Genomic DNA, 70,066 nt, shown 5'->3' with positions numbered 1-70,066 from the left:
CAAAAATTGTTCAGTCCACTACTATTTATCGTACCCTGCTGCAGGTCAGACCCAGGCCGTGGATTCACCCAGCTTATGGCTCAGCTGGGGAGAGACGTTGCACACATAATAGCATCTACACAGTTGGGCAGTCAGAAATTGTGGTAAGCTGCTTGAAGGAAAGTTCGGCGTGATGTGAAAGAAAGGACAAGGGGGTCTTGTTTACTGGGGGGTCCCCTAAGGTCTCTTTGAGAAAGTGACATTGAAACTAGCGCTGAGTAGTGACTGGGAGTCAAGTCGGTGAGGAGAACCGTGTGTCTGTGTGAAAGGTGGGATGTAGAACATTCCACAAGGGGTTTGGCGTGTCAAGAATCTGCAGCAAGGGGCGCCTGGGTGGCTCAGTTGGTTAAGCGACTGCCTTCGGCTCAGGTCATGATCTCAGGGTCCTGGGATCGAGCCCCACATCGGGCTCCCTGCTTGGCGGGAAGCCTGCTTCTCCCTCTCCCACTCCCCCTGCTTGTGTTCCCTCTCTCGCTGTGTCTCTCTCTGTCAAATAAATAAATAAAATAAAATCTTTAAAAAAAAAAAAAAAGAATCTGCAGCAAGTCTGCTTAGTGGGAGTGAAGTGAGCAAGAGGAGCGAGAGCAAACTTGCCCAGGATGAGGTCCTGGGTAGGGGGTGGGAGGGATTTCGGATTTCACCCTCATGGCCACAGGAAACAGGTGGGCAGGCAGTTGGGTTTTGCCTGGTTGGATCTTTTCAATTTTCATGTGAAATCTTTAAGACAGATAGGAATAAAGAATAATACAATAAACCCTTGTGTATCCACCACCAGGCTTAAGAAATAAAACCTCCTCAGGGCAACTGGGGGGCTCAGTTTGGTTAAGCATCTGACTCCATCTCTGCTCAGGTCTTGATCGCAGGGTCGTGAGTTCAAGCCCCGCGCTGGGCTCCATGCTGGGCATGGAGCCTACTTAAAAAAAGAAAAGAAAAGGGGCACCTGGGTGGCTCAGTCGGTTGAGCGGCTGCCTTCGTCTCAGGTCATGATCCCGGGGTCCTGGGATCGAGCCCCACGTCGGGCTCCCTGCTCAGTGGGGAGCCTGCTTCTCCCTCTGCCTCCCCCCTGGCTCTTGTGTTCGTGCTCTCTCTCTCAAATAAATAAAATCTTTAAAAAAAAAAAAAAGAAAAAAAGAAACCCTCCTCGATGTGGCTTCTGTGGCCCCCTGCCCTGGTCTGGCCTCGGAGGCCTCCACTGTCTGGGCCCGGTGCACTCACGGGGTAAGAGGTGCTGGGGCCCCGCACGGGGTCCCATGCACGCAGGAGGCTTTCGCGCGGGTTCGGGCGGCAGCCCAGGCGGTGGCCTGCAGGGCACGGTGGCAGGTTGCATGGGGCGGTTGGGAAGAGGGGTGTTGGGAACAGGTGCCACGGGACACTGAAAGAGGACCCGATTTAAGGCGTGATGGTTTCCAGCGTGCGGTGGCTGTGGGGTGTGCGGGTGGAGAAGTCCGCAGCACGTCCGACCCCGAGGCTTGATGCTGACCACTGGCGCTGTGGGAAGCTATGGAAGCTGATGCGGCCGCTCTCCTCCTGGGGCAGGAATGCTGAGGAGGAGAGCGGAGGCCCCAGAGCCGCCGGGCATCCCCTGCCCGCGGACGAGGACCCGGCACAGCGGAGGGAGGCAGAGCGGCACCCGGACAGCAGGGCCCCCGGAGCCAGGAGAAGAGGAGTTTCGGCAGAGCTGCCCAGTGGGTCCCAACCAGCCCAGACCACGCGAGGCCAGCGGCCCCACATCCCTTCTCCACTTGGATGCTGTCCCTCCCCAGCCACCAAGGGCAAAGTGAGGACACCGGAGAAGGCAAGGTGCTGGGGACGTGGTAGCTGCGGTGGGCCAGGGACAGGAGCAGAGGTGGCCTTGGCACAGTCCAAGTCCAGGGCACATGCCCCAGCCGGGGAAGGGGGCGGGCGTGGAGATCACCAGCCCAACCTCGGTCTCTCAGCAAACAAGCCCGCAGGAGCTGGGGCTGTCGGCCAGGGCGGGGTGGGGGTGGGGGTGGGGGGAGTGTCTACCGGCGCCGTGGGTGGGGGGGCGCGTGGGGGCTGACACCTCTCACCCACACCGGCACGGGGTTCCCTGGATTCTCTGATGGGCCTAAGAAGAGGTGTGGGGAGACGGGAGGAGCAGGGAAGGCAAGTGTGAGCCAAGTCCCAGGCTTACTTTCTGCCTCGCCCTGCGTGGCCCTGGGTGGCCTCGGAGAGCCATGGGACTGCCTATGACACTTGGGTGCGCTCTTGGACCTCAGCCTGCAGCCGGTCATGCACCAGGGGAGCTGGGCCCCTTGTCTGCCCAGCTTGGCCTGGAGGCAGCCTGATGCCCATCCGCGAATGGCACATCACGCAGCCAGCAAAAAAGGAGGAGGGAGCCCTGGAAGGAGCCATGTGGGTCTTCAAGATGTGTCTTTTAGCAAAAAAGAAAAAAAAAAAAAAGGCAACAGTGATGAACATTGAGTATAGTATCTACCATTTGTGGAAAAGAGGAGAGAACGAAATTTATAGACACACATATTTGCTTGTCTGGGCTTGTCTGTGGATGGAGCCCCAGGAAGCTGGTGACACTGGCCGCCTCCGGGGGAGGGCGGGGGGAAGCAGGTGGCTGGGGATGGGTGGGAGGAAGAATTCTCACTGGATTCCTGTTTGTGTCTTTTTAATTTTAGAGCCATATGAATGTATTACCTACAGAAAAAAAAAAAAAGACACATAGAAGGCTTTAAAATTAGTGCATACATATGTGTATTTTTCTGAGACGGCTTAGAGCATTCATAAGGTCCCCAAAAGGGCCTGTGATCCCAGGAAGCCTGAGAATGTTTTACTTCGGTGCTGTGCGGCCATGGGAAAATGCCTTGACTTCTCTGAGTCATATCCCTAAGACGGGGAGGAATAACACCCACTTGGTGGGCATGCTGTGAAGACGAACTGCGGCGTGGACGGTAAGGGTTTATAAACTGTAAAGTGCAAAAGCCCTTCTTGAAGGGGCTGCGCATCACCTCCCATCCTCTCCCCAGCCCCCCTTGAGGGCTCCTCTCCAGGGCTCCCGGGCTCCGAAGGGGGCCCTGGCTCCTCACCCCTGCCTTCCTCCTCGAGTCCTCCAGGCCCAAAGGCCCCCATCCGGCTGGCTCCTCAAACCCTCCTCCAGCCTCCATGTGCACACCTCTTGCAGGGCCCAGGCTTGGCCTTGGCTTAAAATACCACAGACCCCGGCCGCCCCAGTTGTCCTTGGGAGCAGGAACAGGCTAATGGGGCTCCTGCTCTCGGCGGCGTCTGCTCAGTGTCTAAGAGGCAACGTGAACCCAGCATTGCCAAGACCGACCAATGCCCCGCCCCCCGCTGCCTTCCCATCACCGTCTGTGACCTCCCAGGGGGTCGTTCTAACACATGGGCATCACCCTTCTGCTCTCCCAAAGCCAGTCATCATAATAATGGTAGAACAACTGAGTGTCTACTGTGGGCCAAGCCCTGGCCACAACTTTGATCCTGATCCGGAGGTGGGTGCTGTCATTCTCATCTTCGTCTGGGTTCAGGAGCTTCTGCAAGAAGGTGAACTGTGGGACTGGGGCCTGGACGCTGGCCCCACACGCTGTCCAGCCAGCCTGCAGCGTCCCCCTTGCTCCAGGCCCCGTCACGACCACACAACTCCACTTCCCCTCTTCCCCACCGCACCCCACCCCCAGCCGCTCAGGCCATTCTTCTGTTCCTTGAACACAGCAAGTTTATTCCTATCTCTGGTCTTTACACGGGTTGTTCCTTCTGGTTGAAATCCTCCCAGACGCCACTGCTCACACCTTGCTACCGTTCAGGTCTGAGTCAGAGGCTGCCTCCTCCGAAAGGCCCCCGGGTGCTCTCTGTCTGCGTCCTGATCCTCACAGCATTTCTCTGATCCAAACCGATTTCATGTACAACCACCATTAAGTGCAGGGGTCTTGAATCTCTGCTTCACCCTGGAACCCTGGTGCCCGGCACATGGTAGACACTTAAACATCGGAGGACTGACGAAGAAACAAGATAATTTCCGCTTGTCATCATTCCCGTGAGGGACCTAAGCAGGGGATATGACAGAATGTGACCAAGGAGGAGCTATCTTTGTCACCGTAGTCAGGGAGAGCCTCTCCGCAGCGGAGGTGGTCTCTGAGTGGAGGCCAGAAGGAGAGCTTCCGGGGCACTGGAGTGAGTGCAGGACGGTGGAGGCCTCGGGCCTTTACCCCTCCTTCCACAGAGCACCGGCTTCTCCGAAGGTGTCCCCCAGGGGAGTAAGCAGGGTGTCCCTGATTCCCATGGAGGGCTCTAGGCCCCTAAGAGAAGCTCCAAGGACTGGAGGAGGGGGCGAGGAGGCTGGGGCAGGCAGACAGGTCTCCGAAGAGCCAGAGACAGGGGTAGGAACACTCAGTCCCTGCTCCGACCCCAGAGCTCCCACTCAGCCACAGACATGAGTGACTGTCCCTATGGGGAGGCCGACTACACCAGGCAGAGTGCTATGTGCTCACCATTCTGGCCATCTGCCCAGCTGGCTCCTAAGGCCAGAGACTCTCAGACTCCATTCATTCATTCATTCATTCACGCATCACCCTAAACCCATGCTGAGCTGGAGTGGCCTCTGCCCTCCCGCCTGGTGGAAGGCACCACACTCAGTGGGGGATGCTCCATACATCCCCGTGGAATGAGCACCTACCATGTGCTGGGGGAAGAGAGGTGAGTAAGACACAACCCTGCTTTGCTGAGCTCCGTGTGTTAACATGTGAGGCCAAGGCAGGAGGGCTTCGAGAGAGGTCTCCAGGGAGATGTGGGTCGAGCTGGAAATGTGAAGAAGAAGCAGGGCTGGGCCCGGGCTGGGCTGGGCAGAGAGCGGGCCCCGGGCCCTGGGGTGGGGTGGCTGGCTGTGGGGCTCGACAGCCCTGAGCGAAGTGGGCTGCTGGGCCAGGGAAGGGAGGTCTGGGGACAGCAGAGAGGCATCCTGGAATTCTTGCCACTTATATTCTTGGGAGCTGAGCCTCCCGGAAAATAAAGGGATCTGCACACCCCAGCCTCTGTCAGTGCTGCCTCCAGGATTTCTATACAGGGCGGTAGCTTTTAAACTTTCTGACCAAGACCCAGATTAAAAACAAAGACACTGTATATTGCTACTCATTATACAACATACATATTTTAAAAACTGTAACAAGAGCATTGCAAAATAATACCCTCACTACATACAAAGCGCTTGACATTTTCTTTTTTATTTCATTAAGAATATAAGTAGTGAGCTCACTAAATCAATTTCACAACCACTAATGGATCAGGACCTGCATGTATGCTGAACAGTACCGACCTGCTGCGTGCTCAGGAGCCCTGAACTGGCTGAGATGGGGATCTAGGGCTTGTCTATTTTCTTTTCGGGTGTCCCCGGGTGGGCACAAGCCTCTAAGGCCTGTCTTTTTTTTTTTTTTTTTTAAGATTTTTTATTTATTTATTTGAGACAGAGAGAATGAGAGAGAGAGAGCACATGAGAGGGGGGAGGGTCAGAGGGAGGAGCAGGCTCCCCGCCGAGCAGGGAACCCGATGCGGGACTCGATCCCAGGACTCCAGGATCCCAGGACTCTGAGCCGAAGGCAGTTGCTTAACCAGCTGAGCCACCCAGGCGCCCCTAGGGCCTCTCTTGAAGCTACAACTGCCCATGCTAGGACCATGGGCTTTTGGAGGGCACAACTGTGGGGAGAGTTGTTGGAGGTCATGAGGGAAAACTTGGAACACTCTGTTAGACCCTTAGGATCATGGGACCTCTGTACCGTGGCCCAGACAATAGGACTCTGGGTTCTGGGTCTGATCCCTTTCTCTGGCCCTGTATTAGAACCTGCTGCCGTCCCCCTAACAGATGTCATTCAGCAGCTGCTTGCACACCTCCCATGACAGGGAGCTCACCCCTCCTCAGGCAGCCCACTAGAGTGTGAGGAGTGAGGCTCTGCCTTGCTGTTAATGCAGCTGGTAACTGTAACTCCCTCCCATGGCTGGCTGTCAGTTCGTTCTCCTCTCTCCTGGCCTGTCACCCCGGGGACCCAGGCCAGCTCCAGCATGAGGCCATGCCCGCGCTCTGCCCCACCTGGTTCCTTCTCCTCCCTGTTGCCCAGTGTCTGGGGGATGGCCCTGAAACCCAGCCAGAGAGGCTCTTTCCAAGGTCAGGTGGCCTGAGGATTTGCAGCTGCACAGCCTGGCGCTGGTGCTCAGCCAGCCCTGCCCCCGCCCAAGCAGGTCTGGAGGGTTCAGCAGAGGGTTCGGGCACTGACACCCAGGATAACTAGAGAAGCAGCGTCTGAAGGCGATGGCCAGTGAGCGTGGGGGCTGGGCCTGGCAATCAGCAGGATTCGCCCCTGACCAGTCGGGCCACACAGAAGCTCCTGTCAACGATGGGCCATGTTTCTCTCAAAGCTCATGGATCTTCCCAGCAACCCTCAGATGTAGGGGCACAAGCCCACCCCATAGGTCGGGGCATGGAGGCTCAGAGAGGTGAATACACTGCCCAAGGCCACACAGCCACTCAGGGGTAGAGCTGGACTTGAACCCAGATCTGTTTCCCCTCCACAGGGCACAGCTGGGACTACGGAGGCCAGAGGAGAGAAGCCTTGGGGGAGCACGGGGGGAGCTAGCCGCCCTTCCTGTAGGGAATGGGCTGGTTCCCTCAGAGCAAAAGCCAAAGTAGGAGGCAGGTATCCCTTAGCAGAACCTTCCAGACACAGTGGGCTGCCCCAGGAGATGGTGAGCTCCCTACCAAGAGGACCATGTGCCAGAGTGCCTGAGCCCCTCTGCCCTTTCCCACCTTGTGCCCACGACCAGGCTACCTCCAGCTCTGTGCATGCTACCTCCCTCAGAGGGTCCCATGGAGAGTCCAAATCACTGCCCCCCATTCCTGCTGTCCCCTGGGCGCAGTGGCACCTTAACTGTCACAGGGCAGAGGGCCTGGACTTCTCAGGCCTACACTGGGAGTTTGGGGTAGAAGTCGAGATTGGGAGGGGAGCTGCAGGGGGGCGGGTAGGGGAGAGACTTTGCTGATCCGGATGGGGGGGGCGGTCCCAGAGGCCAGATGGTAAAACTTGGCACCAATTCTGCCACCAAATCAAGGTTGGGCGAGCTCCCTCCTCAAAGCCTCATTCTCCCCGTCAGTAAAATGGGATTAGTCCCTCACAGTCATGTGCCCCCTCCTCCCTGGCCTAGCTCAGGTCCCCTCCCATCTTGCAGCCCAGGTCGAGCTGGGGCAGCTGGACAGCAGACAGGGCAACAAAAGGGAAAAGCCCAGCACATCCCCCCATTGCCACAGGTTGTCCCTGTTTCATGGAGGAGCTAAGAGAGGTTCCCAATCAAGGTCACAATGGGTAAAGGGTAAGTGAGGGGGGTAGCTGGGATTCAATCCCAGGCCGGCCTGACTCAGGCAGACTTCTTTGTTCAGCTGCCCCAGAAATCCCCAGACTGGAGGGAGGGAAGAGGCAGAGAGTCAGGAGGAGCCCTGGGCCAGTCCAGCCCCAGCTCTGCCACCTTTGCTGCGGGACCTTGGGTGATTCACTGTGGTCTCTGGGCTCAGTTGCTCCATGTCCCAGCAGAGTATGGGAGAAAAAGCAAATACAGGAGCAGATGAGGCCACCAGAAAATGCTGGATAGAGTTTTCCCCATCTTCCCAGGCCCAGGGGTGCCTCTGCTCAACTGCACTCCCCACGTCCGGCCCCATCTCCCCTCTGCCCTTCCCCCGAGGCAGAGGGGAGATGCTGGGTCCCCTCAGGTGGACCCAGCAGGGGTCAGGTGGACCCCTGCTGGGTCCACCTGAGCAGGCCTAGACCAAAGCTCTCAGTTGATAGGGCCATGACCATGACCACAGCTTCTCCCTATACCGCTCCAGCTGGGGTCCAAACACCAAGGATCACCAGTCTTGGTAGCCTCTCTCCTTGACCTGCCAATGCCCCCCACGGACACCTGGCCTCCCCCTGTCCCCTGAGACCGGATATTCCGGCTGTTGGCACAAGAGCTGGTCAATCAGTGGCCAGGCAGCCACAGGGAGGAATGGGGCAACTGGCGCAGGGAGAGAAAGGGAAGCCTCGGGCTGGAAGAGACGCACGTTTCCTCCTTCAGCAAGCCAAATGGACGGACCCAGAATGGCTGGAACTGGGAGGATTCCAGCAGGATGCCGGTATACGGATGCTTCTACCTGCCGGACCTTGGGCAAACTAGGGCTTCTAGCTGAGCCTCAGTTTCCTCAACTGAAAAGTGGGAGTGATGGCCCTCACGGGGTGGCAAGGAGCATTCAGTAAAACCATGAATACAAAGCCTAGCCTAGAGCCTGGCACGTGGGGGCTTGTCCCCCTTCCTGCCTCAGGACCTCCAAGGAAACCTCCCCGTCAGCCGAGCCACCAAGCAACAGCACCACCTCTCCGAGCAGCCGGGCGTCTGAGTGTGCGTGTGAGGGAGTGTGTGAGAGAGCGTGCGAGCGTGTGCTGGGAGGACTGAGGCAGGGGGACACCAAAGGGGGGGCAGCGCCGCACCCCAGCACTCCCCTCCCCCCTTTGCCTGCCTGCGTGTCCTAAAACAGAACAGTGGTCTTAGAATGAAGCAAAAACCCACCAGCTCAAACCTCGTCCCAGTCACTTTCTATTTGAGCCCCGTCAGCCACTCCCCGTGCTGGACCTCAGTGTCCCCTTCCAGAAACAGAGAGGACCGCGGATGTCCCAAGTCTCGCAGCTTTGCCGTAGGGACTGGAGAGTGGGTGGCAGGGGCAGAAGTGTCTCAGGCCTTTGAGAGCGGGGGGCCGAGACCCAGAGCCAGCTGGAGCGTGAGCCCACCCTGCCCCCCTCGCTGCACCCCACCCACCACCCCGAGAGGCGCGCAGAGAGCCCCGAGTGCGCGCCGGCAGGAGCGCGCGTGTGTGACTCAAGGTCTATTCATAGCTGAGCTCCACCAGCTGCAGCGTCACAGGCAGAGGGGCCTCAGCCCGTATTATTATTTCAATTACCATCTGAATTAAAAGTTTGAGCAGCGATCAGCCCACATAGCGAGGGGAAGAGGGAGCAGGAGAAAAATAAAGATGAAAAGGAGAAGAAGGGCTGCGCCCGGAGATCCCCCACACCCCAAGGAGGGCTGAGTCGCCCAGGAGGCTTAAAGGTTATGCCAACCTCCAGGATTCCTGCCTGCCCCTTGCCCGGGGCCCAAGGTCCTCATGGGGATGGGAGGAGCACTTAGAGATGACAGCCCTCGGGGAGCTACACTGTGCAAACAGATCATTCGGTCCAGATTCTCCCTCACACCGACAAACGAGCACAGCAAGCTCAGAGAGGGTGGGGGACTGACCTAAGGTCGCACTGGGAGCCACACCCAAGGCTGCTGGTGCCAAGCTCCTCCTCCCTTGCCAGGCAGGTCCCACCCACAGGTTCCCGTGACCTCACAGGGTGTATAGCACTGACATCTGTGGGTGGCGCTGGGGCAGGGCCAGGGAGGACAGAGGTGGACCTGCTGTTTCTGCTGGTTTCTCTTCCTGAGCCCTCCTCTGCATTCCCCAGGCCAACTCCCCTACCCATAGCCTTAGCCTAGAGCCAGCACCCTCTCAGCCCTCTGCCAAACCACCGAGCAGTCAGGACCTCCAATGCCAGAGCTCACACCATCGTCAGCCCAAAGGACCCTCCTGACCCACCAGTGCGGGGAACAGACCCACTGGCCCAAATCTGACTCTCTGGGCACCTTTGAACAGGTCAGTCTTTGTCCCTGTGTCTTAGTCTTCCCCTTTGTAAAGTGAGTTCTTCCCTGGGTGCCCGTCTATATCCATGTCTTCAGAATGGAGCCCCCAGAGGATCATTGAGGGGGTGTCATGCTGTGGGGGCGACACATCATCTCCTGCCAAACCCCAGCCCAGGGGAGGGACTTTCTCCATTCTTTTCTCAAGGAAGTCCCAGGGACAGCCCCTGAGAATCAGACTGGCCGGGACTCAAATCCAGACTCATCCACCTCCCTGCTGTGTGACCTTGGGCAAATCGAATAGACTCTCTGAGCCATGGCTCCCCCATCTGTAACACAGGGACACCAAATCGACATGGCAGGGTTGTTGGGAGGATTACAAGAGAAAGCGTTTGCAAAAAGCTCCTACCCCAATGCCTGGCGTAACAATGTGAGTTTCCTTGCTGGAAAGCGGGTAAGTGACGGGTGCTGCTCCCCAGCCTCTCCTGGGATATGAAGGACTGAGATTTTGGAGGTGGGGATGCCATTCACCCTCACCCATAAAGCAGGACTCACCGGTACAGGATTCTTGGCAGGTACTCATCTCATCTGGTTCTGCTTAAATAGCTCTGGGAATGAGGAGCTCACTATTTCACAAAACATCCACAGAGGCTCCCCATCTTTCTCTTCCTCCAGCTCTGGGAATCTTCTAGAAGGGGCCATAATCTTCTAGCTTAACTCCAAATCTAGCCTGTCCCTGCCTGGGACTGCTTGGAACTCGCTTTAAAATGAGCCCAAAAGGGAGCTCTTCAAGTAGACTGAGGAGGGATGGGATTAATGCTCAGGGATGCTGGAGATGAGGGGACCCAGGGAGCAGGAAGGGAGAACAGGGGAGGCCAAAGTGAGAACTGGGCCCTCCAAGCTCCTGGGTCCCGCCTGGTCTTGCACAGTGTTCCACAGGGTGTGTATCTGCCTGCCTGCCCACCTACTTCTAGGCAGGGCTGGGAACCAGGGCCCTGGGTTCGGGCCCCAGCACTACTTCCTCTACCCCCAAACCATTACTGTGACCTTGGAATGGGGGTCTACTTCTCTCTTTGGGCCTCAGTTTCCACTTTTGTAAAACAAGGACATCAGAGCAGTGAGTTAAGCTCCAAGCCTTCTGTCCGTATTGAGCTACTGTCCCCACTGCCCCCTTACCTTCTGCCCAGCATGCAGGGAGCCACCGGGCCCCTGAGGCTCTGGGGGTCTAGGGCCAGAGACCCTGTCTCTTCCCCTGTCTCTCAACTTCACGTCCACTATCTCTTTCACATCTCGTGCCTTTGAGGGTTCTCTCGTCCCCATTTGACAGGTGAGGAGATGGGGGCATAAGGAGGTAGACTTTGCTGAAAGTCACAGGGAGCCATTCAAAATTCTGGACTCCTCCTCTGTGCCCAGGAGAGCAGCAGGGCTCAAGGGCATCTTTTTTCAGGAAACTCACCAAGATCTCTAGTGGCCAACTGTTCTCCACACAGATGTAGACACTGCACAGGGCACGGGATGGGGGGACCTGCCCAAGGTCACCCAGCAAGGCAATGACAGATCGTCCTGAATTTAGGCTCCCTGCCTCCCAGGTGCCACCTAGCCAGGGGGACAGCAACATGGTGTGACCTCCTGCCCTGGCCCTGGGATCTTTCCAAGATCGGAGCCCTTGCCCTGCCTCGAGGCCCTGCTTGGCTGCTCCCGGAAGCCCCCACCACCTGGGACTGAGGCAGCAAGAGTGAGCAGGAAGACAGGAATTTAAGTTGAGGGTTGGCCGCTTGCCCCCCGGCCCTCCGTCCCTCCCTTTCCTCGTGCAGGGGGAGCGGCGGTGATGTAATGCATGTAATGCACTCGGCTTTGGTCCCGGTGCCAATCTCAGAAGAGAGACGACAGATTGCGTGAGCCAAATTTGGCATCCTAGGGGGGAGAGGCATGAAAAGTGGAGATGTGGAGGAGAGGAGCGAGGAGCCTGGAGAGGTGCGGGAGAAGCCCCCCTGCCCGGCAGACCCCGGAGTCACCTCCTCTCCTTCCACCCTGGCCCCCCCACCAACCACTCCAGCCCACCTGGCCTCAGGATACCCTCCTCACTCTGAGAGACCGGCCTAGTTCTGCCCCGGACCCTCCAGCCCCAGGACTGCCAGTCCTGCCCCCCCAACACACCGTTCCAGCTCCATTTCCCACCGCCACTAGTCTCCTGGTTACCATGTTGCTGGTTGTCATGTCGCTTACATGTCCTCGTGACTCAGTGGTCCCCGCAGAGGGGCCCCCTCCTCCTCACACCCCCCTCAGCACTCACCCCCGCCTCCCCCAGATCCACATTAAGAACCAACCCGCCCTGTAAGCCTACACTCTTCCTCCTCCCCTCTTATCCTAAGCTAAGAAATCTTTCCACAGCATCTCCTAGAGCTACTTCATTCTGTGTTCTGCAAATGTCTAAGAACCTACTATGCTCCAGGCTTTTGCAAGCTGCTTTCAGAGACCTGACATCGTCTGTAAATCAGTTGGCAACCCAATGAAGTCAGTACCAACATCCCCATTCTCCAGTTGAAGACACTGAGGCCCAGAGAGGTCAAGCCAGCTGCCCAAGGTCACCCAGCAGATACTCAAGGCCAGCTCCGACCGTTCCCAGTCACCCCAGAGGCTTTTTTTTTTTTTTTTCTGGGAGAAGTGCTTCCTTTTCAAGGGTAACCAAAGATTCCTGAGGAATAGCTCCTAAGCCCCAGATCCCCCTCTAATTTTTGGACACTCCCCTTCTTGGTCAATCCTCTATTTGAGGCCATATCCTCTCTTTCCATTAGCTGTTCACCTTCCCAAAGGCAAAATGAGTCCTTACTGCCGTCCGCCCAGCACTTTCCCAGCCTGTGAACAGCCCTCAGCTCATTTGAGGCCTTGGAGGTCAGTGGGGCAGAGAGCTGTGTCCTCATTCCATAGATATGGAAGCTGAGGGTCAGGGAGGAGAGGGACTTGCTCAGGGTGCTTGTCCCTCAGCTAGTGAGCAGATTTCCAGGATCCTGAATGTAGGGTATGTGAAGCCCACTTCCCAGTGTGGAAAACCCCAGAAAGAGCCCTCCTCCTTGTGGAGAACAGTCGAATGTTCTAGGCTCAGCCCTCCAGGCTCCAACTTGGATATGGGTCAGCTCAATGGCCAACAGCCTTTGCTCCTGCCATGTTGCAACCCAGACCTTATCCCACCACCCTTTTCTGTCTTCTGTTCCTCTCATCCCAGGCCAAGGCAGGGCCACAGTGTGGCTCTCAGGCCCCCAAAAGTCCTGCCCATAGCTCCCCAAACTCCGGCAGCCCGGGAGGTCACAGGACTGTATGTGGGGAGAAGCAGAACAAGCATTTCTCTCTCTCTCTCTCTCTCTCTCTCACACACACACACACACACACACACGGGTCTGGCTCCTCTCTGGGTCTTGCACGTGTGGCCCTGGGACCTCCGTCCCTCAGCTCCCCGTTCCCTCAACGTGCTGCTCAGCATCCTACTGGTCTCGAGGCCCTGGCTTGCCAACTGAGCCAGGCTGCCCTGCCTCTAGTCCCTCCACCACTCTTCCACCTACCATCTCCCCGCATTCTCTCCCCATCTTAGAGCCTAGGCACCGGAGGCAGAAGTGTGATGTTGACGCTGGTGGGGAGGCAGGGAAGTTTCCCTGCTCAGGGGCTCATTCAGACCTCTCTTTCCTTGGGGCTCTCCTGTAGGGAGAGAAGAGCAGTCCTTGCCTCTCTCCACAGCTTCCGTCTCTCCCCCTCTGAAATGTGAAATACTCCGTTGACTGGACCCCTGCCCACCCACCTTGGGGTCACCTGGCCCAAAGTAGGTGCTCAAAGCATGAGAGGTGGGATGTTGTTTTCTGTCAGATCAGAGGGCCATTTGCAAACAGGTTGCAGCTGGGGAAGTGGAAAGGGGACCCCCGCCACCCCCCCACCCCGCCACCCTTTGCCACGAGTCACCTGCCTTGAAGTTCCTCAGAACCGGCTGACAACGGGGGGTGGGTGGAGGCAGGGAAAGGTCGTGGCCGGGGCAGAAGGTCAAGGCCTCTTCTACCCACCCCTCTCCGCCTTTCTGGCCACAACCCAGACCTTCACGCTCCCGACGGACCGAGGGACAGAGAGACAGAGCTGCCAGCTCCCGGGGAGTCGCTGGGCCGCGCGTAACGCGCGCCTGGCAGCCGAGACCCGCGGGGATAAGGTGCTGACGGGCGGGGCCAACGGCTCCCACCGCCCCCCGCCCCCCCCGACGGGACACACAGACACGCGCGCGGCCGGACAGACAGACGGACAGCGCCAGCGGTGGGCGTGGGCCCGGCTTACCGCGGGGCGGAGGGTCCGACGAAGGTCCAGGAGGCGGCGAGCGGGCTCTACATCCCACGGCGCGGGCGGGCGGGCGGCGTCCCGGGCGGGGAGAGGGGAGTCCCGGCGCCCCCTCCCCGCGAACTCGGCGGGCCGGCGCCGCCCCCCTTCCCGGCTGCCGGTGGGTCTGTCCGTCGGTCTCCGGGTCTCCGCGCCTCGGGGCCGTCCCGCGCCTCTCCCCGCGGGCCGCCCAACTTTCAGCGCTGCCCCGCGCCGCGTCCCCGGCGCCGCCTGGGCGTCAGCATCGTCGGGCCGGGCCCCGGCTCAGAGCCCGGGGGTCCGGGGGCCCATGGCGCTCGACCGCCGCGCTCGCGCCCCCCGCCCCCGCCGCCCGTCCGCCGCCGCCCGCCGCTGTGCTCGCGCTGTCACCCCGCGCTGTCCCCCGCCCTGCGCTCCGCTCCCTGCCCCGCGGCGCTCGCCTCCGGCCCCGGCCCCGAGAGCCCCGCGGCCGGCCGGCCCGGGATCCGCTGCCCCCCCCCGGCTGCCCCCCTGGGTCTCTGTCCCCCCGCCGGTCTCCTCTGTCCCCGTGCGGGTCTCTCCGTCTCTCCCTGCGGGGTCTCTGTCTTCTGCCTGCCGCCCTCCCAGTGTCTCCCCTGCCTCCCTCCGCCTCTGCCCTGTCTCCCCTGCGCGTCTCTATCTGTCCTCCTCCCGGTCTCCGTCTGTCCTTCTCTGTCTCTCTCTCCCTCCCACTCTCGGTGCGGCCCCCGCTGTCTCCGACCCAGGCCCGCGCCTCCGCCGCGTCCCCGGCTCGCCCGGGAGCCCGAGCTCCCGCCGCCCGCGGCGCGCCGAGAACTCCCAACTCGCGGCACGCCGCCCCGCTTTGCGAGACTTTCGCCCCTCCTCACACGTGACCCGCGCCCCAGTGCGGAGGCCGCGCGCCCCCCCGGCCCCCGGGCCCCGGGCAGCCCGCGCGGCCCCGCCCGGCCCTTTCCCCGCGGCTCAGCGGGTCTTCAAACCCGCTCGCGTCGGCCGGCCGCGCGGGGCAGGGCCGGGGGCTGGGGGCTGCGGGGCCCCGCTCCTGCCCCGGATCCTGCCCGGGTTTTCCTCCTCCCTCCAGGAGCGCTCCTCCCAGAACCCATTCCGAGGATCCGCTCCCGGGTTTTCTAGCCCCCAGGGGCCGGTCGGTTGGGTTCCGCTGGGCCGGGAAGGGGGTGGGTGGGAGAGGGTCTGTCGTGGGTTTGGAGGCTCCCGGCCACTTTGTTCAGTGATCGCCTTCCCCTCCTGAAGTAACGGCCTTAAGGACCGGGCTCTGGGAGACGGAGGTGGCGTGGCTGGAGGGACCCTCACAGTCACCTAGACAGCAACCCCTCATTTTACAGACGGGGAGACTGAGTGCCAAAGAGGGTCGTGAGCTTGTCCAAGGTCACCCAGAGGTGGCAGAGCCGGACCAAACCCCAGTCTCTTATTCTCTGCGTCCCCATTACTCCAAGCTGTCTTTACAGGGGAGGATACCGGTCTGAGTGTGCCCCAGGTCTGGGCCCCACACTCTGGGCTATGGGGAGCAGACTCCAGCACCCCCAGCCCCTGAGAGCCAGCCACCTCCCTGGCGATCCTGCCACCTCACCCCGAACCCCTGAGGAGGGAAAGTGCTCCTTCACTAGGGTGGAGGATGAGAGAACACCTATAGTTAGACAGCCAGAAGAACTTCCCTGGGAGTCTGGCCATCTGTGGCTAGTCTCAGTTAAGAGGCGGAGAGACTAAGGCACCCCAGCCAGATTGAGAATTTTTTGAAGATGAAATCTCCTCCAGTGTCTTCTCCAAGCTGATCCCCGAGCATGGGTCCAGCACACTAACCACCATGACTGTCTTCCTTCCCCGTGGATCCTCTCCACCTCCAACTGGGATCCAGTCCCAAGTTCTCAGCATGATGTACAGTCAGGCCCCACCTTATCCAGCACCCTATATGCCCACACATACACCCTGATTCCCACAGATTCCAGAACATACCAGATGCTTCAGCACCTCTCTGCCTTTGCCCGTGCTGTTCTTCCTGCCTGAAGTGCCCTTTCTCCTTCTCTGCCCAGAGAATTCCTACTGCTCTCCCAGCCCAGGCTCCCCACTACTTCCCCTGGGAGGGCCTCCTGGTGCCCCCAGAAGAAGTCATTACCCACTCACTCATTCATCCGGCCCTGGTACTCTAGTTTTTTTTTATCAAACCTCTTTGTAAAATGGGGTCCCTAACAGTCCCTCCCCTCACAGGGGCAGATTAGGGGAGGTCGATGCACAAGAAATTCACAGCTCGGGGCACCTGGGTGGCTCAGTCGTTAAGCGTCTGCCTTTGGCTCAGGTCATGGTCGCAGGGTCCTGGGATTGAGCCCTGCATCGGGCTCCCTGCTCGGCGGGAAGCCTGCTTCTCCCTCTCCCTCTCCCTCTCCCCCTGCTTGTGGTCTCTCTCTTTCTCAAATAAATAAATAAAGTCTTAAAAAAAAAAAAAAAAAAAACAAAGAAAAGAAATTCACAGCTCATAGTAGGTGTTCAATAAATGTGACCATCTTTTCTCAGTCCTCCCTTCAACACTGTGCGGAGCCCCATTGCGGATGACCCATTCCATGCCCGGCTCCCTCATTACTCGGCGATGTCCTCACAGGCAGGCAGCCAAGACTGGCTTTCCTTCACATGACTCTTTGGTGTGAATGGATGGATGAACTTAAGCAATCTGAATCCTGGGTCAGTGGCAGATAAGTGCCCGGTCACTATCACACCTTTCCATGGAAATTGGGAGGATGCAGGTGAGGCAAATGACCTGTGGTCTCTTCACCTAGCCAGAGGCCTGGCCTGGTGGCTGCCCTGGAAATGTGGGGTGCCGGAGGGGGGAAGAAGAGGGGCAGAGGAGGTGGGGAATGCAGACAGAGGTGTCTGTAGTTCCAGAGCCTCTGTTCCTGTGGGATCAGTCCTGATGCTAGGTCACTGGGCACAAGTTTAAGGAAAAGGTAAGGGCTCAGGGACAGTGACTTCTGGGAGATGGGAGGGGGAGGCCTGGTGGCTGTGATGTCATAGGGTTGAGAGGAAACATTTGGTAATGATCACCTTGCTAGTCCTGGGGCTGCAGTCTGGGGACCCCCCCCCCTTGCTCATCTCCTGTAAGGAGCGTCTGGTGGAGGCCAAGGTTGGACTGGGAGGAGGTGGGGAGAGGTAGAAGGGGCAGTTCCAGTCAGAGAGAGGTTCAGGGACCCCAGGAAAAAGAGTCATCCCCCCACCCCCCCCCAAGCCTTGTGTAACTCTGGGCAGCTCACTTCTCTCTGTGCCTCAGTGTCCTCATCTGTATGACATCCTATTGTGTCATAGGATAATAGCCTCACTGTTGAGATGACAGAAGACTAGGGGGAGAATTCACCATTGTCCAGCACATATTTGAGAAGGGGAGGGGTGGGAGGTAGAGGTGGGGAGGGATGTAAGACAGGTGTGCAGAGGCTTGGCAGGGGCAGGGGAGAGAGGCTTGAATGTCAGAAGCAGGGTGACCCTGGGCAAGTTGCTTATCCTCTCTGGACCTCAGGAGCCTCATCTGTAATGGGACAGTCTGGACTGGGTCCCTAAATGGCAAGTAGACTTTGTCATCATCCAACACAGAAGCGGCCCCCGAAAGGAGTGAGGAGAACAGGCCCTCCCCTGGGGTGATAACAATAGCCCAGCAGCATTCTAGGCCTTCACAGGTATTGTCTCGTTTAATCCTTACAAGAACTCTACGATGCAGGCGCTTGTTACCAATGGGGAAACTGAGGTATGGGTCATATTGTTATGTGGCCGGGGACAGCTCTCTGGAAGGGTGAGACTTGCTCTGAAGTTTGATGGGTAATGATGGTAAGTAAAACCTTCGTCCAACTGGACATTTTGCCAAAACTTCCGGCCCATTTTCCATTCTCAGATCTGATCCTCACAACGTCTTCATGAGGGAGACTCTATGACTATCCCTCGTTCACAGGTGAGGAAACTGAACCGAGACACAGAGAGAGGAAGTGCCTTGCCCAGGGTCACTCAGGGAATAAGCAAGTGTCTGAGCCAGAACTGAAATCGGCTCCCAGTTTCTGGGGAAAGGTTGTTTCAGGCCAGCAGAGGCACTCCCAAACTGGCTCACTCTGGGAGCCCAGTCAGGCCTCCCTGGTCCCACAGAGGCCTTGAGAGCCTATACAGAGGGCCGGGAGGACTGCAGGCGAGAGGGCTTGGGCCAAGCAGGGGGAGGAGCAGGGGAGGTAGACTGGACGGGCCCCTTCAAAATGCCAGAGTCACGGAGTCCAGGGGTTTGGGACTTCAAGACTTCCTTAAAGTCTGGCCAGCCCATTCTACAGATGGGACAAACAGAGGCAGCCCAGCTGCTTAGATTAGAAATCAGACCAGGATACAGCTGGCCTGCCTCCGAACTCTAAAGTCCCAGCAGCCGTGAGGGGTGAGGAGCGATGGGGGGCAAAGGGGCAAGGGGAGTCCGGAGGGCCAAGACCCATCCCAGCAGGCTATGCCCTGCGGATAGAAGATTGCAGGGGTCTCCCCCGCCCTCCACTCCCACCCTTGCCCACCCCCCAGCACTCAGCAGTCCCCAGGGTGGAATATTTTAGCACCTATAGAAAAACCGCCACAGACGGCCCGTGGCAGCTGTTGCTAAGGAGACGCTCCCAAAATAGCCCCCCTCCGCCAACCTTTCCCCGCTGCTGTTCCTGCTGTGGGGAGGGGAGGAGGCCGGAGGGAAGGGGGTGGTACACGAGCCCTGGACCCAGGTTCACCCACCCGCCCTTGCTCCCGCTGCCCACACTGCCCAAAGCCTGGGGCAAGCCGATGACCTGGGCAGCCACAGGTCAGCAGAGGGGGTAAGAGCCAGCCTGGGCACGCCTGTGGCCTCAGCCACAGTCCTCAGCTGGAGGAAGGTCACCCAGATGAGGATGAGGGGAGATGGGGGAGAAAAGAGCCCCCGCACGGAAACCCCCCAGCACACCTACACATGCACAGTTACAGCCCTCACGGTTTTACACACCCACCTGTGCACGCCGCAAGTACAAACCCACGAATGCCCCCTTGGGTGTGCACATTCACCACCAAAGACACAAATAGATGCACGGGTAAATACATATGCCTCAAATACACAACACACACCTGCAAGCACATACCTCGCAGCCATAAATACACACATTTACATACACATACTCAAATGTGAATCCCAAGTACACACAAACACCAAGGCACGCACGCATGCCTGGCCCGTGTACACACACACGCACCCCGACGTGTATATGGTCTCACAGCACATGAATACACAACTGTACAAACACATGCCCAGCATGTGACGTTCAAAGAGCATTAAGTGGTATTACCATCGGGTTCTGGGCAGGAGCCACGTCGGGCTCTCCAGACATCCTCACTTCGCGGGGAACTTCTATGATCCAGCTACGGGGTGGAAGATTAGGAAGAGGTGTACAGGAGGGTGAGTGGAGGTTGCTATCTCTGTGAATCCCTCCAGGAGGTGGTCTGGGGATCAAAGGATCCCTGGCGCCTGGGAGATCCACCCTGGGTCCATTCCTTGGGAAGGGAGAATTTCCGGGAGGGAACTCTCACCTGGAGACTGTAAACCTCTGGGCGCGGAGAGTGGGGAGCCCCAGGTTCACTGGGCATCTGGTTGTCACCGAGCCCGCAGCTGGGGCCAGACTGATCATGAGGACAAGAAGACAATAGAGTAGCAGCAGTGATGGTCCTTAACAGGTGCACAACACTTTACAGTTTATAAGCCACTTTTACACTCCTTATTTCACACACTTGGTAACAGCTACTCTGAGCTCTTGGTGGTGCTGTCCCATCTCTCTGTGACACAGGCAGGAGAGGGGACTTGAAGACCACACAGCAAGTTCCTGGCGGAGCTGGAACCAGTGCCCAAGGAGGTGCCAGCACCCAGCTCTACCAACGAGCCTTCCACTTGGCTGGTCTGCACAAGCTGGAAAGCAGGCCACCGGGGTGCAGGGCTTGCCTTGGCCCCTGACTCACTCTGTGATACTGGGGAGTAGCCAAGCGGTCCATGCCCCCTCCTGGAAAGCTGAGAGCGAATCCCAGAGGTGTATTCACCCAGCAGTTTGTGGTCACAGGGCTAGGGAGTGGTGGTTGCCAGATGCCTTCAAGAATGCCAGCGCAGGGGACGCCTGGGTGGCTCAGATGGTTAAGCATCTGCCTTCGGCTCAGGTCATGATCCCAGGGGCCTGGGATCGAGCCCCACATCGGGCTCTGTGCTCAGCAAGGAGCCTGCTTCTCCCTCTCCCTCTGCCTGCCTGTCTGCCTACTTGTGATCTCTCTCTCTCTCTCTGTCAAATAAATAAATAAAATCTTAAAAAAAAAAAAAAAAAGAATGCCAGCGCAAGGATGAAGGGCACCAGTCGCTCGCCTCCGCCCTTGGCCAGCCACCACCTCTCTCCAGCCACCACCCCCCAACCCCCGCGCGCCGTTCGCTCCGTGGCTCCGGTTCCTCAATCCGGGCTCCGGGTCTTCGCTGACGCTTCGTCACTCGGGAGACGCGGCGAGCGGCTTGCGGTTGCCTTGGGAACCTCGGGGCGGCCGAGGCGCGCCACGCACGACTCGGAGCGCAGGGCGCTGGGCCTGCGCCGCGCTCGGAGAGTGGTCTTTGGTGTCTCAGAAAGACACCTGTCGCCAGCGGATCGTCGCAAGGTTTGTTATGTTTTTCTTTTTTGTGTAATTGAGGTGTAACTTACAAACTGTAATACATCTTAAGAGTATAGCTCGATGGATTTTTACAAATGCATAAAACCCGTGTAATCACCACTCGAGCAAGATACAGAACACTTCTAACGCCCCAGAAGGCTTCCTCGGGCCCAGAGGTTATTTGTAATTGTCTTTTTTTTTTGCACTTCTGGAATAAACCGGCGAGGGAGTGATCGCCTTCTGAGAACACAGAATTTTTGTGTTTTCTCCTGGCTCTGCTTTGCGGGCCCTCTTTGGGCCTCGGTGTCCAGTAAAGGGGAGCAAGGGACTGGCATTTGATGAGTGGTTTACTCCTTGCAAAGCGCTTTAGGTACCTAGCTAACTTCGATTCTGATAACTAACCTATGAAGTCAGTACTTGGTTTACACCCAGATTACCCATGAGAACAGTATGACTTGAAAAGATAAAACGAATTGCCCAAATTCCGACAGCTCATCAGTAAGTGGTGAAACTTGAGACTTGAACAAAGGTCTGTCTAACCTTGACGTTCATCCTTCCTCCCTCCCCTCTCTCCCCCCGCCCCGTTTTCCCATCTCTTAAAGAGCTGTACAAATAAAATGCGCTGGGAGAGTGGGTTGTATCATATTTCTGTGCCTTGACACACGTGGTTGCTTCTATTTGGGACTCCTACTCTCTTCTCCCAGGTTTTGTCCTTCAGGCAAGCTCCTACTCATCCTGCAAAACCCACTGGGGCATCGTTTGAAGACTTCCTAACTGCAATCCTCCTCTCAACTCTCCGCCAACAAGGGTAATTACTCTCCATCTGTGCTATATTTGACGCATGCACGGACACGGCCTCCTCCCACAGTGCCCCAAGGGCTCCTTGAGGCTGCCTCTAGGTTCAACCTGTAAGGCACCAGCACACAGCTGGTCTTCTACAAATGTGCTTGGAACTGAAAGTGGAGGAGAGGTTTTGGAACGTTGGCTTCCCGCTGTGCAAAAATTGGACTGTACTTGTCCTGCTGCATGTCACTCAAAAGATATTGGGGAAGGGGGTGCTTCCAGAACACCTGGGGCAGAACCGCAGGAAGAGAAAGGCTGCCCTCAGCCTAGGTTAGGGAATGGACTTGACCGTGCCTCTGGAGTGGGACCTCGGGCTGCCTGGGAAGAGTTCTTTCCTTCCACAGGCGAGCATCCACTCGTGGATGCGTGGATGCCAAAGGAAGCCATAGCGGCCCCTAGTGACCTGCAGGGAGTCCCAGGAGCTGGGGCCCAGAGCTCCCCATTCTTTCCAGGGCCCTGCCCAGCGAAAGGCAGCCAATTAAGTGGTGGGGTATCCTCAGGATAGTGGTTTTCACTTTACATTCGCACAGAATTCGAGGCAGTTGGCATGATATTCACTAGGGCGGTGAAGTATAACAAAGAGCTAGGACCAGGAAGGAAAAGAGATCATTGTACACATTTTTTTTTCTATAATTGAGTTACTCCCCCATTCTCTCTCTCCTTTGACTTTGAATGTACAATTTGCTTTGTTAATGGGGAAAAAAGAACCCTTGCCCTTTGAGCTGAAGGAAATTTCCCTCTTGGCTTCCCCCCAGCTGCATTTCTACAGCAGACACATTCGGGGTGTCAGGAAAGTGAGGCTCACGGGGATGAGGGATGTGCCCAGAACCACCCAGCATCAGGGACAGAGAGTGTCTGATGGTGCAGGTGGAAGTGCTGGCCCGGGCAAGGGCCGAGTATTTTAAATGAGCTCATGATTTTCCCTCTTCTCCACAAGGAGCTTTGAAAAATGCTCCACATTAAAGATAGGGTGGGTATGAAAAAGGCAGGGCTCATTACTAAGAACAGAGTGGTAGAACTTTGGGGAGAGGGGTCTATGTGACCTGGGGGAGCAAGAGACAAGTTTGAGCCTCAGTTTCCTCATCTGTAAGATGGGGGTGATGATGGGGCACCTGGGTGGCTCAGTCGGTTAAGTGGCCAACTCTTGATTTTGGCCCACGTCATGGTCTCAGGGTTATGAGATTGAGCCCCAAGTGGGGCTCTGTGTTCAGCGTGGGGACTGCTTGAGATTTTCTCTCCATCTTCCTCTGCGCCTCCCACTGCTTGTGGACGCGGTCTATCTAAAATAAATAAATAAATAAATAAATCTTTAACATGGAGGTGATGAGCTCTCTGTCTTGAGACAGGGAGTATTGGTTTCCTGGGGAGACTGGAAAGACTATCTGCAAGGAGGACTAAGTCACCAGTTAGCAATACTTTCCCCTTCATTATCCCCATTAACGGATGGGAAAGCTGAAGCCCAAGGAGAGGACACGGCAGGCTCAAGATCTTGGTCCTGGGGCCACCCAGCCTGGGTGCTGTCCCTTCCACCATCATGGTTCGCAGACCTTCCCTGGCCTCGGTCAGTTCTCCCGGGGTTGGGGGGTGGGGGGAGGGCTGGAGAAAGAGAGGGAAGAGGAGAATTCTAGCCTTGTTCCAGCCCCCGCAGCAGTTGGGACTGCTTCTCAGGAGGACAGATGTTTCACCAAATGGCAAATGCACGTGCTTTTCCCTGGCTTGGGGAGGAGGTGGGTGCTGAGGAGATGCCAGCCGGTAGGGCCCAGAACCGTAGCCACACCTGAGGGGTTTAAATAGCCACCGCCTTCTCTGGGTGATGCTGGAAGAGAGGCATCTGAGCAGGACTGGCCCGGGGGAGGGGTGGGGGAACAGAGCAGCCCATTCAGAATCTGTCACAGCCCCGAAATGAGTGCCTGGCTCCTCCTCCCAGAGAAACTTGGCCCATGCACCTCACCTCCCTGGACCTCCGTCGCTGTCACCTACAAAGTGAGGACTTAAAGCCTACTGCGGAGGGGGCCTGTCGAGGCTGAATGGAGAGAACTCACTTACGTGCCTGACCCATGCATGGCACCCAGTCAGTGCTCAATACCTGATGGCTGTTGTCATCCCAACCTCCCTGCCAGGGCAGGAGTCCCCACTGCAGCATCTTTGACAAATGGGCACCCACCCCCTGCTCACAAACCTCTGGTGACAGAGAGTTCATCATCTCCCATGATGACCCACAGTGTAATTATTAATTTATTTGCATAAACCCTGGGGGTGCCTGGCTGGCTCAGTCAGAAGAGCATGCAACTCTTAATCTTGGGGTCATGAGTTCGAGCCCACTTTAAAATAAAATCTTAAAAAAAACCCACACTAATTGCATAAACCCTGGAGTCAGACAGTGTGTTGGAATCTAGGCTCCACTACTTAAGAGTCTGTGTGACTTAACCTCTCGGCGCCTCAGTTTCCCCAGTGTAAAATGGGAATAATAGCAGTAGTATCGTTTAGATCAGTGCCTCTCAAACTTCCATGTGCCCATGAATCAGCCGGCGATCCTCTTTAACCGCAGATTCAGAGTCAGTGGGTCTGAGGTGGGGCTCGAGATTCTGCCTCCCCAGCCCGTGATGCAGATGCTGCTGGCCCTTGGACCACGTTGAGAATCTCAGAGGACTGCCTTGCCCTGGGAGTCATGGTGAGGGAGCCATGGAAGGGTGATGAGTCGGAGAGTGACAGATTCCATCATAGCAAAGCCTCTCTGGCTGTGGTGGGGATGGAGGTGGGAGGAGGCCAGTGTTTAGGGAGAGATGAAGGGCCTGGGTGGGACAAGGGCCTACTGGGGTCAAAAGGAGGGTGGTAATAAAGGCCCTTAGCTTATGCGGTCCGCTCTTACAGATGCAGAGACCAAGGCCCAGAGAGGGTGGGTGGACCTGCTTAGGCCACACAGCACTGGGAGGACTCCTGCCCGCTGGTGGTCCTTCGCCCTTCCCCCTTCCTCCCACCTTGGTGGCCAACAGCCCACGGCCCTCTGGAGTCTCCTGGCCTGTGTTCCTGTTGATCATCTTGTCATACCAAGAAGAGGAAAACACTAGGGGGGCCCTGGATCTCCCTGACAGACATCTTTCGTACAGTAACCCATTCTACAGATGAATCGACTGAGGCCAAGACAGAAGGCGCACAGCGGGGAGGCTGGACCTGAGGTCAGCCTGACTCCAAACTTGAGGGCCATGACTTACCCCCTTCACCTCCTACTGGTCAGGGCAGAACAAGGTGGCTCTCCCAGGGGACAGGTGAGAGGGCCAGGTATCCGGCCCCAAGGAAGGAGGAGTTGAACCCCAGATTGATGGTGACAGGGGCAATGGGTGACATTTACGGGGTACTTCCAGCCCCCGAGGCTTCTGCCAAGCGCTAGCCCGCGGAACCCCACTCCACCCTGGCGTCCGCCTTGTTCACCGGGTCCAGATGAGCGGACTGAGGCGGCGGGACTGGGCGCGGCAGCTGGCCCGAGGTGGCGTGCGGGAGGCCCCGGGGGCTGCGGGGGGGGGCGGTGGCAGAGGCCGCGGCCCGAGCCCCCCCCCCGCCCGGCTCGCCCGGCCGCCCCGCCCCCGGCCCGAGGCGCTGGGCCGGGCGGGAGGCGGGATCTCGGGCGGCGGCGCTTCCTGGCTCTCCCGGCTCGGCGGGCGGCCCGGCCACGTCACCGCCCGGCCCCGAGTGCGCTGGCGGAGCGGCGGCGGGCGGGGAGCGCGGGGCTCGGAGCGCGGGCAGCGGCGCGCGGGACCCAGAGCCGGGCCGGGGACGTGGCAGCCGCCTCGCCCGCCGCAAAGTTTCCCGGGAGTTGGCGGCGCGCGGTGCCGGGCCGTCGGGGGCACCATGAACGTGTTCCGGATCCTCGGCGACCTGAGCCACCTCCTGGCCATGATCTTGCTCCTGGGGAAGATCTGGAGGTCCAAGTGCTGCTCGGGTGAGGGTCGCCCCGGGCGGCGGGGGGGGGGGGGTGCCGGGGGCGGGCCGGGGCCAGCCGATGCCGCCTGCCTGCAGGGTGAGGACTCCGGCTTGGCGGTGCTTGAAACTCTTTTTGCACAGCTCAGCTTCCAAAGAAACTTTCAAGCTGTACTTGGTCAAAGAGCGGGCCCGTGGAGATGAGGGACGGAGGGTGGGCTTGTGCCTCCACTCACCCCCGCGCCGTCCCTGCCTCGGCACCGCCACGGCTCGTGGGAAGAGGACAGAGATAAGGAGGAGGCGACATCCTCTTGCTCCTGCCAGTCCCTCCCTTCGCTCCGCAGCAGGCGAGGCCTCCGGCCGCGGTGGGATCGAGGGGATCGGGGGGTTGGGCGGGGGAGGGGGGGGGAGTTATGCACACAGGAAGTAGCCTGCAATTCCCGGGGCCTTCTCTTTCCTTCCCCCACCGCTCTCCCCTGCCCCCTCCAGACTGCCCCTCGGGCTGGGCCCTCTTCCCTCCCCCGCCTGCGAGCGCACAGGCGGCCGTGATGTGGCAGGAGGGACACCAGGCCCGGCCCCGGTGAGCCCGGAGCTGCCCCGGAGCCGAAGCCCAGGGATGGCAGGAGAGGTCCCAGCAGTGTGGAAGCCCTGCTGGGCGTTTGGAGAAGTTTCACAGCGGGACGGGTGGTAGCCAAAGAGACTCAGTGCATTAAGAGGCTGCTCAAGCCTCCTGCAGCCATCTTTGTCCGCGGGTGTCCCGGAGGCACCCACCCTGGGCTAGGCACGGGGCTGAGGGGATACAGAGATGAGTGCAGGCTGGGCAGGGGGCCAAGGAGGCAGAGAGCAGACCCCTGAAGGCTTCATGGAGGCAGCAGCTCTGTGCTGGGTCCCGGAGGCCGGGCAGAGTGTCGCCCAGGAAGGGTGTGCTGTGTGGAGGACACTGGGGGTACAAAAGCCCGCAGGTCGCAGAGGGCAGGGAATGTCCCAGGGACAGCGAGCAGCCCGATTTGGGGGTGGTCCGTAAGGGAGATGAGTGGCAGGGGGGCTGGGGGTCCAAATGTGAAGGGGCCTTGTGTTTCAGGCTAGGGCGTCGGGACTGGGGAGTGATGGAAGTTTGGAGAACAGGGGAGGGGGCCCCGGAAGGGACCTGAAGCAGGTCACTCTGAAAGCTGTGTGGACCCACCGAGAGAGGGGGCAGAGAGCAGCGGGGGCGGGGGGCGTTGGTAAGGGGTGTGGGGGGGTGCTCGGGTGAGAGGCCTTGCAGAGGGAGTGGTTCTGGACCTGCAGGCCATTCCAGTTTTCGGTCTCTGGAGAGATAGGCACTCACAGCCCCTCAGATTCCCACTCGGGGAAGTGAGGCAGGAGCCCCCGGAGGGGCTCCCAGCTCCGGTGAGGGGAGGGATCTAGCTCGGACGTGTCCCTGCTCTTCCGCGGAGGGCCCTGAGCGGGATGAGCAACCATGACCAGGAGGGGGCGCTGTTCCCCAACCCACTCTACCAGCACGGCCCTAGGCCCGCCGGACATAACTGGGAAAGCAGGGACAGAGCCCCCGGCCTGGGGGAGCGGACTTTCTAGCAGTGGGAAACTGCCAACAAGCAACAGTCGGAGCAACCAAGTAAATGATAGGTTTGTTAGACGTGCTAAGTGCTGTGGAAAAAGGAAAAGGGCAGCTGGGTGCTGGATCCTGTGTGTGTGTGGAGGGGGGTTGGCATAGGCCTGGTTGGGATCTGAAGAGGTGAGGTGCCTGGATGCCAGCCCTGTCCACCCGGAGATGCGGAGCCTGGTGAGACCCTCCCTGACCACTCCTTGCCCTCCCCCCGCCCCCCGCAAAGGTAGGACACTGGGGCTTAGTTCTCACTCAGCCACTGACTCACCGTGTGACCTCGAACCTCAGTTTCCCCATCTGTGAAATGGAGGGAGGGCTGTAGTGGGTCCCATATGTGCTCAGTGGACCCCTGAGGGACTCTGGCTGGGTACTGGCTCATGTTCTCTTCTGTGTCCTGGGTCTCTGTGCATGGCTTGCTCTGGTGGAAACTTTTCACTGCTTTCAAGAGTGTGAAAACTTTTGTGCTCAAGATTGCCAGAGCTCCCAAGCACTAAGGAAAATGTGAGCAAAGCCCAGGAACCTAGCAGGCTGAGGATGCAGAGAAGGGAGGGCTTGGGGAAGGCTGTGGGGGGGGGGTAGCAAATTGTCCCCTACCAGAGTCCCCTCCTGGGCCCTCCTAAATGGTGCTGAGGACCTCTCTGTGAGGCCTCTGGGAGATGGGGGAGCAGTAGGTGTAGCCCAGAGCTGGCCTCCTGGACTCCACGCCCCATGCCTGGGGTGGGCTCCCTCGCCCACAGCCAGCCTCACTGCTGCAAGTCCAAGTCCCAGACCCCCAAGGGGCACTCACGTTCTCGCCAAGTCCTCTTTAGGCTTCCGGTCAGTCCTGTCCCACCTCTGTGAGGCCGCTCCTTTCACAATGAGGAGTGTGAGGCTCAGGCCTGCCATACTACTAGGAGGCTGGCACGGCCACCCAGCACCCTCCAGAATGTTAGGGGCTTCAGTGGTATTCAACCTCAGTCTTTACAATTGTCCCCCTCCCCAAAATATCCAGCACCAGAGGAGTAGATATGGCACCGTTTAGGTGAATAAAGGAACCAGACCCTTAATCAAGTAATGTCACTTCTCGGTGCCAAAGTCCCCAGTCGATCCATTACCAATAGGCCATCGGTTGGTAAGTGGAATGGAGGGGGGTGAGCTGGCAGCAGGGAAGGACTTGGGGAGACCAGTGAGACCTCTGAGGTAGGGCGCCGGGCGGGCAAGGGGCATGGAAGTGGATGTAGTGGAGCTGGGGGGGACACGGGGGAGGGACTCAAGGATGGCTCTTGGTTTCGTGGCTTGAGGGGATGGTGGTGGCATTCTCAAAGGAGGGGAGACAGGAGGAGGGGCTTGAGGGGATGGTGAGTTTGGTCAGGCTGGCCTATATAGGTCAGAACTCGGAGGAGCGTCTAGAGCTGGGGCATCCCTGGCATGTGAGATGAGATGGCACGGGGACAGGGAGAAGCCGGGGTAGCCCTCCAACAATTAGGGAGCCAGGACAGGAGCGGCCAGGGGCAGTGAGCCAGCAGTGTGGATGGTCGCAGAAGCCAGGGGAAGGATGAGGTTCTGAACAGACACTCCTCAGCTGGCTCTGGGGAGGTTGGGTGAGTGAGGACAGAGTTGGCCTTTGGATCAGAAACGCAGGTATCGCTGATGGGAATGGTTTGCTGAGGTGTCCAGACTGGTGTGGGCTTGTCTGTCGAGCAAGAGGAACAGAACGGGAGGTAGGACAGGGCTCGCCTTGCCCTGGACCCACCTCCATGACATAGCAAAAGTGGCCACGGGGGGATTCAGGAGCATTTAGATTCCTGGATTGGCTTGTGGGACACAAAAGGGGTGTGAGTGGGAAAATGGGAGAAATCTGAATAAAGCCTGGAGTTTGGTCAGCAGCGCTGTGTCAGTGGGAATGTCTTAGTTTTGGTAAATGTCCTGTGATTAGGCAAGATGTCACCGTTGGGGGAAGCTGGGTGAAGGGTGTATGGGACCGCTCTGTACTATCTTTACAGTTCTTCTGCCAATCTAAAATTAATTCAAAATAAAAAGTTAAAAAAGAGAGACCAAAGCAGGTGAGGTGGTAGCATGAAAAGTATGACCCCAGTTTTGTCAACTTGATGTGGCCACGTGTGTGCCAGCAAAGATCTGGGAGGACGCACACCGAGTCTTGGGGATTTGGGTGACCGCTGCTTTTTTATTTATAGCTATGTATTCTTTTTTTTTACGAAGGGTAAAAATAGTTATAACTTTTATAACTAAACAAAACGTATTTTTAATTTTTAAAATTTGGAAAATAAAACTGAATGCTCCTCTGGCCCTGCTTTTTCCTCCACCCGCTCTGGTCCCCCTGGTGAATTGACACTTTGTAAAGTCCATGACTTGCTCTCCAGAAGACAGAGCTTTGGGGACCGCCAGTGGAAGTCGGGATGGAGCGAAGAGACGCCTCCACCCCCCGCCACAGCTTACCAGAGCCGGGAACTGAACCCGGGCAGGCCCATGCCGGGGCCCTGGGAGCTCGGTGTTTGTGCTCATGAGAGGAACTCAAGTGATCCAGCAGGAAGGGCTGTTTCCTGACCCTCAGCGAGGGACCGTGTGGGGACAGGGTGTTGTCACTAAGTGGGATTGGACACCCTGTGGGCCTTTTCGGCTCAGGCTCTGGGCTTCTGGAGTGTTGGTGGGCCTAGGAGTCTGTGTTCTCATTGTCTCTCATCCTCCTTTGGCCACAGGCATCTCTGGGAAGAGCCAGATCCTTTTCGCTCTCGTCTTCACCACCAGGTACCTGGACCTGTTCACCAACTTCATCTCCATCTACAACACAGTCATGAAGGTGAGGGGGTGGGTGGCCATAGTGGCGGGGGCTGCTGAGCCCGACAGACCCAGATAGTATGCTTGCAAACTCAGGCGGTGGAGGCAGGCAGACCTGGGTGTGTTGTTAGCCACTGTGGGACCTGGGCTCAGGCAAGGCCTCGGGCCTCTGTGTACCTCCCTTTCCCCATCTGCAAAATGAGGATAATAATAGTACTCACCTCAGAGGGCTTGTGGTGGGAATTAAGTGAGGTAATACATGCAAATACATAATAGCCATCATATATATATATTTTAAGATTTATTTATTTTGAGAGAGAGAGACAGAGTGCGTGTGGGGGAGAACAGAGGGAGGGGCAGAGGGAGAGAATCTCAAGCAGACTCCCCGCTGAGTGCAGAGCCCAAGGTAGGGCTCGGGCTCCATCTCAGTCTCACGGCCCTGAGATCATGACTGAGCTGAAACCAAGAGTTAGACGCTTAACCGACTGAGCCACCCAGGTGCCCAATAGCCATCATATATTAAACAGTCGGCAAAGGTCAGCTATTATAATGGTTAAAAAATAAGCAAAAAAATCAAACATGAACTCTGAGCTTTCAGAGAGATTATCCATCTGACATCCATTTGACAACTATTTATTGAGCACCTACTATGAGCCAGGAACTTGAAGAAGACATAAGAGGCTCCTATTCTTTTTTTTTTTTTTTTAAAGATTTTATTTATTTATTTGACAGAGAGAGAGAGACAGCGAGAGAGGGAACACAAGCAGGGGGAGTGGGAGAGGGAGAAGCAGGCTTCCCGCTGCCGAGCAGGGAGCCCGATGCGGGGCTCAATCCCAGGACCCTGGGATCACAACCTGAGCCAAAGGCAGACGCTTAACACCCAGGCGCCCCAAGAGGCTCCTATTCTCGTGGAAACTATATTCTAAATGGGGAGACAAATAATAAAACAAGCAAGAAAATCTTTGGCTAGGGATGAGCCTATGCAAATCATTAAAATAGGGTGATGACGTTTCCTTTAATTAAAAAAAGTTTGTTTGTTTGTTTAAAGTAGTCTGGGCATGGAGCCTGGGGTTTGTTTTTGTTTTGTTTTGGTTTTTTTTATTTGAGAGAGAATGAGATAGAGAGCATGAGAGGGGGGAGGGTCAGAGGGAGAAGCAGACTCCCCGCCAAGCAGGGAGCCCGATGCGGCGGGACTCCAGGATCATGACCTGAGCCGAAGGCAGCCGCTCAACCAACTGAGCCACCCAGGCGTCCCGGAGCCTGGGGTTTGAACTCCCGACCCTGAGATCAAGACCTGAACTGAAAAGTCAGATGCTTAACCAACTAAGCCACCCAGGCGCCCCATAAAAAAAAAATCTTAAAAACTGGGTGATGTGATAGAGAACGAATGGGAAGCTGTTTAGGGAGTATGACCAGGAAGGGCCTCTCTGAAGAGGTGACATAAATGTCAAGGTCTGTGTGACACAAGGAACCAGCCCTGGGCTGATCAGCGGAGAGCATTCCCAGCAGAAGGAATAGCTGGTGCAAAGACCACCAGGACGGAAACAAGCTTGCTGTATTCACAGGACAGGTGGGAGCTCAGCAGGCCAGGGCTGCCCGATGGAGGTGGGGCTGCCATCAGAAGGCTGGGGGGGGCGGATGGCGCAGGTCCACAGTTTGGACTTCGTTTTGTGATAGGAAGCTGTTGCTCTGAAGCACGGCCCTGTTTTGTAGGAGAAACTGAGCATCTCTTGGTTCCACTCTGATGTCTTAGGCTCTGGGCCATAACCATTAGAGGTTATGTTGGGGTGAGGCATTTTCTGAGCTTTTAATCAGCCATCATAGCTTTTTTTTTTTTTTTTTTAAAGCTCTACACCCAACGTGGGGCTTGAACTCACGACCCCAAGATCAAGAGTCACATGCTCCATTGACGGAGGCAGCCAGGCGCCCCTCAGCCATCCGAACTCTTTAAGGCAACATGGGTTAGTGAAAGGACCACAGGTTTCAGAGTCAGTGAAGTGGAATGTTACTGCTTGGATGCTGGTAACAGAGACTTAAAATAAAAGTTATTTTAGGGGCACCTGGGTGGCTCAGTCGGTTAAGTGTCCAGCTCTTGGTTTCGGCTCTGGTCATGATCTCAGGGGTGAGATCGAGCCCCGTGTTGGGCTCCGTGCTCAGCTCAGAGTCTGCTTGATTCTCTCTCCCTCTGTCTCTGCCCCTCCCGCTCGTGCTCTCTCTTTAAAATAAAGAAATATTTTTAAAAAATAGTTAGTTTAATAAGATAAAGGTTCATTTTTACCTTACTCATAACATGGAATCTGGAGGTGGGCTGTCCAGGGCTGCGATGGCAACTCCTTTTAACTTTCTGCTCCATCATTTTAGTGTGACCAGGACTCACAGATGTGTGCCCCGTGCAGTTGCTCAGAAGGGCCCCACGCTTGGTTTAATGCTTTGCTATTGCCATCTTGAAATTCAGTTCTTTAAGAGGCCCTGCAAATTATACAGAGTCCAGATGTGACATCTACCCTCAAGGTTGCCTCAGGCTCACAAAATGGATGCTAGAACTCCTTACCATCACATCACATTCTGGGCAGGAAGGAGGAAGAAGGGGAGAGAGCCATAGCGTGTCTGCCAGCTGGCTAAGCCCTTTGGTAAAGAGCCTTTTCCAAACTGTACCCAGTGACTTTCACCTGCACATTACTGACCATCCTTATCTGCGGAGGAGGTTGGGAAGTGTAGTTTTTAAGTTGGGCACATCATCTAATAGTTCCGTTTTTAAGGAAGAAAGGCTATGTGAGGGGAATTCTACCTATGTTGCAGGACTATTGTGAAGACTATATGAGAAAATATATGTAAAGTGCCTAGCACCCAGAAGATACTTAACCAAGGCAGGTTCTCTTTCCCCTGCATATCAGAGATGTGCCTTTCGGAATCCAGGGATCTTGTTGGAATGGGTGATGTTATCTGTGGGGTGTTGAACTGTGTGAACTTCAGTCTGAGGTCCTAAAATCATGGTCTTTACTTAAAGTCAACACAGAAATAGCAAACACCACCTACTTAGTTCATTCCTCTGCCCAAGGGTCTGACTTGGATAGCCCTGGGAGGGACTGCAGACCTAGCGCTTGGCATGGCTGAATGAGTTGTAGGAACCTCAGGCCAGTTTCTACATTTGTGAAGTGAGGAAGTGATCACCACTTCATTGATTCATTCATTCATTCTGACATGTTTTGTGCCGGGCCCTGAGTTAGGGGCTGGGGATTTGGAGGTGGACATGAAGTCAGGACCCTCTTACAGAAATCCCCTCCCACAGGGGAAAGAGACTGGTACACAGACATATTTACAGAACATGTGATCATGGGGGGCAGTGAATGGGTTCCCATGGAGCTATGGTGACGAAAGTGTATTTGCCTCATTCTGGTGAGAAACTAATCTGAGTTTTGAAGTACAAATAGGAGTTCTCTAGGCCAGTGAGTTCCTGGACCGGCAGCATCAGCATCACATAGGAACTTGCTAGAAATGCAGATCTTCAAGTCTACTTAGACCTACTGAGTCAGCAGTAACTCTGGGGGCGGGGGAGAAAAGCGGCCATTTATGTGATTCTGATGCACACACAAATTTGAGAACCTCTGGCAAACCATAAAACCATCACATGCTGGAGGGCAGCTACTGTGATTAGAAAAAGAGAGCTTTTCTGAAGGAGCAAGGATCGGCTGATTCAAAGGGTGTCAGTCCTGGTGCAAGAATGCTCACAAGTCACTGAGGCAGATCCAGGAATTCGAGTTAAGAGCCCTGGGATTCCAGCCACTGCTAAATTCCCGGACAGAGACCAACTCTGGTCTTCTCCCTAACGCTCTGCAGTAAGGAAAGGCCTGGGCACCTTTGAGTGTTCCTAGTTGGTGCCATCTGTCCTCATTAGAAGCATGGAGTTACTCAACAAAAGGGTCATTAGCTTCAGAATCTAGGCCAATGACTCAAGAGAAATTGCACACGCATTTCACTTTGTCCACCTTGGGGCAGTGCTCTAGCCCCTTATTTGGTAAGTCCCAACTGAGGGTAGCTTGGAAGCCCAGCAAGTAGGTTGGAAAATGACTTCATTGATTCCCATGTGTTTCTTTCCCTTGTTAGGTGGTTTTTCTCCTCTCTGCCTATGTCACAGTGTACATGATCTATGGGAAATTTCGGAAGACCTTTGACAGTGAGAATGACACATTCCGCCTGGAGTTTCTTCTGGTCCCCGTCATTGGTCTCTCCTTCCTTGAGAACTACAGTTTTACTCCCCTGGAGGTAAGAGAAGGGACCCAAATAGTCCTTATGTTAACAAAGCAGGCATCACAGCACCGCTTACGGCTGAGACCTTCTGTCCCCCAGGTGGCTGGTTACTAAAGCGCAGTCCAGGCTGTGATTGCAGCGCAGGAGGTCTGGGCTGCGGCCCAAGAATCTGGGGGCCCGCAAACGTAGCAGCAAGTTCTGATGCTCGCGTTCAAGGACTGCATTTTGAGAAACTGTGGCTTTAATTAAGAGGAGTTTAGACAATAAAGTTCCCCAACAATTAAAAATTATGTTCTAGGGGCGGCTGGGTGGCTCAGTTGGTTAAGCGACTGCCTTCGGCTCAGGTCATGATCCTGGAGTCCCTGGATCGAGTCCCGCATCGGGCTCCCTGCTCGGCGGGCAGTCTGCTTCTCCCTCTGACCCTCCCCCCTCTCATGTGCTCTCTCTCATTCTCTCTCTCTCAAATAAATAAAATCTTAAAAAAAAAAAAAAATTATGTTCTCAAGAAATGTTCATGTGATGTTAAAAAAAGCACTTTGCTTCAATCTTTTAGAAATATCTTGTATTTACAGAGGGGTGGAATGATACTGATTATTTCAGAAACTTTTTTTTTTTGCTGCACTAGATTATTCCAGTAATTACGTCCTTTTAAAGAGATGGGCCCCCCTTCATGGTCTTGATCCGCCTCTTCTAGCCACTTACCTCTTTGGTTCAGGTCCTCTGGACTTTCTCCATCTACCTGGAATCAGTGGCCATCCTGCCCCAGCTCTTCATGATCAGTAAAACTGGAGAGGCGGAGACCATTACTACTCACTACCTGTTCTTTCTTGGGCTGTACCGGGCACTCTACCTGGCTAACTGGATCAGGCGGTATCAGACTGAGAACTTCTATGACCAAATTGCAGTGGTGTCTGGAGTAGTACAAACCATCTTCTACTGTGACTTCTTCTACTTGTATGTGACCAAAGGTAGGTACCAGACAGAGCAGGGGTGCTCTGGAGGGTTGCACAAGGAGTTACCCATTCAACAGGACGGGATCTGGAAGTGAATGTATAGATACAAGTCTCTGCCCCTCCTGGTGCTTTTACTTCAGTTGATGGAAGATGAACAAATATTTTCAGGAAACAAGTACCATGAAGAAATACAGACCAGTTAGATACTGCATGTACTAGTGCGAACACTGTGTAGAGAGAACTATGGGAGGACATTTGACAGAACACTTGGTTAGAAAAATATAGGAGTGGGGCGCCTGGGTGGCTCAGTTGGTTAAGCGACTGCCTTCAGCTCAGGTCATGATCCTGGAGTCCCTGGATCGGGTCCCGCATCGGGCTCCCTGCTTGGCAGGGAGTCTGCTTCGTCCTCTGACCCTATCCCCTCTCGTGTTCTCTCTCATTCTCTAATAAAAATCTTAAAAAAAAAAATATATATATATATAGGAGAAAGATTCCACAGAATAGCTTATGTAGGAGCCCTGAGAATGGAACCAGGTTGGTGTGTCAAAGGACGAAAAGGCTAGTGTGGTCAGTCTATAAAGTTGGAGAGCTCAGAGTCAAGCAAGATCGGGGTTACGGGTCTGCATTCCACCGATTGCTAAGTGCAGCCACTGGAAGGCTCAAGAAGCAGCCCAGCAGCTGCCCTGTAGAGTAAAAGGCAGCCAAGTAGGGAGACTAGGGATGGGGCAGTTGTGGTTGTTCACAAGGTCGCCTGTGTGTGCAGAGGTCACCTGTTTGGGGCAGATCTCAAAGGCACTGGACAGACGTGAAACAGAAAGGGAGGCCAAGTTTATGGCCTAAGGGAAAGTGGGATCAGTAACCAAGATGGGGAGGTGGTGTAGGAGTCTACAGTTAACCTGGGATGAAGTTTCCCCCTTGGCTTTAACAAACACCTATTATGAACTGGGAATTAGAGAAACTGCAGTTTGTAAGGGAGTCTTTTCATGGGATAAATTCTAATTTCATCTCCATCTTCTTCTAGTCCTGAAAGGAAAGAAGTTAAGTCTTCCAATGCCAATTTGAGGGCCCCAGAGATGGTTCTACACCCTAACAAGAACACTGAACAAAGTATTTGAAATGTTCTCCTGGACCACTTCTACAGGACTCGGACCAAATGTTACAATTAAAATGAGAAAAACGCTTAGTGTGGATTTCAGCAAAGCACTGATCATTCTACGTAGAAGACGTTCTCACCGATCTGTCCCTTAAATTATAGCAATAAAAAACCTAGGCCAATTACACAAGCACGGGGCCTCACGTCAACTGGAGCATCAAGGAATCATAGCTTAACCCATGTACTATTGCTCCCAAGGTCCTAGCGTGAGCCTCATGCTAAGGAACAGTCAATCCCATCTGGAAAGAGGTCTGTGTATAAGGCAAATGTCCCCAAAGATCAGACTTCAAGTACTAGAAGCATGGTATTTAATTTTCACTTTCAAGTTTAGGGAGTGATACAGAGGTGACCTAGTATTACAGGAGTGAAGTGTTACTTCAACTTCTGTCTTCAAGCCACAAGCGAAAGCCAAATTTATCAGCTTTGGTTAGACTGAAGTAGTTTCCTTCCTCACCTTTAAAACAGATTTGGGTCTTCCTATGGCTCACAGCAGCTCCACACAGTACTTTAATCCCAGTAACCTAAGTGGGTACCGCCACCATGACGACCATTTACCAATGAGGAAACAAATAACCAAGCCTTTACCTACTAGGTGCCTGGCCTTGTTGCTTTGTGACTCCAATTTTTCCATTAAGACCAATCAATCCCACCTCCCTTTCACATTTTTAGGTGCTAGGATGATTACTCAATCAAACACCCCAAAATGTGGTCTTGAAGCAAATAAAAATTGTTAAGAAAACTACCAGTGGACTATAATCAGAGAATTTTCAAGCAATAAAAAGTTCACACCTTATTGTCAAGTGTTTTATTTATACCTACAAAAGAAAACAAGATGGTATCAAAAGGACAATTTACAAACTAAGAATAGTAACATAGCTCTTAGCATCCTGTGCCTGCTGAACATCACACATCTACAAATCTTTCAAGTCTTAACGCAACAGGAATGTGTTCAGAGACCAGCAAGAACGTGAATAGAGCACTGATCCCAAGCAAAAGCCACCAACCTTTTAGATGAGAAAAGTCCACACAATGGATTGTTAGGAATTGGGGAGAAGCAGCCCCACAGCTTAATATTGAAATCCCTTCCCTAAATGAGTTTCAACCATGACTGCGATAACAACTAGCATCACATGAGGACTCTTCTGCTCATGTCCTGAAGCAAAGGCAGAACCTGAATTATGAGTGACAGAGAAGCAGAAGAGTTACTCTAAAGCTATAAAGGAAAAACTCTGCTAAATTTCAATTGTGCTCAGACCACAATTGCTTTTGAGATTTGGAATATGCTGTTATTTTGACTTACGACATCATCCCTGGTGGAAAAAGGGAAGCAAGCAGCTGACCAAGTAACGCTTGCCCAGAGACCCTTCCCACAAAGGGATGCTTTAAGACCTGCAAGAGAGTAAGTAGGACACCCCTGTGGTGGCACCTGTTTAAAAACAAAGAAATATCTAGAATGGACTGGTCAGTGCTTAGACCAAAAAATAATCTTTTTTTGGGGGGGGGCAGGGGGTGAGGGGGCACTTTGGTTTTAAAAGCACAGAGCAGTTTTGCCAAGTTTTCCTGTGCCTACCATCCTCCCTCAGCCTCAACTTCTCGAAGAAGGGGGAAAAAAGTACAGTTAAAGAAGAAAATGTGTGGGGGGAGGGGGAGACATGTGGAAGTTCTTACATGCGTACATTTCAGCTTCTGCTGACAACCTACCTGTATGTTGCACATTCAACCATACTTTTCAGAACCCCTCAGAAACCATCCCTTCTCTCTCCCTGAAGAATTTTAAAAGAAAAACAAAACGAAAAAAAACCTCAAGTATTTAGATATTACAAACCAGCAAGCACCCTCAGGCCTTAGCCAAAGAATGCAGTGGAGCCTTCCCCCTTTAACTACATTGTTAATGAACAATACCAATAATAGCACAAAAAATTAATAGTCCAACACTGGATATGGAAGAGGGTTCTGGGGCTGTCTGATCTCCCTGTCCTATTACAGTGAACACAAGAGCAGAAAATTCCTTCTAGGCCCATGTGCTACAGAAGTGTCAGTAAAACAGTATCACTATCAAGGGGACAAACTCACCTACCTTCAGGAAGAAGAAAAGTGAGGACTTAGGCTTTAGTCCTCTGTAACTTTTCTTAAGCACTACCTACCTGTAAAAAGCTGAGTGTAAAAGGATGCTGAAGAAAATTTGCATCCAAAAGCTGTTACAAAGCACTGCAGAGAAGAGTATGAAGAGAATTAAGAGCTTTCTTAACAGACCCCCAAAGGTTCTTTATTCAAGATCATTTGGCCAAAAGGGCTGAGTGGCTAGCAAAGAGGTGCTTTTATTCTAGCTCTACAGATACTGAGTTTAAAAAGAAAATTTGCCACTGAGTATATTCTGTTTATAATTAAAGGTGGTTTTTATACTGCAGGTGAATGCATACTTAACTGGTTATTTACCTGGTTACTAAATTTTCAGTGAGCATTTATGTTCATTCTGCTCAGAGCAGCTATCTAGCTGGAAAATGAATTTCACAGATGGTCCCTGGTTATGTGGGGAAGAAAAATAGGCAGCTTCCACCCAGATGCTGAGATGCTACATTTAACCATCGCAATAAACACTTGGGGTTTGTAATTTAGAAGATACACTTAAAAAACTCAAAAATTCAATGTCTAACCAGACTAAAATGGTTATTTTTCAGTAATTGGGAAGGAGCAAGGCAGAATATAGGGGGGACAAAACCAATTAGGAATTTTTTTAAACTGTCAAATGCACTTAACAAGCAATCAGCCAAAATGACAATGGCAAAGCACTGTCTTAAAAACTCATCAGGCCTGAGGAACATTAAAAAGCATTACAGAAAATGTGCAGGGAATTCCCTCTTGGTTTTCTAACCCAGCAATGAGAGCAACCTAAAGCACAGATGCCATCTTCTTCTGCAGAATTCAACCCTCTACCCTCCCCCCTACCCCCCCAACTCAGGACAACAAAAAAATGGGCTCCCACAAAAGGGCCTAATACCTTACTTTTTCTTTGAAGATGAAAAATAGCTCAAGTATCCTCAACATGCAAGAAGTTGGGGGGGGGGGGGGGGAACTCTTCCAGTCGGCTATATATATATATGTTTTTACAAAATCTGTTATTACAGACTGGATCATTTTGGCGGACAGAAGAAACCTGGCAGTGAAGTCTAACTAATCTGCATGAAAGACAAATCACAATGGTTGGGAAAAAAAAAAAAGAAAAAAGAAAGAAAAGGGGAGGAGGAAAAAAAGGGGAAGAGAGCGTTCCTTTAAATGTAGTAAGTCTGCACAAGTCACTACCACTCGAGTGGTTTCATTTACGTGAAGGAGGAGGGGGGGGAGGAGGAGGGGGGTATTGGTAGGCGGTCTGCCCCATGTAACCTATCATATTGGTGGCTCCCGGAGGCTGTGCAAACTGTTGTGACATCAGTGGCTGTGGCTGCTGCCCAGACCGGCCTATCCCACTAAACTGCTGGCTAGAGCTCTGTGAACTTCTCCCGGCTGAGCTGGTGCTACTGGCCCCGTAAGTGCCGGCGCCATATTCCTGGGCTGTATAGCCACTGGTGCCATAAGCAGCTGCCCCGTAGGTGCCTTGACCGTAGGTGTATTGGCCTGCTTGTGCTCCAAAGGCAGAATTTGGGCTTCCATAGCCACTGCCGTTAGCATAACCGGCTCTATCGGTTTCACTACGATCCCGATAGCTCGCAGAGTCTCTCCGGCCACCATCCTTGACTCCTCGAAGCCTCCGGTCACACTCATCCTGATACATCAGATTGGGATTGTTGGCTGAAGAAGTGGTCCGGTATCGAGAACGACCTCCTGAGGGGAGGACACGAGGTATTTTTAATGCCAGATACAGAATCCAAACATAACCAGATGTAAAAAGCCGTATGAGGCACGGAAGTATTCAACCTTCTTTCTGGACCTTTAGCTAGGCCAGCCTCCAAATCAGTTACTTTAAAACTTATACCCATAATCTGATTCCTTAACAGGACATTCTCAGAAGAATGGTGAACAGTCAAGGTCATTCAACTTCTCCCTTTGAGAATTTACCAAGAAACACAATCTTCAAAATAAAGCAACAATGTAAAGAAGTTTAGGTGACTTACCACAGGTTAAAAAACAAAGACAAGCCCCTAAAGTTTGGACCACCCTACCCGGACCCTCTACTAGTACATAGTGCTTCTCAGACGTTGCTTTGTGGACCTAACTTCATCAGAATTACCTCACAAGCTTGGGGATCCTACGCCCAATTCCAAACCCACTTAAAAAACAAAACCTTGTTATTTAAGAAACTTCTCAGGTAATTTTAACAGCTTCAGCATGCAGTAAGTTTGGGACAAAGTAATACCAAACTGGTAGTCAAGAAGCTCCGATCCTAGAATATTTTGCAACTATCCAATTTTCAGATCCATTAACTACGCCTAAGACCATAAAATGGTGTAAAATTACTATCTCTTAACCTGAAAAACTGAAAACCTAATATACACTGAGGCCTTTGAAGGTATTAAAAGCAACTGGAATTCAGCTTAATTCTGAACATGCACCATGTACTTCAAAACACAAAGGTCAGTTTTATTATTACCATCTATGGAAATAATGGGATGCAAAAGGAGAACAATGACAGCCCCCCCCCGCCAATGGTCTTACTTAGAAGAGATCATGAAAAACTACTAATCACTGCCCCCGTTATTAAGCAACATACTCAAAAGCCTTCACAGGACTTGGGGGGGGGGGGGGAGGCACAATGAGCACAAAAAGATACCTTGGCAGTACCTGGAGAACTCCAGGACTTACCCTTACCCCCTCCTCCGCCGCCTCCTCTGTGGTCCACCAACTGCATCAGTTTTGGATTGATAGCCTGATTAGCCTCTTCCAGCACTTTGATCAGCTCTCTGGCCTGCTTTAGGTTCCCTGGGGTGAAGAAGGTGTAGGCGGTGCCCTTGTTGGTGCTACGGGCTGTTCGGCCAATACGGTGCACATAATCCTCTGAGCTGTTTGGATAGTCATAGTTGATCACAAACTTGACATCTTCCACATCTTCAAAGCCAACGGTGAGTCAGTTGGTAGGGTGATGTGGCAGGGAAAGAGAAGGTAAAGGACATGCCAACAACAGGTGGGAAGCACGAATGCAGATGACAGCAAGAGGAAAGAAAATTAAGTTAGTAACCACTCTGAACAGGAACAAAAAAAGACTTATCCCAACAGAGTAAAAGAGGATTAATGATTCTTGGGACATGCACAGGAAGTGGCATCTTTATCAGCTGTAAAATCCTAAGGGAATCCCATCCAACCATCCAAACTCCTGCCTCTTCTTTATTTTAATCAATATACCGGCAGGAACCGTCTCGAATTCCAGTTCCTTTTCAAAACTGGAAATGTAGAAGGTAAGTGGTACCACTGATAAGGTACAAGGTCAAATTACTTCTACTCTGTTGGGAGAAGCCTGGCAAAATCTACCAGTAATATAACAAACTTACCTTTAAACCAGTCACAGAGCAAAATGAAAAAAGAAACTTCATATACTTTATTACTACATTTTCAAGGAAACTTAATTGAAATACTTAGATTAAAAAATGTTTGCTCTCATACTTAAAAAAACTCATCAGAGCCAAAGTTAAGTACACACCTATTTTCCTTTGCAGAATCATCCAAATTATCTTTCCCCTTTCAATTACCGCAAGAGCACATTACACTAAAATTTCACTGTACTACCAAGCCCAGCTCTGCCAAATGAGGTTTGTTTTTTTTTTTTGCTCAACTCAAGGTTATTTCAACTCAGTACTTGCTTCAATATTGAAGATTGTCTACATAACCTGGGAAATTAAATAGCCAAAGAGGGTGGGAAAAACCATGAAACCTTGAGACACAGTTTAATGTTCTATCCACTGCTGGGAATTGGGTTGAATAAACCTCCTAATGCTTAAAGTATGTAAATGTTAGTGTAATGCTTTCAGCTAAATGTATATTTTTACCTACTTAAACAAACAAATCTAATATAACAAAGAATCCTAATGTTTTGTGGAAAAAAATCTGCATTTTACAAAGAATATTCAGAAAATATCCTAGATAAAACACAGATTTTTGTGATATAAATAATTAAAAAACATTCTCTGTTTGTTACCAGACCGATGCACACTCCCTCCTCCTTTGGGAAACCGCTGCAGCCGATCCCGTCTCTTTGCCTTTTATTTTTGGCGGCCTCCTTTCGAAAACTCCGCCTTCTGACACGGGACCACTGGAGCGCGGGGAGCATGCATCAAGGGTCCGTGGCAGTGAGAAGTCCCCACACACGCTCGCTCTGTGAACTGGCTTAGATGCTTCTCTGTAGCCCCATTTGGTTGCCAAGCGCCGGAGAACCTGGGTTCGGGTAAAAATTTCAGGTCCTCCAACGCCTCCCCCAAGGATAATTGGGGTGATTGTAGAAAAAAATAATTAATAAAAAAATGTAAGTTACATCCAAAGGGTCAGACTGCATCTATTGCCCAGACTGGATTAATTTCAGGGGAAAGGGGAGATGATTAAAAAAAAAAAAAATTCAGCTGTTATAAAGGGCCTGTGAAGAAAGGGGCATTATGTCTGTTTCTTATTACAATAAAGGCTCCTCAGTCTTTACTGACCCCTAAAGTCCTGAAATCACACCAGAAAGACGAGAAGGCAGTTATCACAGGGGGCAGCGTGAGTCTCCGGCTAGAGTCGTTGATGTAACAAAGGAAAAACAAAAATGTACAGGGCCAGGATGGATGGAAGGTGGGGGGATGGGAAATTATGCTCCACGGCCACATCTTCAGAGCTAAGATAATGCTCCTTAGTCAGTCCCATGGTGTCTGACCACAGGCGGCAGAGCAAGCTGAGAGACTGCACTGAATGCACAGAAGTGTGCTTTCCTAGCAGAAAGCACTGGGGACTGGAGTCAACAGCTCAGAAACTAAGACTTGGGAATATTTCTGGAGGGGTTCAATAGGGAACAGACACGGTGCCAGTTCTTCATACTAGAAAGATGTCCTGTGTGTATACACAGAGAGCTGGCTGAGGGCACACAGGAGCAAGCGCAGAATTTGTTTTCTCCAGTCAAGCTTGCCCTGATGTTATCTGCGCACTGCCACAATATTATCTTGCTGCCTTTAGAGAAGATGCTGTAGCAGGGTAAGAAATTGAAAAGTTAGTGTTTTGGCCAGCTGCCTAGGATAACAACTTTTTGTCTGACAAGCCCTAGAACATGGCCTGAATATCCAATCACTAATTGGGAAGGACTGAAACTAGCCAATAGGCTCATCTAGAGCTGCTTCGGGCCAATGTAGATTTGCCTCGGCCATGTACTGAGTGATCTGCAGCTGATATCAAAGCTTCTGTTAAAAAACAAAACAAAATAAATTCAATACTTTTATTTTCACAGTGTGTAGTTTAAACAAAAAAAAGGAAAAATTAAAACTATCCCAGTGGAAAGGGAATAGTGGCTTCCTGAGGATGACTATCATAAAACTATGGGAAGTGAAGAACTTACCTGAAGGGAACATTTAAGAGGCCATCGCTCGACAGGAAGTGAAAAAAGGCCTGGTGACTCAGCTGAAAATTGCACCCCTGTCTGTGAGGTAGAAGCCTTCACTTTCCAGGATCTTGTAGGACCTTGGTCAGCATTCTGCCATTTTGGTGGGTTTTCCCCCTCCTTTTGATTTTTACAAGGCAGCAAACAAAGGGGCCCAAAACAAGCACTGATGCTGAGTAACAAGAAACAGACTCAGGTACCTTCCCTCTCCCCTCACTTGGATGAGTGGGGGTGGGATGAAGAGTCTAAATTATTCTAATGGTAGCCAATTGATTTGGTTTAGAAATGCAGGGGGAAAAGGAACAAATATTTTTAATTGTCTAGGCAAGATGCACAAAGAAGCTACCAGCACATAGCAAGCCTGTTTAAAAACCACCATCACTGAAAGCTTTTGTGTAAACTGCTTTCAGGCCGCAGCCTCTTCTCCCAACAGGCCCGAGTTCTAACCGCACAGATCCAGACATGACCTCAGAGGGCACAGACAAGTTTCAGTCATGGCTGCAGGTCACCACCTCTGAAGGAGGGAATGATGAGTGCAATGTATAGAAAGCCTTCATTCTTTTGTATTCCAGTTGAACACTTATCCTCTTTATGTTAAGTATTACAAGGGAATATGGCACTTCTCACCTTACTGGGCAAGAAATTAAATACCTGTCCATAATTTTAAAATATCTTTGTAATAGAGAAAATGTCATCTTTTTCTAATATAAAGTTTTGAATTATACCTGTTTACCTCAGAATAACGGGATAAAGTACCACAAAATGGTTCTATAAATCTCAAATCATAATGGGTGGAAAGCTCCAGAAGAACATGAGCTTCAAATGAAGTTCTTAAATTGGAAAACAGCACATGGATGATAGGAACATGGGTGGGAAGAGGGGATAGCTGAGTGTCCATGATAATTTTACGCCAATAAATAAAATCGGGCAGTGCAGATTTAATTGCTGAATAACATATTTATAGACTTATTAAATCCCAAGGATATATTACGTTAGCATTTATGGAATTGGACTTCCACATACATATCTAGTACAGATAGACTGGTATAGGGAGAACAACAACTGCAGACTCTAGCATCTAATAGCTAGGTTTAATCAGGCTCATTCTATCCAGCCAGAATGCAGAATAAAACCAGGAAGAGGCTGAGCTGTCCGACTGAGTGTCTCCTGTCCCTCTAACTGAATAGTCATGCCTAGGCCTTGCTGCAGACCAAAGCCTGTTTGTCAGGAGCAGGAAGAGACTTTGAAAATAAAAGGAAAAAAAACAAAACAAAACAAAACAAAAAAAACCAAGGTTAAAAAAAGTTGTGAGGGGGAAAAAGTCACACTTTGTATTCTTCTCTTTTAAATATCTATCTAACCACATGTATATACAACTCTAATTTGAAATGACAAACAAATCTTTAAACCAAAAGATACATATACCATTGACAGAGACACCTATCTATACAAACCTAGCCCACGGGAGGCTACATCTGTGGCAATGAGGATGGGAGCCTTTCCCGAACGGAACTCTGTAAAACAAGCACAGGAGAAGGGAATGATGAGTGCAGTGCAATGTATAGAAAGCCTTCATTCTTTTGTATTCTGTCATCCTCTAAAACAGGCTTGCTATGTGCTGGTAGCTTCTTTGTGCATCTTGCCTAGACAATTAAAAGGCCAAGTTGAAGCCAACTTGAAAGCCAAGTTATACAATCGAAGCTAAGTGATTATCTTTATAAAATGACCATACAGGGCGCCTGGGTGGCTCAGTTGGTTAAGTGACTGCCTTCAGCTCAGATCATGATCCTGGAGTCCCTGGATCAAGTCCCGCATCAGGCTCCCTGCTCAGCAAGGAACCTGCTTCTCCCTGACCCTCCCCCCTCTCATGTGCTCTCTCTCGTTCTGTCTCAAAAAAAAAAAAAAAAGAAGACCATACAAACATTCCTAGCTATCTAACCTTTTTATTTTAGCATGTTAAACTTCAAATAATGGTGTCAGAACATGCCAAACTCTTTTAAAAATTCAAGAAAAATAATACTTCTTTGAAAATAAAATCTTTATTATACTTTTAGCAGAGAAACAAGAGACAAAAACTACCTTTAATAATGAAATACTATTAAAACTGTGTAGCAATTTGTAACAAAATTAAAATGAGCTAGAATTTTCCCCCCTTAAATTATGACACCAAAGTTATCTTCCAAATGAAATAAAACCAAAAGTAGGGGTCAGGGGAGGAAGCAAGTTTAAAGATGTGAAATCAAAGGAGAAGTGCTACTTTCCTCTGTGAAATAACAGAAATTATGTATATTAGTCTCTGCCCCCAAGTCCTGGCCCTGAGTTCCTAAAACCCTTTGTACACAGAGATGCTAGGGGAATCTTTTATTCCTAGTCTTTGACCTTGCCTGGTTCCTGACACAGAGACCCCAAGTCCCTCAGAACTTCCTGAGTGATGGGAGTATCTTTTGTGCTGAGGCACTACTTGGTGGAATCCCGGAGAGCTTGAGGATGGGGGCTCGTCACCAGAAAGACCAAGCCATGATTGTAAGAGCTTGGAACATCTTGGGCATCTGCCTTTGGCTCAGGTCATGATCCCAGGGTCCTGGGATCGAGCCCCACATCAGGCTCCCTGCTCCACGGGAAGCCTGCTTCTCCCTCTTCCACTCCCCCTGCTTGTGTTCGCTCTCTCGCTGTGTCTCTCTCTGCCAAATAAATAAAATCTTAAAAAAAAATCCCAAAAGTAGGGGCGCCTGGGTGGCGTAGTCCATTGAGTGTCCAACTCTTGGTTTTGGCTTGGGTCGTGATCTCAGGGTCGTGAGACTGAGCCCTGCATAGGACTCTAAGCTCAGCACAGAGTCAGCTTGAGATTCTCTCTCCCTCTCACTCCCCCTGCTCGCCTGCTCTAAAATAAATCTTAAAAAACAAAAACACCTCCAAAAGCACAGAGTTTGGCGAGCTCTCCAGGCTGATGAACATTAGATCAGAACGTTAACAAGGACAAGATCTTATTAAATACAGGAAGGGTAGTCTAAGTTATGAAAAATAGTTTAAATAGGCAGCATTATGGACCTTCAAGGACAGTAGAGATATGCTAAAAAATGCCCCTAATACTCAATTACAGAGAGCATAGTTAGGCAAACTCTGACCTATGGATCAAATCTGGCAATATTTATTTTTATTATTTTACTTCAACACAGCAAGGCTTTCTTTACATATTGCCTATGACCATCTTTTTCTGCTACAACATCAAAGCCGAACTACTGTGACATAACCACCGTACAGTCTGCAAAGCAGAAAACATGAACTTTTTTTAAAAAAAAGATTTTATTTATTCATTTGAGACAGAAAGACAGACGAGAGAGCATGAGCAGGGGAGAAAGGCAGAGGGAGAAGACTCCCCGCTGACCTGGGAGCCTGATGCGGGGCTCGATCCCAGGACCCCAGGATCACGACGTGAGCTGAAGGGAGATGCCTAACCATCTGAGCCACCCAGGCACCCCGAAAATATTTACTTCTTGACCCTTTACAGAAAGTCTGCCCATCCCTAAAACAGTATGGACAATGTTTAGTTTTGAACTCACCATTAAGTACCCAATCTCTTTCTGGTTGACTCTTATCTCCATGGATACACATAGCTGGCCAACTGTCAGAAGAAAAGTGACCAATATTTCAGAAATCTTTAAAAGAGTAAAACTAAACTTTAAAAAGAAGAGCTACCACACGGAATTGTGAAGGTTTATTAAGCTACGTGAATAGATGACTGTGTCCATCCAAAGAGCAAAGTGCATGACAGGTATTACTGAAATAGTAATACAACATTCATTATACCAATTCAGAAATTCCTACTGAACTATAAATATACAACCTGTGGCTAATTACCTCCGTGCAGTACTCACCCATCTCTGCGCATCCTTCGAGTGAGGTCATCACATCGTCTCTTTGTCTCTACAAATATTATTGTCTTATTTTCTTTCTCAGCCATTATTTCCTCCATGAGTTGGATCAACCTGAAAACAAGACCAGCAAAAACGCACGCATTCAGAGTAGACCTCCCTATACATCATGTAGAAGCTATGTCTACAATATCAACTCCCCAAAACTACAGTACTTTCTTTTCACATTTTCTATACAGCTAATAACTATTCGAGCTGGGATTTAATTCTAAGGATCCAGAATCCTTCCTTGTAACCACAATGCTCTGGAAAATGAGATAAAGAATGGATAGTTGGAAAGCTGGTAATGCTTTTAATGTTCTGGGGCCTCAAAAAATTTCAGACTTCTTCAATGCTTTAACTCTGGGAGGATTATTAGGAAAGGTTTAACAGCATTATCAAAACAGTAAAATCTCTCTTACTTGTGGTCTTTTTCACTTTCCATGCAGACATCCACAATCTGGAGGATGTTGTGGTTGGCACTCAACTCCAGATTGCCCACGTTGATCTGGGTGTAATCACGAAGGAAATCCTCTGCAAGCTGTCTTACTTCTTTTGGCCAGGTTGCGCTCCACATCAATGTCTGCCTATCAGGCTACCAGGAAAAGAAAGGCTTTCTTTTAGGCTAAGGAACCATGACAGGCAATGAGCATAAAGACAGGGTATCATCAGTTTTACACACCCTGATTTGGTCCACAATTTTACGGATCTGAGGTTCGAAGCCCATATCAAGCATCCTGTCCGCCTCATCCAATACAAGGTAAGTACATCGGCGAAGATTTGTCTTTCCTGACTCCAGGAAATCTATCAGGCGCCCAGGAGTAGCTATACAGATCTCAACACCTGTAAAACAAAACCAAAGATGTAGCCAATTAAGAAGTCTCTATATACACTGTCCAAGCCTCAGTATACTAAGAAGCACCAGCTCTGGTGGTTGCATTTGATACTGCAGAGCACTAGCTAAATCTTAACATAATACTTGGAAAAGCATGACGTAAAGAGATTTATGTATAATCATCCAATCTCCACCAAGTTTAAGTCTCTGTGTTAAACATTCCTTTAATAGCAGTTTAACCATACCTGAGAATTTCTAAGCTCCTGAAATACTGATTTTTTTCCCAATAAGAACCCACTATTTCCCTCTCCAACTTCATTCATAAAAATTGGTAAAATGAGAAAAATTATTAATTCTTACGTTTTTGTTTTTTTAAATTACCTCTCTCCAAATCTCGAATCTGAGGACCTTTAGGAGCCCCTCCATAAATGCAAGTACTCTTCAATCTAGAACATTTGCCATAGTCATCAGCCACCTGCTGTACTTGCTGGGCAAGCTCTCTGGTAGGAGCCAGAACTAGACACTGAAACAAACACACATGTTTAAGACACCTATCCCAAGTTAAAAAAGAAAAAAAAAACAAAAAGGTTATCTAAATTCTTTTTCTATTGTCTAACCTGTTACTTTAAAATTATATGAGGGGGTGGGGAAGGCAGAGAGTTTAAGACAGTACACTGGAGTGTGGCAAAAAAACAGAGTATTTAGCATGTGAACTGATGGGTCTTTTTTTTTTTTTTAAAGATTTTATTTATCTATGAGAGAGAGAGCGCGCGCACATGAGAGGGGGAGGGTCAGAGGGAGAAGCAGACTCCCTGCCGAGCAGGGAGCCCGATGTGAGACTCGATCCAGGGACTCCAGGATCATGACCTGAGCCGAAGGCAGTCGCTCAACCAACTGAGCTACCCAGGCACCCAGGTTTTGATACACGATTCATTCATTATAGTCTGTGTGCTATTTAAGTGGATTTACAGATTGCATTACCTAGGGGTTTTTTTGTTGTTTTTTAAAAGATTTTATTTATTTATTTGAGAGAGAGAGAGAGCATGAGAGAGGGGAGGGTCAGAGGGAGAAAGCAGACTCCCTGCTAGGCAGGGAGCCCAATGTGGGACTTGATCCTGGGACTCCAGGATCATGACCTGAGCCGAAGGCAGTCGCTTAACCAACTGAGCCACCCAGGCTCCCCAGCATTACCTAGTTTTAACTAAACAACTCTCACAAAATGAACAAGTAGCTTTAACCATGGATCAAATATTAAGAAAAAACCAAATGAATAAGGAAATAGCAAAGCAGACACTTTTCTGACTTCTAGTTTAAGCTTTTAGCCAGACACATTAGGCAAAAACAATGACTTATACACAATCAAAACAACAAAAAATTAAAACTCTTTGAAATAGGTTATCATATACACTGTTAACAACACATCCTGGTCTGTGTACAGATCCGTGAGATATTAGCTAACAATAATGAAGCTAATTCTATTAGCCATATGGAATATATTTCATACTGCAAAGTAACGTATTATTCTTTCTGTGAATATTTTGAGACACACTGTAATAATGTACCTATCTGTAAAAACACAGCAAATGCAAGCTCAATTTTTTTTTAAGATTTTAAGTAATCTCTACACCCATCATGGGGTGTAGAGATTACTTACAACTCACAACCCTGAGCTCAAAAGCTGCATACTCTATTGAGCCAGTCAGGCACCCCTTGATTTTTAAAAAACAGGTTAAGAATATATTAAAAATGTTTCATAACCACTACGCACATTTTATAGAAAGTAGCGTTAAAAGTGAAAATAATCAAACCAGAAAACCATACTGCCCTTTGTTAAACATTTACAAAAGTATTACTTAACCACAAAGAATACACATCCTAAATCTGACTTACATACACATGGCAGGGACATCATTTCATACTTCCTTATTCCTCACAGCATCATCAAGCAATTCAAAACTGTATCTGAATTTACTGCAGAGTAAATGCAGTAGTATGAAATAATATGAAGGCAGTACTCATAGTGGTTAAGAGTAAGACTAGTTCAAATTCAAACTCAGCCACTTAACAGCTGTATGACTTTGGACTAGTCATTTAATAGCACTGTTACCAAAATTTTATCAGTAAGATGAGGATAACATCATTTCTACATATGGAAGGTGGGTTTGAGAATGAAATCTGAAATCACATGCAAAGCACAGTGGCTGAAACACAGTTATCTTTAAGTTGTGGTTATTTTTAGAATTATAAACACACTTACGATCGGGCCATCTCCCCTTTCCAGGTACGGCTGGTGGTTAATATGGACAATTGCAGGCAGCAAATACTGGGGGGGGGGGGGGAGAAAGAACAACAGTCTTATTCCAAAACTAAGCCATTATCCTAAATTATCACAGTTAATTGATAATGCCTAACCACAGAAGTGAAAACAGAACTGTTACACATTTTGTGCAATGTAAATTAGAACACAAAATACTCGCAAACATTTCCCATAGCTAAGAAACCTGAAATATTACCTACACTATCTGAATTACAATTTTCTAAGAATTAAGAATTAACAGGATAATCAAAATAGCAAAGTAAGTTACCACAATGTTAACGTTCCCTTGCTGGTACGTACCGCCAGCGTCTTCCCAGAGCCAGTCTGAGCGATGCCCACCATATCTCGGCCACTGAGAGCCAAGGGAAATCCCTGGCACTGAATCGGAGTTGGTTCTGTAAAGTGCTGATCCATCAACACATCCATTACATATTCTGTTAGGGAATAGAGGTCAGTGCTTTTAGGTAAAACTAAGGACACAGCCAACAGAATTCTTTTTTTTTTTTTTTTTAAGATTTTATTTATTTGAGAGAGAGCGAGCCAGCCAGAGAGAGAGCACAAGTGGAGGGGAGGGGCAGAGGGAGAAGCAGACTCCCCACTGAGCAGGGAGCCCGATGTGGGACTCAATCCCAGGACCCTGGGATCACGACCCGAGCCGAAGGCATACGCTTAACCAACTGAGCCACCCAGGCACCCCACAGCCAACAGAATTCTAAAACTGTTCAACTCATTGAAAGATTTACCCAGCTTCGTATCTCTCCAAGAGAAGTGCTGTTTCTTTCTTTAGTTACTGAATCTCTGACCTGCTGACTACTACCTCTCAAGAGGACTGTTGCCTTAGCTATCTACCCTTCCCTTCAATACTTTAAAACCACTGCCCAAAAGTCTCTAACAGAGCATGGACATATGGTTGTTAGTCACATATTGTTTGCCAAGTTATACCCGGCTAGAACATAATTTCATTCTGTTTTCTAAAAGGTAGAGGCAAAACTAGGGGAAGATGAAAAACTCAAAAGTTTTAAAACGAAGAACAGATAAGCATAAAAAATCTCTCATGCAACAATACAGCATTTACTTCCAGCCTTGAAGTTAATATTACTTTTTTAAGACTTTATTTGACAGAGACAGCGAGAGGAAACACAAGGAGGGGGAGTGGGAGAGGGAGAAGCAGGCTCCCCACTGAGCAGAGAGCCTGATGCGGGGCTCGATCCCAGGACCCTGGGATCATGACCTGAGCCAAAGGCAGACGCTTAACAATTGAGCCACCCAGGCGCCCCTGATATTACCACCTTTGTGAAAGGTTTCTACTTGCCTCTTCAACAAAATACTGAGCCTGAATCAAAACCTTTAAATAAGCCATTACCCATGTTTACCATTCAATAAAATTTAACAATTACAATCCTGGTTTGAAGAACACTTACGTGGGAAGTTAGCATGATGGAAGGCAAATACAGGTTTAGGACAAACATCTCCCCCCCTCACTGTAATTTCCTTCTTTCGGCGTAGTTCATCAACCTCATACTATGGAAGAAAAAGTAAAAAAACGAGTAAATTATTCTAAACATGCAAAACTTTATGTTCCAGTCAAGCTGAACAATGATCTAATCTACATTTACACTGGAAAATACGTTTAATAACAGTTCTGATAGTGCTTTCATATATATTTAACTTCAACCAATTTGTAAGGATCCTCCCAACTTCTTGAGTCAATGAAGCAAGTGATAAGAGTTCTATTTTGCCCATGAGAAAACAGATACTCAGAAATATTAAAAGTAATTTGCCCAAGGTCAGAACTAGGAAGAGGGAGAAATAGTGGAACTTGGGACCAAGTGCTCTTGCCATCATACCTTTTTTTGAATGAGTAACCATTTCATGAGTCCAAAATCATCACAATGAGATTAAAAAAAAAGAGAAGTATATTATGCCAATGTTTTATTTTTTTTGAAAGATTTTATCTATTCAACAGAGAGAGAGCACGAGAAGGGGAGAGGGGGCAGAAAGAGAGGGAGAAGCAGGCTCAGGGAGCCTGACACGAGGCTCGATCCCAGGACCCTGGGATCATGACCTAAGCCGAAGGAAGACGCTTAACCAACTGAGCCACCTAGGCGCCCCTATGCCAATGTTTTAAACTTAACTTCGTAGATGAAAGGACGTGAACCTCATATACAGTTAAAATCTCATACATGACAAATTGGGAAGCATAGCCAATAAATGAGAACCAACAATAGATTAGGTATATATTTAAACTATTTCCTCCTTTGAGTACCAGTAATCTTACAAAGAATCTAACGAAATACCACACAAGAATAAAACATCTAACAGCTGTAAAGCCTGCCTAGTATGTCAACTCGGTCATTACTGTGTATAGAAAAAAAGGTAAATCAATCAATCAATCCCCAAAACTTACCGGAGTCAGCCTTGCCACTTCTGGATGCTCTACATAAAAATTCTTCTCAAACTTGGGGAGCTCACTCAAATCCCATTTCTTTTTACGTAAACGCTCCCCAGGATTACCAAATTTCTTCGGGGGAAGGCCACCACCACCTCTTGCACCAAATCTAGAAACATAAAAATTTTTAGTTTATTAGTATTTTAAAAGCAATATACCTTAGGTGGCATAAAAACAAGCAAAAGATTTTCTCTTAGGATACCACCAGCCCCCTCCAAAGAGTAATTTTTTTATTCTCATTCAAAGGTATGGAGAAAATGTTTGTAAAACTTCCGTTACTATCCAGTAATTGTTACAGGTATGATTACAATAGGTGAAAAATTAAAAACTCCTATGTTTAGAAAAATATAGGGATTACAACCAGATTCTGGAATGACTGAAAAGGTGTTAATTTTTATTTTGCCTCTTAGGGATGATTTTGAACAATTTAACTTCTCTGTACCCATTTCTTATGTAGACATACTACTACCACTTATTTCAGAGACTGAGATGAAGTGCTTAAGAAAGTACCTGGCATAGTAAGCACTCAGTACAAGTTAGCATAACTGTATTCATTCAATGTTACTGTAGTAACTGTAGTAACCGTAGTTACTGTACCAGGTACTGTTTTTAGTGGTGATGAAGACATAAACTGAAAAAAAAAAAAAAAAAAAAAAACAGAAGTCTCTATTCCTGTGTAATATTCAGACGTGTAGGCAAGGGAAGACATTAGTTTATGTTTAAAGGCAACAGTGTGGACAGGTAAAAAAATATACTTCAAGCCAAGCTGCTCCACACTTGGAACAGTTTGTTGAACCTTTATCTAGATTGTGTGATAAGCATTCCTATTATCTGCTAATAAGGAAAACTAGGGCCCCTCTAAGACTAGGAGGCTACTCTTCACCTTTAGTTTAGGCTAATGAATAGCCGAGAACTGACTTATGACCTCTTCATCTCCACCTTTACTTTCTGTTCCCAGGGAACTATATTAACTATAAATTTACCCCAAAAATATTAGTCTTATTTAAGGTTTTACTTAAGTTCATTCTTTTTAGTAATCTCTACACCAAACGTGGGGTTCAACCTCAAGATCAAGAGTCACCTGCTCCACTGAGCCTGCCAGGCACCCCTTATTTAAGGTTTAAAAAACTCAAACAAATTTAAAGCCAACCTTTGTTTTATCTAACATTCCTAACGGACAAGTTCAATTGGAATACAAATGACCACTAAGCGAACTTGCAATTTTCTAACTTTTCCTAGAACATGAAGATGGTCTTCATTTTTTGTATTTCAACCTATTAAGTGTAGGGCATTGTTTTGTATACAAGTATACACTTACACTGTTTTCATTCCGTTTCCTTACTCCCGAATTTGAATTTAACTTCCCTTTTCCACTCTAACCCACTCGTAACATCATCTTGCAGATGGTTCCACTTTATAATTGACTGGCAGTAGCTGTATTATTTTAAAGGGCCTCAATTTCCTGGAATTCAAAGTGATTCTAAAACTTACTCAGCTAGACATTTCTCTAAATACAAACATACAAAGACTGATGGTGGGAAATTTTCTTGGGACTACTGAGCATCTACACTCAACAGGTACAACTTGATGGATTCCATTTATACTACTTAACAGGTAAGAGAGATCAGGAATCAAAACAGAAGCAAAGAAATATACATATATTGAAGATACAGTATCAATGACATCTTCAACTTGCCCTCAGGCCCAAAGCTCAATACTGAATAGCAGACAATCAAAGACCACCTGGATCAACCCCCCCCTTTACAAATGATGCAACTGACACAGATCTAAATAGGTAAGCCAAATCTTTAGATTGTCAGCTTAGTTTATAAAAATGTATGTGGTTCCTAGAAGGTGCTGTTTCAATGCTGCTCCTGCACTCCAAGGCTACCCAAACCTTAAACTAATGATCTACAAGAAAAAAGAACTCTGGGGGGCGCCTGCCTTTGGCTCAGGTCATGATCCCAGGTTCCTGGGATCGAGCCCCACATTGGGCTCCCTGCTCGGCGGGAAGCCTGCTTCTCCCTGTCCCACTCCCCCTGCTTGTGTTCCCTCTCTCACTGTGTCTCTGTCTGTCAAATAAAATCTTAAAAAAAAAAAGAAAAAAGAAAACACAACTCTGGAAAGTAACATTCCTTTTAAGGCTTATTCAACAGAAGAGGTTTTTCCCATCTCCCTATTGCCTTGATTATTTAACCAAGACGTATCATTCTACACTACAGATATTTGAAACATGGGGTTCTTTAAAAATATGCTGTCTCCCACCATAATTAAAGCTTACCTCAATATTCAAGATAGCCTTTTACAGAATTTTTGAGCACATTCTTGCCATCCTTCAAAGATGCACATATCCTAATCCCTGGCATACTATACTGCTCATTAGATATTTTGATTGCTTTGCAATAAATGCAGCTCTGAAGATTCATGTATTAACCATGCAACATCATGCTAGTTCAAATGTACACAGCACATCACTTTTGGATTTTCCATGTACACACACAGACCTTTCATTCCCTTTTCAAAATAATAATCCATTTCAGCTCTCTAACATTAATATAGCAATTCAAATCATAAATGAAATTTCATGGCAAATGTAGAATTAGGACACAGATCTTATGAAAAAGTGCCATTGTTTGAAAAGAAGTTTTTCAAGCTTTAAAAAAAAAGTCATCTGATAGTCAATATGGGGGTAAAGTATGGATCAGTAATTCACTTTTCAAATAATTTATTTTTATTGTTAAAACATATATATGGTGGGCGCCTGGGTGGCTCAGTTGGTTAAGCGACTGCCTTCAGCTCAGGTCATGATCCTGGAGTCCCTGGATCGAGTCCCGCATCGGGCTTCCTGCTCGGCAGGGAGTCTGCTTCTCCCTCTGACCCTCCCCTCTCTCCTGTGCTCTCTCTCATTCTCTCTCTCAAATAAATAAAATCTTTAAAAAAAAAACCCAAAAAAACCCCCATATATATGGTTAAGTTATTCAACACCCACTGCGAAGAAATAAAACACTCAGTACCTTGGTAGCTCCCTGTGCCTATTTCAAGTTTACAAACCCCGGAACTATCACCTCCAATTTTGCTTTTTAGAGTCTCGTCCTATGTATCCTCATAGGTATTATCCTTTTACCATGACTTGCTTTTTCACTCCACATTTGTGAGTCATCCATGTTGATGCGTGTTTTCTTTTCACTGCTGTATTGTATTCTACTGTATGAACACCCACACTTTACCAGAGACGAGCAGTTCCCAATACTGTCACAAACAGTGCTGGTAAAAACATTTCTGTACATGAATGCTGGGGAACATGTACAAGGATTTCTCTAGGCTTTAGTGTATGGGGTATAAAGCTCAAGAGGAATTACTGGGTCATTTTCTACTAGGTAATGTCAAATTCTTTGTCTTAAGCGGTTGCACTGAAATTCACTTTTAAATACAGCTATACTGTGAAACACTAAGCAAACATTCCACTTCTAGCCCTCCAAATTTAACACTACGATCAAATATTTTCCTTCCTAACAAGGTATAAATAAAGTAATCCTTTTTACTTTGTAATTCAAGTGATAATTGAGGTGCTTGTGACTAGAAGATCTGGGACTTCTGTATCTGAACCACAAAAATGTTTGGAGAAAATACCATTAACAGAACACCTACTACAAAGAGACAATTTCACATAGTGTCTTAATTCCCAAGAACAATGCAAAGTAAAGGCAATTACTTATGCCCATCTTCAGTTGAGAAAACAGGCTCACAAAGGTCCAGGATCTTGCACAAAGTCACATATGTTAATAACTGGCGTTCCATTACTTTTTATCCAAAGATAGGACGTTTATTACAAAAAGTAACAGCACAAACGAACATGAATCTCTTGAGTAACTTTTTCCTTTAACTGATGTTAAGATTTCAATCTCTGTATCTGGGAAGACTTCAGGTTTAATCTTGTTAACTTCCAACCGTGGCATTATCCCATCAAAAGCTTTCTAGTCAGGCCGAGAAAACTCTAATACCCCAGCCCAACTGGAGAAAAGGAGTATGGGGAGGAACCCTATAGCAAAAATAAGACAAAAAACCTCTCCCTCCTCAAATACGATCATTTAGATGGCAAACAATTCCACTGCTTTACTCTTCAGTGTCGTTACCTGAAATACGACTAAAGGGGACCTAAAGATCTATTTAAAAAACGAGAAATCAGCCTTTCGGTCTCGTTAGTTTCCAGTTCTATTAACAGTGATCTCTGGCGACAGATAACGTAAGGGAAGCCATTTGGCGTCAAGATTTTCCCAGGCCGCATTCGAAGACCTCCTCCTCTTCTCAGCAGAACATCCGTGTTTTACAGATGAGCGCTGAGGCCTGGAGATCAAATGACTTGCCCAAATCCGCCGGGCTCGAAAGCCGGGCAGCCAGGCGAGGCCCGGCCGGGTCTGCGGCGCCTCGCGCTCCCCGCCACGACGGCGGTCCGCAAGGAGGGGCTGGGGCGTCGCCAGGCCGCCGCCCCCCAGCCGGGTCACCCGCGATCCCGGGGCGCAGGCCCACCCGCAGGCCCGCGCACCAAACCGCTATTAAGTCCCAGGACGCCTCGCCTCCCGGAATCGGGGGCGTCGCTCCCAGGCCCGCAGTCCGTTCCGGGTCTCCCGCTCGGCCGCAGGCTGCGGTCTCCTCAGGAAACCTCCCCCCCCACCCCCGGCCCACGCACACGCGAGGCCTTCCCTCTCCCCCTCCCCCCTTACCCTCCACGGTCACGATCCCGGTCCCGGTCCCCAAAGCCGCCTCCGCGCATGGTCCCAAACGGATAGAGATCTGGGAGCGGGGCACGGATGGCCGGGCTCGGGAGGGCCTGCGGCTCCGGTCTGGTGACGACCGATGGCGGCGGCGCCTCCGCTGTTGGGGCGGCGGCAGGCGCGGCGCTCTCTCGCTCCGACGCGCTGTCTCCCGTCGCAGACGCCACCGTCGCCGCCTCTCTCGTCGGAGACGGGAGCAAAACACAGAGAATCGGGGTTATAAAAGCAGTGGGTAGGTTTGGCTACGCTCAAACCCGGCAGTGCCGTGGTTTAGGCGTCTCCTTCCTTCCCAGCGACTGCACAAAATGGCGGCCGGCGCTGAGACTGCTCCAGCTTAACGCTACGTACGTCGGAGACGATACGTAAACAGCGTCTTGGAATAGCCCGAGGGCTTGGCGGAGTACTAAGGGTATTCTTGGAAGCACTTTACGTCAGTTGCGCAGACGGGTACATTTTGCAGTCCGTAGAAGAAAAATAAAGTACGAAGCGGGCGTAGAATTCTCGCGCCACCTGAACTAGAACGTGGGGTGGGGTGAGGGGAAGAGCCTCCGGTGCGACGTAACATTCTTTGCGTCGTTACCCGGCCCACTATTGCGAAGATGCGCAGTGTGCGTAACGCATTCTGTTTGGAGAATAGAGGATTTTGCCGGTTCCGAACCCGAGACGGAACGCGGGCCTCCTTGTGCGAGTTGCTTTGCAGACACAATAACTGTCCTCCATGTTGTAGTCGTTAAGTGTCAGGGTCTTCAGGCATCTTAAGCCCGGGCAGGTCTTCAGGGTCCCTGGCTGGCGCCCCTAGATGGCCCTGCCGGCTCCCTGGCCGCGCCAGCCTGGGCCTGCCGTCACTGGCCGCGCGCCCCGGCGCCATTTTCTTTCGGTTGCCTCTCGCTTCGCTGCCCCCGGCAGCCATGATGGATGCTCCTTGTCCGTTCTTTTCAGGAGGCGATCGGTTGACGACGTCCCGGTTAGGTTAAAGCACTCCCTACTGCACTTGGTTCACACTGAAGTGCATTTTCTGAGCAGAATATTTACACTATCCCCGGCTGAGCACAGCTGACTAACAACCAAAACGTGGGTAGAGCTCCTGTGGAGGGAGACACCTGGGTCCCTTGGTCGCCATTCCTCGGCGCTGCCCCAGGAGATCCTGGCTGGCCCGTAGCGCTCTCCCCAGACGGGAAGGGTTAAAAGGGTGGCCTCTACACACAGAAAAGGTGAAGGCATAAGCACGTGTTTTTAACCAGGCCAGACCGCGTTCCTCTTGATTCCGTCTGAGCTGGTTTCCGATGTCCTGCTTTCTTCTCCCCCAGACTGAACGTGACAGGCTCGCAAGCCTGGCTAGATAGCGTCACACAGTTGTCGAGCAGCTAAGGCCCTCGGAGAGCAGCTCTTCCGACTCCTCTTTTGTTGATTTCTTTTTTTTTTTTTTAAGATTTATTTATTTATTTATTTGAGAGAAAGAATGAGAGACAGAGAGCACGAGAGGGAAGAGGGTCAGAGGGAGAAGCAGACCCCCTGCCGAGCAGGGAGCCCGATGCGGGACTCGATCCAGGGACTCCAGGATCATGACCTGAGCCGAAGGCAGTCGCCCAACCGACTGAGCCACCCAGGCGCCCTCTTTTGTTTATTTCTACAGATGGGTGCAAGGGGGGAGATTTGAGGTCCCTCACTGTGGGGGCCGAGTGTTGTCTCCTACTCTGTTGTGAATGTGTCCCAAATTATTACAAAAGGAGCACAAGGAAAGGAGCTTCGTGACAAGCCGTTCAGATGTCTCTGGGGCCGCAGTCGGAATCCCTGGACAGGTGTTGAACGCTGTATGGGCCAAGCACTGTGCTAGGGCCAACACATGGGTTCCTGCCCTCATGGCGTTTATACCCTAGTGGGGGAGATAGGACAATAAATCTTTATGTTGTTTAAATATTGCTAACTAAAATAGAAAAATAAAGCAGGGAAAGGGGATAGTGTTTCTGTGCCTGTGGGGGAGGGGAGTATAGGGGTGTCATAGTGTTACATGGGGTGCCCTGGGGGAAGGCCTCCCTAATCAAGTGACATTTGAGCAGAGCCCTAAAGGGAGGGAGCTAGCCTTGCTGGCACAGGAAAGAGCATGTGCAAAGGCCCGGAGGCAGAATGTGACTGGCTATAGCAAAGAGGAAAGACTGGAGAGGACCAGATTTGAAGGATTTGTAGGCTGCTGTAACACTTTGTCTTGTCTTTTCAGTAAAATGGAAATGTCTAGAAAGTTTTTAGAGTGACACAGTATAAGGACCCCTATGACTACCGTACAGAGAATGAATTGAGAGTGAGCTAGGGCAGAAGCAGGAAGATTGATTAGGAGGCTAGTGCAGTAGTTCAGGCAAGAGATGATGGGGCTTGGTACAGATTAATAGGAATGGGTAAAGAAGAAATGGTCTGAATGAAAATTTAGCCAACGATTTGCTGATGGGTGGGGTATGAAGGAAAGAAGACTCAAGGATAACCTTGTAGGAATGATACAACAATTAAGCTCCTGTGATTTAGACTGTACAGGCACTGAAGGAATGATTTGGACTGTTTTGCCTATTTATCATACATGCTAAGCAATTCAATCTGAGGCTCTCTATATAACAATAAATAATTTATAAAGTAAGGTAGGTCCACTGAAACCCTCCCTATGTTTTGCTGAGGGAAAATAATTCATATTTTGCTACTAGATAGGTCCCTATATTATAGAATCTCATAGCTCCTTTGTCTTCATAAAGCTTTTCACAGTATGTAATTATATATTTATGTCATTATTTGGTTAATACCACCTCAAAAAAAAAAGTGAACTTTTAGTTTTCCTATGGCAGACAAGTTTTTTATTATAAAGTGAATCCATAGTATGCATTTCTCATTCTTGATATATCTGTTTTCTTACCAAAGATGGTTGAAGCTTATTACATTTTTTCTAAACACAGAGAAAGATTTTCATTAAGTAGAGAGGTCAGAGAACCTAGGAATTTCATTAGTAATAGCCAAGACTGTTGGGAAAAAGGAAATATGCTTTGCTCACTTCATCTTTTTTTGAAACCTAAGCACTTACCATATGATCCAGTAATTATGCTCCTTGGTATTTACTGTAAGATTTGAAAACTTACATCCACACAAAAACCTGCACACGGATGTTTATAGCAGCTTTATTCATAATTGCCAAAACTTGGAAGCAACCAAGATGTCCTTCAGTAGGTGAACAGATAAACTGTGTTATGTCAGGGCAGAGGAATATTATTCAGCAAAAAAAAAAAAAAAGAAGAAGAAAAAAGAAATGAGCTATCAAGCCATAAAAAGACATTGACAAATCTTAACTGTGTATTACTAAGTGAAAGAAGCCAATCTAAAAAGGCTATATACTGTATGATTCTAACTACATAACATTCTGGAAAAGGCAAAACCATGAAGACAGTAAATAGATCAGTGATTGCCAGGGGTTAGCAAGAGGGAGGGACGAATAGATGGGGTACAGAGGATTTTTAGGACAGTGAAACTATTCTGTATGGTACCATGATGGAGAATACATATCATTACACATTTATCCAAACCCAGAGAATGTATAACATTAAGAATGAACCATAATGTAAACTATGGACTTCGGGTGATGATGACATGCCAATGTAGGTTCACCAATTGTAATGAATGTGGAAGTGTTGATAATAGCCCTGCATTGATGTGGGAAACAAAGGCAAAAGAAAAATTAAATTTCCTGACTACCTACAGCCCACTGACAAGTCCTTGAAACAGGCAGAGTGACATTCCTCTAGGAACTCAACGTATTAATACTTTGTTAATGGCAAATCTTAGCCCAATGGGCAATCTTAGCCCAATCCTCAGGATCCTGTAAGTCTACTTTAACATATAAAAACTCCTTTGGAAACTTCCTTTATCTCTACCCCCCAAGATACATGTTGGCAATCATCCCCCAAGCATAACACCCACCGATATACATCTGAAGGTTCTCATGACTAAGGTTTTCTTAGACAGTAATAAATGACCTTTTCCTAACAATAGCTAGCTCCCTCAAGGTCCTAGAAACCTTGTTTCCAAAATTCCTTAGAGACTTACACTATCCCTAACCTCCTCCCAACTTGAAAGTATATAATCGGCCGCTCCTCGCTACCCCAATGAAGCTCTTTCTGCCCACAGGTCCTGTCTCCGTGCTTTAATAAAACCACCTTTTTGCACCAAAGACATTTCAAGAATTCTTTCCTGGCCATCAGCTCTGAACCCCAACATCTTTCCTACATCATGCATGTGTGGGGCAGGAGGTATATAGGAAATCTCTGGACCTTCCTCTCAATTTTATTGTAAACTTAAAATTTCTCTAAAAAAAGTAAAGCCTTGGGCGCCTGGGTGGCTCAGATGGTTAAAGCATCTGCCTTCGGCTCAGGTCATGATCCCAGCGTCCTGGGATCAAGTCCCGCATCAGGCTCCCTGCTCCTTGGGAGCCTGCTTCTCCCTCTGCCTCTCTCTCTCTGTCTCTCATGAATAAATAAATAAAATCTTTAAAAAAAAAAAAAGTAAAGCCTTAAAAAAACCCCTAAGAACTGATGGCTATTGTGTACTCATGCCCACTGTATCCTAGGCATGTGCTGTGAGCTTTATTTTATTCTCATCTGTAAATGAGATAATAGTACCTCATAGGAGGGCGCCTGGGTGGCTCAGATGGTTAAGCGTCTGCCTTCGGCTCAGGTCATGATCCCAGCGTCCTGGGATCGAGTCCCGCATCGGGCTCCCTGCTCCTTGGGAGCCTGCTTCTCCCTCTGCCTCTCTCTCTGTCTCTCATGAATAAATAAATAAAATCTTAAAAAAAAAAATAGTACCTCATAGGATTTCAGAAGGAACAAATGAAAATACCACTCAGAGTGGTGCCTGGCACATAACACTCAATAAATGTTACCAGTCATCAGCTCTCCACTTTCTTGGATGAGAAAGCTGAGGCTTAGGAGGCTAAGTCATTCACCCAGGGTCACACAGCAATTGGCCTAGTTGGGACTCAAACTCAGGTGCTCTAGCTAGGTTTCACATGGTACTATTGACATTCGGGGTCAGATAATTTGTTGTGCGGCTTATCTTATGCGTTGTAAGATGTTAGCAGCGTTCTGGACTCTACCAACTACATGCCAATGGAATCTCCCCCCTCCTCCAAGTTGTGACAACAAAATGTCACAAAATGTCTCCTAGGGAACATTGAGAATGACTCTAATTGAGAACAGCTGCTCAAGAAGCCCTATGCTCTACTACCCCCCTGTGGGATCACAGGATGATTATCATTCTCTTTCAACTGTCAAGTTTTTCTGCAAATTTGGTTTGCCTTCTGCACTCCACCTGCCAACAATACCAATGCCATTTTTCATTTTATCCGTTTTATTGTTATTATAGCAGTAAAATTTATATTCGAGATGGTTTCCAACCACTAAGAGAATTATTTCTTTTGTTTAGATTTTAAAGCCAGAGGTTTTTGTTTTTAAGCTATTTTTACTGTCAACCATCTATGCTAAGTTCTGTACCTACATTCTCTCCTCCCAGTGTTACAACTCTGCAATTTCATAGTCATTAAACTCCCCAAATGTGAAACACAGTTGCCTCTGCTTTCTGCTTTTGTAGGACTGAGGTTAGTTTTCTGAGAAAAAAACTAACTAATTGTATTGATTGTACTTTAGATAGAAGAGGTTGAGAATACTGACATTCTTCAGTCAACAAGGGAACCTAAAGAAGTTGCCTTCAAACTATGGCATTCGAGGGTCACATAGGAAATCTATTTCCAAAACGTGAACTTTCATATACACTCTTTTCTAAAATGGATAAAACTGAGAAATTCGTTTTAAATGTCACCTTACTTTACAAACAAAAAGAATATTTCTCTTCTATCCAAAATCTCACTATGGACTTTGCCATGTATGTGCAAATCTCAAAGGTGTTGAATACAGGGACAATTCAAAATGATGATATAGAAGTGAGAAAAGTAAATGATTCTAATGACTTGTTAACACATCCTTTTGTAAATTAGGAAAATTCCAGTTTTTTGCTTTCAACAACATGGAAAGAGGGCCATGTGGAATTTTCAGCCAGCAGATCATTAAAAATAACTTGAGATAGATTATGAGATTTTTGGCATATAACTTGCAAAGAGGTTAAAGAATTGAGTGACATTACTAGAACAAAACTCTTTTCCACTTCCACCTACTAAATTATGTGATTAAAATTTCTCAGCACTTAATAGCTATAAAAAGGGAGGGGGGGGAAAGAATAGCCAAAAGTAATATGCTTCCATGGATACAGGATCTTTTTTTCTTAATCTGCCTATATCTTATTTTTTAAAATTATTTTTTAAAGATTTTATTTATTTATTTGACAGAGAGATAGAGAGAGCAGGAACACAAGCAGGGGGAATGGGAGAGGGAGAAGCAGGCTTCTTGCCGAGCAGGGAGCCCAACGTGGGACTCGATCCCAGGACCCTGGGATCATGACCTGAGCTGAAGGCAGATGCTTAACGACTGAGCCACCCAGGTGCCCCTGCCTATATCTTATTAAAAGATACATTCCCAGGGCACGTGGCTGGTCTGGTAAGAAGAGCATGCGACTCTTGATCTTGGGATTGTGAGTTCAAGTCCCATGTTGGGTGTAGAGATTCCTTAAATAAATAAATAAACAAATAAATAAATAAACTAAAAAAAAGTCTACGAAAATTAAAAAATAAAAGATACATCCCCAGTAAAAAATTTCCCTGTTTAATAGTTATTAAGAATTTTTTTTTAATCTTTTTTTTTAAAGATTTTATTTATTTATTTGAGAGAGAGAATGAGATAGAGAGAGCATGAGGGGGGGGTCAGAGGGAGAAGCAGACCCCCCGCTGAGCAGGGAGCCCGATGCGGGACTCGATTCCGGGACTCCAGGATCATGACCTGAGCCGAAGGCAGTCGCTTAACCAACTGAGCCACCCAGGTGCCCTAATCTTTTATTTATTTATTTATTTTTATTTGACAGAGAGAGACACAGCAAGAGAGGGAACACAAGCAGGGGGAGAGGGAGAGGGAGAAGCAGGCTTCCCGCCGAGCAGGGAGCCCGATGTGGGGCTCGATCCCAGAACCCTGGGATCATGACCTGAGCCGAAGGCAAACGCTTAACAACTGAGCCACCCAGGCACCCCTTAAGAATTTTAATATATTTATGTTGCTTTGTTTGTGTTCTAATAGTAATTATTATGGTAACTTAATCCAGAAGAAATTTTAATATGTAGAGCCTTAGGATCATAAGAAATGAGAAAAAAGGGGCGCCTGGGTGGGTCAGTTGGTTAAACATCTGCCCTTGGCTCAGGTCATGATCCCAGAGTCCTGGAATTGAGCCCTACATCAGGCTCCCGGCTTAGTAGGGAGTTTGCTTCTCCCTCTCCCTCTGCCCTCCCACCCTGCTTGTGCTTGTTCTCTCACTCACTCTCTCTATCTCAAATAAGTAAAATCTTAAAAAAGAAAAGAAATGAGAAAAAATATTTTAATATTTGTGCCACAATTCTGTGTGACAGAAATAAACGGTGAGTAACAAATTTGATATAAAAATATGGGATAAAATTCTGGAAAGAAAATAAGAGTCCAAAGAGAAAACAGAACCATATAAAATGTCCAACTCTTAAAGAAGAACCTATTCATGTATTTTTATTATTTTTTTTTAAGATTTTCTTATTTTTAAGTAATCTCTACACCCAGTGTGGGGCTTGAACCCACAACACCAAGATCAAGAGTCGCATGCTCTACGGACTGAGCCAGCCAGGGGCCCTCCTATTTATGTATTTTTAAAGGATGATGTTGGGTATCAAACTGCTATGGTATTTAAATTCCATTGGGATACATTTAAAAGAGCAACATGGATGTGATAGTTTCATGTTAAAATGTCAATACTTCACTGTATCATAAATGTCAGCCTTTAAAACAATTGAGGGGCGCCTGGGTGGCTCAGTCAGTTAAGTATCCGACTCTTGATCTCAGCTCTGGTCTTGTTCTCAAGGTGGTGAGTTTAAGCCTCTCATTGGGCTCTACACTGAGTGTGGAGCCTAGTTAAAAACAACAACAACAACAACAACAATTTAAACCTACGATGAAAAAGGTGTATCAACCTAAAATCTGTTTTCAGAATTTTCTTAGGGTAACTGTTTGAAGACCACTAATCTAAAGAGGTGAACCCAGACCAGGTTGCCAGGCTCCATCTAAAGTGGGTGTTTCACCATCCAGTCAATTGTTGCCAGGCGGAAATTTGGCCGAGAGGTGTTCATCATTGACTCCAGTTGAATGTGAGTGTTAGTGGCTTCTGTTTTAGAGAGACCTAGAAGAATAGAATCCCACCACCATCACTGTTTTTCAACTTCACTATTCTGTATAAGTCTCTTGCTTAAAAATTTTCTGTTGCTCACCATGACCCGAAGACCCAGTTTTAGCTTCATAGTCTGACATTGAAGGCTTTCCAAATTCTGGCTCCAACCTCTCACCACCTCCCCGCTTCAGCAAATCTCTATTCTCTAGTCTTCACCCACATTTAAAATATTTATTTATGCCAACTTCTGTGATTTTTGTTAATCCCTGTCCATACATGCAAATAGAAAAACTGAAGGTCTACTTCTGTCCCCTCCCTGCTTGGAAACTTAGAGACGTGATCTTCTGTCTGTCCTCTGGCATTTAGAGGATTAGTCACCACCTGGAAACAATATTTTTTCTGTTCTCTTGATAGATAATGGGGGCAGCTGTTGGGTTCCTCCTTTTAGCACAGCATGCAAGCAAGCTGAGGAGGAAGAGAATTGAGACTATATAGTCAGCTCACTAGGGGTGACATAGTTAAGAATTAAAGAGAATGATTCACAAGCATAGAGATTAACAGTGTTACTGCCTCTTAAAGACTCTAAATGAGAAAGGGGGGATTATAATTATCAAGGTGTGATGAATATTACACTTGCATACACAAATGCTTGGCACTTATCTTTTGGAATGCACAGGATGATGTATCCACCCTGCCCTTTGCCTCAGCAAATAGTGCCTTTCTAATTAGGGCGGGACAAGAAAAATATTTTTGGTGACAAAAAATTGTTGGGCGCCTGGGTGGCTCAGATGGTTAAGCGTCTGCCTTCGGCTCAGGTCATGATCCTGGGGTCCTGGGATCGAGTCCCGCATCGGGCTCCCTGCTAGGCGGGGAGCCTGCTTTTCTCTCTCTGCCTCTGCCTCTCTCTCTCTCTCTCTCTGACTCTCATGAATAAATAAATAAATAAATAATTTAAAAAAATTGTTATGATTCCCTAGCAGCCTTCTAAGTCAAGGGATCCTAGTAGCTGAAGCCTCTTTGGTTTGTTGAATATGAATGAATTTAAAGACAGTGTTAAATGATGTGTATGGGAGTGCAAAATCTGAGAAGCCAGAGAAAGTAAAAATGTTTTGCACGGGGGAAGTGGGGGGAGGCAATAAGGCAATGTTTTACCTTCAAAAAAATCAGTAATGTTCTCTAGTGCTCAGTAGAGGGTGTTTGTTTAACAGAGGTGCCATTAAGATGCCATGGAAGGCTGAGTTCCTCTTTAAGATGGGTACTGGTTGAGAACAGAGACTGTCAGTGTGGATGCAGCCACATGGGAGGTAATTTTCTCTCAGTCCAGAGAAAATTCCGAGATGTTCCAGTAGAAGGTAAGGCACAGGGGTGTGATTTTCTTTAGATTCCCGGTTCCCCGAATTCTCTGTTACTCTTCACTCCTACAGTCCCCGTCCCCCACCCATGCCCACTGCTGCAAAGTTTGCAGCCAATCCCAGGCTTTTCGGCAGTTGAAGTCCGGGTATGGGTACGGCTGACATTATGGGCTCCTTGCGTGCTAGCAATAGAAAAACAACTATCACAGGCTTGGACTGGACCCCAGACTGACTGACCAAGGCCATTTCCGTGGTAGCTTTTTAGTTCTGGAGAGGCATAAAACTGGCCCGAGCAAAATTCTGGGTCACTGTGGCCAAGGACCATCTGCCATGTCACATGCTGGGCCCCAATCTCTGAGCTCTCCTGGGTGTGGCTCAAAGGTCAAAGATCAGACTTGTCAGAGCTGCGTGACTGGCACCGCTGGTGCTTGGGAGGCCTGACAGTCTCAGGAACTACAGCAGGGCCTGTCTTTGCTGGGAAATCCAAACCCGAAGAACAGGTGATTGGCAATCTTGGTTTACTTTTGACAGTCCTAGAGAGGAAAAGTCAGCCTTCATAAGCTGGAAGGGAGGGAGTAGGTAGATGCTAAAGCAGCTGAGCAGGAGGTAGAGGGGCCAGTTCATGTTTTTAAATAGATTCCTCTGTGTTCTCCAGACAGATATAGAGATGTTGATCAGGTACTGAGCAGAGTGGAGAATCTGAGAGGAGAGCTGGCAACATCTTGCTGAGGAGCAGAATGGAAAGGAGGAGAATTGACCAGAAAGTGTATAATTATGTACCTTAATTGTACATTTAGAATTGCACTTAAGAATTACAATTGAGGGGCGCCTGGGTGGCTCAGTTGGTTAAGCGACTGCCTTCGGCTCAGGTCATGATCCTGGAGTCCCGGGATCGAGTCCCCATCGGGCTCCCTGCTCGGCAGGGAGCCTGCTTCTCCCTCTGACCCTCCCCCCTCTCATGTGCTCTCTGTCTCTCTCATTCTCTCTGTCTCAAATAAATAAATAAAAATCTTTAAAAAAAAAAAAAAAGAATTACAATTGAGGGCGCCTGGGTGGCTCAGTTGGTTAAGCGACTGTCTTCAGCTCAGGTCATGATCCCAGGGTCCTGGGATCGAGCCCCGCATCGGGCTCCCTGCTCTGCGGGGAGCCTGCCTCTCCCTCTCCCACTCCCCCTGCTTGTGTTCCCTCTCTCGCTGTGTCTCTCTCTGTCAAATAAATAAATAAAATCTTTAAAAAAAAAAAAAAGAATTACAATTGAACCTTGGAAATACATAGACTTAATAATGTGAAGAAAAACGGGCTGGCACCAAAAATCGGAACATAAGGACAAAGACAGTGAAAACATCGATGGGTCAGTTAAACACCAACTGGTGTCTCTAAAGGTATTACATAATGAGAAGGAAAGCTCTGGTGTTTACATAATTTTGATCACAGAGACAAAATATAGTTTGCACACACTTGGAGGAAAACCAACTAGCATCAGGGTTATCTCTGAGGAAGGACTTCGCCAAACGAGGACACCAAGCCTACACACACACACACACACACACTCTACCTGATCTTGGCGTGGTTTAGATTGGTACTGGGTAGAGTCAAAAGGAGAGACTTTTGCTTTTGTGTATATATATAATTCTAGGCATATATGTTTGAGAATTTACAGGGGTTTCCCCCCCAAATGGGCTCTTGCCCAGAGTAAATACGTCAGTGTGAGTAGATTCACATGGCTTTACCTCCTCTACCTACTGAAATTGCTGCAAAGACCAGTTCTTAGACTGGGAAACGTGGGAGTTGACTCTCTTGGCAGTACTTGTGAATTGAATTGGGAGTGTAGTGTTCAGGACAGGCTTTTTGCTCTCTGCCAAGGAGTGAAACTACTTGAGGAAAGGAGTGGAGGAAAGGTTGGCAAAGCAGCCATCCAAGAGTACCCAAGGTAGAGGGTGCATTGTCAAGGCAATGTGAGTGTCCAGACTACCTGGCAGGTCTTTGTGCCTGCCCCAAACCTGCTCAGGTTAACCCCAGAAAGGCAGCTCCCTGAGTGAGGACTCTCATAGGAACCTGTCCTTTTGCTTTGTAGCTCTTAGCTCCATTTGTAATTACTTGGGTGATTTTCCCTGAGTCCACGCCTCAGGGACTGTCTTGATTAATCATTCTTATCTTTATCTGTTGTACTTGGCAACTAACTGGTGTCTCAATATTGGTGGAATACAAGGCAGTATGTTTTATAACTTAGGGATGCACATATATGTAATGTAAGAACAAAGAAATGTACGGGAGTGTTTGACAACAAATTCAGAAAAATGATTAATTCTGTCGGGGAGGAAAGAGATTCAACCCTAGGGGATATTCAGGGGCCTTCAATTGTATTGGTAGTATTTCATTTTACAAGTATCAGC

At 49.4% G+C, this 70,066-nt stretch overlaps 3 protein-coding genes across 7 annotated transcripts in view; 1 reads left to right on the top strand and 2 right to left on the bottom strand.

Moving 5' to 3' along the window:
* KCNJ4 (potassium inwardly rectifying channel subfamily J member 4) overlaps window positions 1–14,119 on the bottom strand; it is a 23,018-nt gene extending 8,899 nt beyond the window's left edge. For all 3 annotated transcript variants that reach the window (XR_004676041.1, XM_034987515.1, XM_034987514.1), the window contains exon 1: window positions 14,020–14,119. The gene's annotated coding sequence lies outside the window, so the exon portion shown is untranslated. The remainder of the gene's footprint in view (window positions 1–14,019) is intronic.
* Window positions 14,120–25,222: 11,103 nt separating this feature from the next.
* On the top strand, window positions 25,223–36,971 carry KDELR3 (KDEL endoplasmic reticulum protein retention receptor 3). Its single transcript, XM_034987513.1, has 5 exons — window positions 25,223–25,465; window positions 29,746–29,846; window positions 33,929–34,087; window positions 34,788–35,040; window positions 36,047–36,971. The coding sequence occupies exons 1-5, from the start codon at window positions 25,375–25,377 to the stop codon at window positions 36,085–36,087; spliced, it is 645 nt and encodes a 214-aa protein (XP_034843404.1). The 5' UTR covers window positions 25,223–25,374; the 3' UTR covers window positions 36,088–36,971.
* Window positions 36,972–37,678: 707 nt separating this feature from the next.
* Window positions 37,679–58,330, bottom strand: DDX17 (DEAD-box helicase 17). 3 transcript variants are annotated; one of them, XM_034987509.1, is made up of 13 exons: window positions 57,958–58,330; window positions 53,195–53,345; window positions 52,209–52,308; window positions 51,088–51,221; window positions 50,728–50,793; window positions 48,852–48,993; window positions 48,318–48,478; window positions 48,058–48,230; window positions 47,600–47,710; window positions 47,285–47,346; window positions 45,179–45,238; window positions 40,976–41,218; window positions 37,679–39,997 (listed from the first exon to the last, which is right to left on the bottom strand). In XM_034987509.1, the coding sequence occupies exons 1-13, from the start codon at window positions 58,005–58,007 to the stop codon at window positions 39,492–39,494; spliced, it is 1,959 nt and encodes a 652-aa protein (XP_034843400.1). In that variant the 5' UTR covers window positions 58,008–58,330; the 3' UTR covers window positions 37,679–39,491. The 3 variants fall into 3 exon arrangements, with proteins under 3 accessions (XP_034843400.1, XP_034843401.1, XP_034843403.1); XM_034987512.1 differs by having other exon boundaries at window positions 39,492–39,997; window positions 40,982–41,218; window positions 57,958–58,247; XM_034987510.1 differs by lacking the exons at window positions 53,195–53,345; window positions 57,958–58,330 and adding an exon at window positions 52,635–52,755.
* Window positions 58,331–70,066: the final 11,736 nt, after the last annotated feature.

Source organism: Mirounga leonina, unplaced genomic scaffold (genome assembly GCF_011800145.1).
Source record: "Mirounga leonina isolate KUSES-001 unplaced genomic scaffold, KU_Mleo_1.0 Mir_418, whole genome shotgun sequence".
Classification (NCBI taxonomy): Eukaryota; Metazoa; Chordata; class Mammalia; order Carnivora; family Phocidae; genus Mirounga; species Mirounga leonina.
Note: the sequence above shows the minus strand (reverse complement) of the source record. Positions and strands in the feature narration are given on the sequence as shown.

Coding starts and splice junctions, on each gene's coding strand:
- KDELR3 (XM_034987513.1), top strand. CDS start 25,375: ATGAACGTGTTCCGGATCCTCGGCGACCTGAGCCACCTCCTGGCCATG. Junction 25,466..29,745: donor GAGGTCCAAGTGCTGCTCGG/GTGAGGGTCGCC, acceptor CTTTGGCCACAG/GCATCTCTGGGAAGAGCCAG. Junction 35,041..36,046: donor CTACTTGTATGTGACCAAAG/GTAGGTACCAGA, acceptor ATCTTCTTCTAG/TCCTGAAAGGAAAGAAGTTA.
- DDX17 (XM_034987509.1), bottom strand. CDS start 58,007: ATGCGCGGAGGCGGCTTTGGGGACCGGGACCGGGATCGTGACCGTGGA. Junction 50,794..51,087: donor GCTCTGGGAAGACGCTGGCG/GTACGTACCAGC, acceptor CCCCCCCCCCAG/TATTTGCTGCCTGCAATTGT. Junction 47,347..47,599: donor CGAAGGATGCGCAGAGATGG/GTGAGTACTGCA, acceptor TTCTTCTGACAG/TTGGCCAGCTATGTGTATCC.